The sequence below is a fragment of the Capsicum annuum genome, chromosome 6 (genome assembly GCF_002878395.1).
Source record: "Capsicum annuum cultivar UCD-10X-F1 chromosome 6, UCD10Xv1.1, whole genome shotgun sequence".
Taxonomy (NCBI): Eukaryota; Viridiplantae; Streptophyta; class Magnoliopsida; order Solanales; family Solanaceae; genus Capsicum; species Capsicum annuum.
Window position 1 is genome coordinate 163,897,633 of NC_061116.1, and position 72,089 is coordinate 163,969,721.

A 72,089-nucleotide genomic window follows, 5' to 3' on the forward strand; every position below is an offset into this window, starting at 1 on the left:
AATGATTTTGGTAATAATTTTATACTGATTATTACACAACCCAATGGTTCTAAAGTTTCTTAAAGAAGTGGTATTTTTGCACTTTTGAATAAGGCAAAGATAAGAAGAGTTTTCCATTTTATCATGGAGTAAATAGAGAATCTATTTGTACAGAAGTCTTGGAGAAGGGGGGCCATAGAGTCCCAATACTTCTAGTACATAAAAGGTGCATTCAATATGGACCGAGAGCTTTGAAAGATGTGAAAAAAACACAACTTTCCTGATTTCCTTAATGTCAAGGATAGAGTCAAGGAGGGCATGACTAGAAAAGTTGATAAAGCCTAATCTGGGGGGGTTGAACTGGCACCTATAAGCAACACTTATATATTTTGAGGTAAATAGAGATGTATAGGAGGCTATGATGGCCTCTATAATCTCAGTTTGATGATAAAGCCAAGTATCATTCTCTTGGAGGGAGTTAATAATATTTTTTCTCCTCCTGTTGAGGGTGGAAGTATGGAAAAACTTGGTGTTACTATCCCCATCCATAAGCCAATTGACCCTAGATTTTAGCTTCCAGAATTTACTTTCCTGATCCATGATGTAGCTGAATTCATTAGAAAGGGTTTTTTCTAGGTCATGAAGGAAAAGACTAGTAGGATAGTTAGGATATTTTTAGATTCCAACCATCTGGCTAAAATATGCTTCCCTTTTAAGAAGATATTTCCAAAAACCTCCCTATCTAAGTTTTTTACAAAGTTTCCAAATGCAAGGGTAGTTATAGTAAGATCAACTCTCTCTTGAAAGGAGTTATTGATAATATTATCGGAATCCCTATGGTTGCACCACATGGACTCCACTCTGAAAGTCTTGGGACGGTTTTAGGAGTTCTGAAGAGACTGATGAGAAGGGGAGAATGGTCTGAGTGGGTTCTTAGGAGGTGAGGACAGAAGCATCTGGAAACTGATTTATCCAATGATTATTAGAAAGACATTTATCAAGCCTTTCTACGACCACTCTCTACCTATTCCTATATCTCATGTTAGACCTAATGTATTTACTATCTCTAAATCCAAGTTCAATGAGCTTATAATGATTAATACATTCCCAAAAGAGGGAGGACCTATTAAGGTTTATTCTATTTCCCCTAATTTTTTCAGTCCCTTTCAAGATCTCATTAAGTCACCCCACCAACCAGTTATCACAACCAAAGGAGTCAATGGTATTAGACATAGACATGATTTGATCCCAGTAATGTCTCCTGATATTGAAGTCTGTTCTATCATAAATAATACTTAACACCCAGTGAGAGAGAGAAAAACAAACCTTGATAGTGACATGAATAACCTAAGGGTAGATAGATAGACTGTTGATGGTGATGTTTTTTTTCCTTCCACATAATTAAAATGACACCAAAGCTTCTATTAGAACTAGATTGAATATGATAGTGGTAACCAAACTCATCAGTAAGATTCTTATAGTATGTGATCCTAATTTCGAGAACGGCCAGGATGTAGGAATGGTGGATGCTAATTATAGACATACAATGTCTCATAAATTCTGCCCCTAAAATTCCAAATTAAGTAGTTCATCATCATTAGTTTGGGAGTATAGGTAGGGTCTCCCAGTATAGCTTTCCCTTTTCCTAGAGGATTAGAGGATCCTGCCATCTCTCTAGCCTTCTTCTTCCTTGGGGGGAGGGGTTTAACTTAACTGTGAAGTATTCCCTTATCATAAAGTTTGGAAGATTTATTTGTACTTCTAGCTTAGATAGTTCTTAGGGTAAGAGAACAATAACCATCTCACGAATAAATTCCATAAACTCCAAACTTATAGGACTTTCCAGAGTGAGAGCATCTAGTTTGGGGATTCTCTGTTGTGCTAGTAAACTTTTCATTTCCCTATTGCTCTCCCTTGGAGCCTCTAGGACCTTTTCTCTTTCTATCATCTCCTGAGATAGAGAAAAGGTTAGTAGCAGGACTGGATTGGCTTAGTTTTTCTTAGAGGGATTCACAAAAGTTGGACCATGGGTTATGAGAAGAGGATTTAAAGAAAGGAAGAATGATAATCTTAAGCTTACTTAATTGACTAGTTCTGACAAGCTTGTTGGTTTTAGGTCATGCTGGAAGGATTAGTCGATCACATAGAATAAAGTCGCCATCTATACATTTCAACCAAAGCTCAGTAGCCTTTGGTGTAGGCATTCCATGGCTATTTGGGCTAGGTATCTTGGGTCCTGAATGCACAAGGTTACTTTTCTTTCCTCCCATTATAGGTGGAGTGGGAAAGTTTGATTAAAGAGACAAACCTCCAACCAAGAAGCTGGTAGGTGGTCTGAAGGAGAGCTTCCATGAACATGGTGATCATGTTGGATTTTGAAAGAGTGCTCATTGTTTTGGTCTGAAAAAGTTTCCATGACATCCATTTGAGTATTATAGGTCATATCTAAAGGGAGGATATGGAAAGTTTCCATTTTGGAATTAACATTAGCATTAAATGCTATGTTTGTATGAGGGAAAGTGTCCATCAAATTATCTTGAGAATTGGAGAATTTCCAACTAGCGTATGAGTACTTTAGCACTAGGCTTATGAGTGCCTGAGCTGAGATGACAAGGGTGGGTCCCATGTGGATTATAATTTTTTTCCCACAATAGTGGGGAAATTAAAATTGTTCAAAATAAGGGGAGAGTTATAATAAAAGGCTTCTCTATTAAGGGCCTACTCAGATCCAAAGAAGTGTTGGGGTTAGAGACCTTGGGAAACTGTTGGGAGGCCCTTGGGGTATTTTGAACCCTATAGGGGGCCTTGATGTTCAGGTGATGTGAGAGAACTGGGCCTGACCCATTATGGGTTTTAATGGGAGGATCAGTTTCACGTTCGGTTGCAACAGACCCAAACTTATATTTGCCCAGAAGGGGCCTAATATTATGGGCCTGCCCTAGGTTCCCACTCCGGCCATAGTTGGCTATGATGATTGGTGGAGAGGCCAAAGTGGAAGGTCTAGGGGCCTTACCTGGAACTGCCTCCAAAGTTTTACCTACGTTAGCTAACGATGTAGTTACCCATTGTTTTCCTGTGTTTGCTTGAGTCTTTTTTTTCCTGGCAAATGAGACGATTTGCCATTCATTGTCGACCTTCTTCATTGGGGTCAATGTGGACTTGTTTGATTCCATGGATTCAACTTTGGTTTTGAAAGTTAAGGTTATATGACCTAATTAGCCACATGATTTACAGAGCATGCCCTCTCCATTATAAACGATGTTTTATATATGGCCCTCAATGGTGACTGAGGTCATGACTAGGATACCTAAACTGATTTGGATATATATTCGAGCATATCTTTCCTTAAAGTTGTAGATGTGAAAGTGACTATCTTTAAAAGTTTCCCAATTTTCCTCCCCACCCTTTTTGAATAAGTGTATCATAAACATGGTAGGAAATTGGGTTAATCAGATCCAGATAGCTGTGGTGTCGATTTGGGTTATGCTTGGGACCAAATTAAGCTCCCATTTTCTTACTAAAATAAAGCTACTGGCTATGAACCATGGTCACCTTGTAGAGCTTTTGCCTAACTCTATGGGTTTTCAAATTTAACAGTGAAGAAATTCTAACCTAGATCAATTAGGCAAAGGGTTTCTATTGGCTTCCTAAGAGCTTTTAATTTTGATTTGATATATTGGTGGGTGAATTTATTTCGGAAGGGATTAATGATAAAAGAGTATTTTCAAGGGCCATAGAGACGCTTTGTTTCCTCGATAGATAAAATAATTAGATACTTATACAGATTATCCTTGTCCTCCTCCGGAAGAGGGGATTTCGATAAGAATTCGGTGGTAGGCAGCTTATTTGCAGCTGTCTCTTTATAAGATGGTTTATTATCCAACATTAGGACATCATTTGGGAGGTCTCCTGTGATAGAAAAGGAGCAAGAGTGTTGCATTTTGATTGAGCCTATAAGTTCAAAGGAGGAGAAGAGCCAGGGAAAGGAGGGTTAGAGAGGAGTGGGACCTTCATTCTCTAACCCATCCTGAAATTATACAATACCTTAGTTTTATTAGATGACGCCATTGTCAATTTTCAAAAAATGACTTGTTCTATAATATTTTTTAAAATTATTTGTTAAAAATATTATGTTCAGATAATTAGTTCTATAACCATAATATTGGGTCTTCAATCTTCACCTACATTTGTTATTTATTGAGATTGCAAATTTAAATTGGCACATATTCAATATTTCAATTATGGCATTACCTATTTTAAAAACTAGAATGTAAAAACTTATTTATAAATATAACTATAATTTAAAATAATTAATATTGAATCAAGCAATTGAATATAAATCATGTTCATTGGAATACACCAGTGTTATTTGACATATGTTGAGAGATAAGAGTTAATTTTGTTGGAAACAATGGAAAAATATAGCAATCATAATATTGTTTAACTGTAAGAAAAGTAATAATTTAACAATATAGTAATAAATTAACATTATAAAAAATTAACTAAATATTATTGCTATAATATTTTATTAAATAAATAAATATATAATATATAAATATACTTGAGTTGTGCAAGGCACTATGCTAAGAAATAATTTTGCAATGTGAAATATTTTTTCAGAATGAAACAAGTACTTCCCTGATTAATTGAAGGATATCCATAATCAAATAAGTCTTCTCTAATTAATCAACAGATACAGAAATCAGTAAAATTAATTATAAAACCAATAAATTTTAATTTAGAAAAGATATAATACAATTGTTATTCAAATAAAATAAAAGTAAAGCAAGAAAACATTAGGCAGAGAAGAGAAGGAGAAATATAAATGTTGAGAAGGTGACACGATCCGAACCAGGTCTTGTCGAAATGGGCATCCCAAGTCTAACTGAGACTGAAGACAACCCTAGTTACCCAACCTATCTAACCTATGCATATCTTGAGTCGGATGAATTCCGAATATAAAACAAGATAGAGTTATTGCATAATCCAAGACTCTGGGATAGGTCTATATCCGTGACCATCCAAACGAGTTCGATCGTCTGATACCCAGCGGTTAACCAATACTAACCAAATCATAATCCAAAACCATGACTATATGAGTTCCATAATAATTATATAATCCTAAATAAAAGAGAATGGAACAGTGAGAAATTTGGTCCAATGATGTCAGCCCCAATACCAATGCCAATACCAACGCTGGCACCAATACTGATCCCACCCATACCAACCCAAAGAAGTTCCAAAAAAGCCTCTAACCAAAGGAAAACAAATATCTGGTTGGGACATGCCCCTAACCATAGAAAAAAATAATATCCATAAAATACCCAAAGTATATGAAAGTTTCCATAACATGAAATGGATCCTGCTCACCACTTCAATCTAAAAGCTGATCCCAAAATTTGATCACTATAAAAGAGGAGTAGAACGGTTAGTTCCTGCATTGCGTAGTGATACAACCGTCCATAGATAGGTTAGAGGGTGAACGCTAGAATGAACTCAGGATAAGAATAAAATAATGTCATCCAGTAAAACCAAGTAAACCATTCATTTGAATATAAACCATACATATAAATATATATAATCATGTCGAGAAAGGGAACCGGGTTTAGCATGCATATGAAACCATTAACTCATAGTATCATAAATGGTCTCCATGACCAACCCCTCATATCGGCAAACATGAGTTTCTGGTGTTCGTTTACTGAGCTTCTTCCTTCACGGTTAGCTATCACACCCCACCATTATTGTCCAATTAAAACCATTTCCAACCAACCAATTCATCACTTCATTTATTATTAACCAAGGCTATTAATAGTGGTATCGTCATACCGACTATAACTTGCAAGTATTGTCCTTATCCAAACCTTTTAAGGTAAAGTGATTTCCATTTACCCATTTACCAAGTTAACTTGGGGGAGTCCCATATACCCCAAAAGTGTTCCATTATGTTTTCTTGAGAGAGTACCATGTACCCTATAAGTCTCCCATTATGTTTTCTTAGGGGAGTCCCATGTACCCTACAAGTTGTCCATTAACATGTTTACTTGGGGGTTTTCGATAAACCCCGCAAGGATATTTAATTTACCATAACCATTACCACCAAACTATTCCATTTAACCATTCCAAATCATTTAAACCATTTAGAGTTCCATTACCAAATTCAAATCATGCAATAGTTTTGTTAAAAGTCCAATAATATACTTAAAGCATTATCGTAGGCATTTTATCAAACATGTTAGGGACATAGTAATTCCAAAACCAAAACCAATTACCATGTGACCATTCCCAGGCAACAATTATCCAGAACCACCATTGAAAAGTGTAAAAACATAATTAAAACATGAGAAAACCATAACCAAGCCATTATAACCAAAACCCCAACACATATTTGAAAACTCCAAAACTATACAATAAATCATGCCTTTAAAATATTGTATAAAACCATGCTTTTAGTTGGAATTAACAATGATGGAAGAGTACATTCCTTAATTGAGAAGATAGCAGAGAGAAATTACAAACACAAGCCCTAAATTAATCCTTAAGATAAAACCCTAGCTTCCTTTGCCCAAGAACTTTAGAGAGGATTAGAGAGTGTTTACTAAGTGTTAATGAATAGAATAATAGGGAAAATAACCTCATAAGTGAGTTAAAAGTTGTTGGTCATTATTAAGTTAAGTGGAAAAATGTTCAAATTGCCCTTACATAAACTATATTAAAATCCCATCAGATGGTACCACTAACTATACGAATCGTATTCTCATGTACGAGTGGTACCCACCACTCGTACCCCAGGCTTTCCCCTTGGAACCAAGACTGTCCAAGGTATGACTCACCCTAAACCAAGACATATCCAAGTATATGACTAGTACCCTTGACCCATACCTCTAACAGAATAGAATCAAAAGAAGATTAAACACTGTCCACCATACGAGTCCATGGTCAACTCATACCCTGGGTCGCGACTCATTATGATCCACTCGTACTCAGATTCAACTTAAGTCACTAATTCTAAGATTATGTAAAGTAACCAATAATTTGTATCCACCGATATGACGCGTACCACCCAAGTCATATCCATTCCAGAAATCAAATCCAACCCACTAACCAATACTGGTTAGCATAACGCTAACCCATACCACTCGTACCCCAGTATACGGCTTATTACCCTAGCTGTAACTTGTCTAGAAACCAGAAATCCAGGAAATTTTCTAAGGGTCAAAAACCTAGGGTGTTATAATCTCCCCCACTAGGAATATTTATCCCCAAATGATGGACAAGGTAGAGTAAACACAAGCACGTTTCATTTGTATTATCAAATATCATTCCAACCTTTAGTCAAGTGAGAAAATAAATATGCTAAGATATTGATCTTTCCTTTAACAAAGTTTGAAAAAAAAGTATGTTGAAAAATGCGTACCTTCCGCACAAATCTCAGGAGCAAAAAATAGATGCAGATATTTAGACTTTATGTCCTCTTCCACTTCCCATGTAGCCTCTTCAACCTTGTGGTTCTACCATAGAACCTTAACCGAAGACACATCCTTGGTTCATAACTAATGAACCTGTTGATCCAATATCTCAACTGGGACCTCTTCATAAGATAGAGAATCTGAGATACCCAATCCTTTCAAAGGAATAACCGAAGAAGGATCACCAATGCACTTCCTCTCATAGAAACATAAAATACCGGATAAACGAAGCCCAAAATAGAAGGAAACTCTAATTCATAAGCCAGATTACTAACCCTGAGCGAAACCGCATAAAGACCAATAAATTGGGGACTAAACTTCCCCTTTTTACCAAATCGCATTACTCCTTTCATGGGAAATACTGACAGTGTCCAAGCGCATGCGCAAATGTATGTGGTCTACCAAGTAATATAGTGGCCTTAAAGAAAGCCAAATACCAGTCCCACAGGAATTAGTTCCAACAACTATCCAATTCTAGTTCACAATCGAGATTAAATTGATACACAAGTAACCGAAAAGAGTTTGAAGTTTGTAAGCTAAAGTAAAGTGACCAATGCATAAAATAAAGACTTAAGACAATCACTAGAGTAAAGCCCAGGGTTAAAGCACTTCTAATAATGATACTATATTATTGAACTTTATTTATTAACTAGCTTATCTTGGTGTAATACCCCAAAAATGGGTTCCGAGATATCACACAGTGCTCAAGACTATGAGTAGCCTTAAGCTAATCCTATGTGCCTTCTACTAAGTCTAAATCTCATAATAATGGAATATCGGCATAAGAATCATACTATATGCAAAAAACTATCTGAGTTAACTAAAAATATCTGAAAATACTAATCTCAGAAATATGAAAAAACAATATTAAAAATCTGAAGCAAACTAGCAGTCTGACAACCCTCTACTACTAATAACTAGAGAGTTATTGGGACAAACCCCTAGTTGACTCGGACTGTCTATAAATACTGAATTATCTAAACTGATAATCTAAAAAGAAACTAAATGACTAAGTTCCTGAACTATAAGGACTCATCAAATGTCGGGATATAGATGGAGATGCTCGAAATCACTCTCGCTACAGAAACTGAGAACCTGAACCTACATTATGAGACAATATATCACATAGACATATATGTGGATCAGTACTTTAAGGATGTACTGAGTATATGGGGGTGAATGCATAAGTAAAATATAATATCATTCATCATCATAGTTTGTAAAACAATGCATGTTAAATGTAAATGACTCACATAAGCTGGAATATCTGAAAACTGAAATATGTAATCATGAATAGAAAATCATACTTTGTAAATCTAATGAGTCATAATATTTAGTTTTGAAAGCTGTACTAATGTTCTGTCTATAAATCATACTGACTAAGTGTAAAAAGGACTCACTTCTATATCTGAAATCTGAAAGTTGTAGTCTGTAGATAATATCTTTCTAAAAAAACATAATCTGAATAAAGCTATGAGCCTTTACACTTAGTTTTATTAAAAGCTTTTCTGTTATTTTATTTTGTTAAGGAAGTTCCTCAAAAGTTGTTTAATTACTTTTACTAGCAGGGAGGTTCTCTTAATCGACATAAATCATGTGAGCTTATATGGAGTCCAATATCTTGTTCTCTTATGGGGAAAACCTCATGATGGGGAGAGGTGTCATGCTCTTGCCAAAGAGTATAACCTAATCTAAGTGATCACATCTGTATCTATCATCCATATTAAAATGGAAATAATCTAAATTTGTACCTGGATTGGCTACATAGTTTTGTGGAAGTTAGGGCACTCTAATCCCATACTTCCAGCTCAGTACTAAATACTACTCCCTTTAATTTGTATGCTCATTCTATTGGAAATCCACTTTTAAAACTAGCAAAAGGGTTAATTATGAAACCAATTATGCATTTATCTGATTCAATCTGTAAGTAAAGCTAAATCCATTTTTGTAATTTGTAATAAATTTGTAAAGTGGATTCCAAATCTTAGCTGAGGATCAAAAGATCAAATCTTTACTAAAAATCTAAAAATAAACTGATCATCTGTTGCTTAAAGCATAATTTTTCTTGAAATAATAATATTCAACTAGGATAATAACCCATGCATCAATCTCATGTCAAAACATCATAATAATTATGCTTGGTGATGAAAACAATGATAACTCACTTCAAAATCTGAAATTTACTGTAATACACATGAAGATATGAGAATAAACATGCAATTCAACTTCTAAATCACTTGAAATCTCATAATCTTGCAAATAGTAACACTGGGTAAGAACCCTAATATAAAATTCATATATATTCATATAAAAATCATGTAAATTTATAGTTAAAAGATAGTTTTGGGCACAAAGATGAAAGAGGATCCTTGTTCATAATCCCTACATACCTTGTTGATGAATTTGAGTGTAGAAGTTTGATTCTTCACTCTTTAATGGTGTTCTTGAAGCTTCCTCTTGAAGTTCTTGAACCTGAAACTTTAGATTATAAGATTTCTTTGAGTAGGAGTTATGAAATTTGTTCTTGATTCTTAGAGCTATGGTTTTGTTATTAGAGATGAAAAAGATGAATAATGAGGTATCTTTCCTATTTAGGGTAAAAATTATTTGTTTTGGGTGAAATAAGAGTGGGGAAATTGACTCAATTACCCCTCTGGACACGGATTTTTAATTACTGAAAAACGTACCTAGCCATGCACAGACCGACGCGCCGCATCAATTAGGTCAACGCGATGGCCGATGCAATGCGTTGATATCACATTGGCTCAGTAGAATTTGCAGTAAATGCTGGGGAAAAATATCCGTCGACGTGATAAGCAACGCGATGCATCGAGATCGCATCGACTCACTATTTTCAACATCCAAACAAGCTTCTAACGAGGTCTGAAAATTTTAAAACTCACTCGAGAACACCCAATGACCTACCTGATCATGAATCGACTTAAAAATTGACACTTTAAGGTCATAAGGGTCGTAAATAAAATCATGGAAATACCGAGGTTCTAAAATGAGACTAAGTGTTATTACTTAGCTGAATTTTTCGTAAGTCTGGGACCTCTTTTCATGCTCTAAAGGACTAACTTAAGCTAGGATTTTGTGGGGTCTTACACTTGGTTATTGATTCATAGGGTTTATTGCATGATCATGGTCTCTCTACCTCTATTCGCTTACCTAACTTGGACATTACAACTACATCATTGAGCGGAGATATAATAATCCAATTAAATGCTTACAACTATTATCCTGCATGCGAACTAAGCAAGGCTTCTAGGTACATCCCTGTCCTAGATGCTAATTCGAATTCTTTATTTCATAAAATAATATGAACCTTACTTTATTTATTATCCCTATGTTCTATCTTCCAATTCCCCCTTCAAAGATCACAAGATCGACAATGAATATATTCTAAGGGCCATGAATCCTTAAAATAGTTAAAATAAGGATAAACACATAACCAAATATGATAAGCAAATCAAACAAAATCAATTCAAAATGATAGTAGTCATGTTCTTGGCTTTAATCCCGGAAAGAGAGCGTTTAGCCACTAATCAACATAACTATTATCCAAATACTTGAATACATTATCAAATCTATTAAAAAGATATAGTAAAGAATTATAAATCCTAAAAATGTGAGTATAAGACTACACAAGCTCCCAAAGACATCCAAAAGTAGTAAATACTAAGTACATGTCATGTATCTATAGGTGTGCAAACTATGTCGTGTGTGAGTTATGGTCCGCGACGCCTTGCATTTCAGATGGCAAGACGTCTATGGGGCACTGCATTTTGTATGGAAAGATTTCCACGATGCACTAAATTTCCCATGGCAACAGGTCTGTGGTACACTGTATTTTGCATGGAAAGAGGTCTGAGGTGCACCCCAAACTCGTGGGCTCTCTAGAATTAGCCTCTCGAAACTCGACTAAGTCTTTTGCTTCCCTCTTACACCCCTTGCCTTTTAGTGTTGCTTTCCTTTGATTTCCAGCTTGTATTTCAGTAATATATCACCATAATCAACTCACCAAACATCCTAAATGATCAAACACCAAAGATAAGACCTCAAAAAAACACAATGTTCAGAACGATAAACTAAAAACAAAAGCTGAGACTAGGCTAGTCCGAATTGATCTTCAACTTATTGATTTGGCTCTTGGCTTAATCCAATTGAACTTTGCACATTATAAACAAGTTGTTTCATATATAATTACACAACAAGACCATTAGGAACTCATTCCACACATTAGAATCCATTGAAAATAACTAGAACAATACCTAGCTCAAGCTAGTAAAACTAGTTTTCTCGTCTAGACTCTAAATGATCCTTTTAAACCTGAACTTGTTTGAAAACACCTTTTCACCTTGTAAACACACACTTGAACACTTAGATGCTTATTTATATCATCATCAACATATAAAGCATAAGAATTATCCTCAAAGCAAGGCTAAATAGGCCAAGATAGCAACACTAAGGTGCATAAATACACCCAACATCACCACCCCATACTTAAAGCCTTGTTCTTCCTCGAACAACTCTTTACTCTAAGAATCATAGGCTGAGGAGACTCTACACTTGTACTACTTGCAATACACTCAAGATAGCACTACAATGACTACACAGAATGCAAGTTTCTACACTAAGCATGTTATGTACACAATTGAAAGTTCAAGAACACTACTAAAAAACATCCTAGCCTTGAGAATTGACTTACCTAGTTGGCAAATTCATTCATATTGTTCAATAAAAGGCATCATACAAATCACCCACATTCATCAAACATGTGCCCCCATAACAAGAGATTTACCCATAATCACTCATATAAATACAATTCATAACATAATGAGTACAAGAATTAAATTTCGCTCACTCTCACAAGGTATTAACAAGTTACACATAATGAACCATAAGATTTCCCTTAGTGTAGTACTCCACTAATATTATAATGATGAAGCTTAGGATCAAATAGGTCTTTAATGGTTCTAATGTAGGCTAAGGGACGGATAGGAACTATTTTGGACAAGCATAGTGACTATCTTTCCTAAGCTCTTTAACACATCACATTTTCACAATTAGCTCAATCTCTAACAATCAACTTACACCACTTTTGTATATCCACATCTTTTTTTTGCCTATCTCATTAAGCTTATTCACAAACACTATAATGGGAGTATGCTAAGTACATATCTTTTAATTTTACCCTCTTTTGCACCTACTTTACACTACGCACCTCTATGATAGCCATCCTCAACTTAAGTGATTTGCCTTAGTTAAGGTGCACAATGTCCAAGAGGGACCAGGGCCAAAATAGGTTAATTATAACACAATTGGGCTAAAAATGGGAACTTCTTAAGCACAGATTGGCAAAATAAATTGATGGACCCTTGTGCTTGTCTGAGTTTGTAAAGCGTACTTCTATTTAGCCTTTAGTCATATGAACACCTGAACTCATCAAAACATAATATTTTAAACCCCTCTGATTGTTGACAAAGCTTATGTGGCACAAAATCATCTAAGTTGGACGAAATGCATGAAGTCACACACATGGGTGCGAGTGAGCATTATTTTTTGGACATTTTTACATTAAAACTATTTTTATAAAAATTAAAAAGAAAAAAATCACCCACCCCAAGACTGCCTCCCTCCCCCTCCCCCGACCCTCCAATTGGCCTCCCCGCACCAAGGTTGCCATTACAATTAAAAGTTGCAGCTCCATCGCCATACAAGTCCCCCACCCAGTCCTCTAATAATGAAATCCATTAGCAAGCTTGATAAAGCTTATAAAACAATAAATAGGTCATGGAAATTTGTGAAATTAATTCAAACTCTTGATTGGGATTCATTGGATTTGTGTTTGTTAACTTGTAATTGAAAATTTAAGTGAAATAGGAAAATGTTTAAGAAATTTGAAATGAATTTTGTGCCCAATTTTTAAGCAAGTGTGAAGGATTCCTAAAAGTTGATAAAAACGATGATGGAGCAGCAGGGTTGGGAAGAGAGACGAAGCAAAGAAGGGACACTGGAATGGCACAACTTCATGGCCATGGAGGAGGAATGTGAAACTGACATAATCCATTCCATTGAAGATGAAGAAGAAGCTGTAGCCATTTTTGCCGTCTAAATTTTCTCTCTCAAAATTTCTTTTCCAATTTCAAATACTCCTATGTGGAGTTGACACAAGGCAACTAATGTCAAAATGTTTTAATAATAAATTTTTTAGTACTATAAACTTTTCTTTAGTATTTTTAATTTAAAATTATTTTTAAAAGAGAAAATACCCTATTTCACCCTTGAACTATATCCAAAACGACTTAGACACACCTAAACTTAACGGGAGTCCTATTACCCCCACGAACTTATTAAAAGTGTAATTTTGACATTCTTAGTGCCTACATGGCACATATGTGGCACACACGTATGCCTATATGGACCCTTCAGTGTGTTGTGCCACGTACGTGCCACGTAGGCACTAAGAGTGTCAAAGTTACACTTTTAATTAGTTTAGGGGATAATAGGACCCTCTCTAAGTTGAGGTGTGTCTCAACCATTTTGGGTATAGTTCAAAGGTGAAATAGAGCATTTTCTCTTTTTTAAAAATTAAAATTGATAAATTTTATAATATTAGAAAAGAGAGATGAATGTTATTATTTTAATTTATTATTTATTATTTAATATTTTTAATTAATAATTTAATAAATTAATTAATGAAGATATTATGACATGTCATTGACATAACATTTTTTAAAGAGAGTGAGCCACACACGTGGTCAGAAGGGTTCAAAATATTGGATGTTGATGGGTTGAAGGGTTTAAATGACAAAGGGATAAGTAGAAGTATCCACTTTACAAACTCAGACAAGTACAAGGATCCATCAAGCTATTTTACCGCACAGATTTTTGTAACTCCCAACCATAACACAATCATTTTTACACACCAATAACTATTACTTTGGGGCATCACCGTCACTTTTTTTCTTCTTATTTTTCAAACTCCTTACTCAATTAATTTTATTCTAATGCGCTTAGGAGCTTTTGGATCAAATTCAGGTCTATCAAAAAAGGGACTTAGGCTACACATGAGGCTATCAAAGAAAAAGCTAAAGGCTCAATAGTGGTTTAACTAATTATACACAATGGTAGGTGAAAAGAATGTATGAAACAAGGCTACCAAAGAAATGCCTATATAATCTCCTACACCCACACTCTTTATTTGGCTTTGCACACATACTAGGAAAGTTCTAGACATCACATGCAACAAAGAATATACAAATACCTCACACGCATATGGCAGATGCTCAACTTCAGGTAGGATCCACATAGACTCTTAATTAAATAATCACATAAATTTAAATTTAAGACAACAAGTACAAGAGTCATAAACATGAGCCTAGGAGTATTAAAAGTAGTAATTCATACAATCAATATGCTTTTTACCATCAGAACACTTGCATCATGCAATCAAATATAGCACCAACAAGAATATCTCACTTATTCTTAACACAAAAAAATTACCTTAAAAATTAGGAATTTCCCCACCCCACACTAAAAAATGTACTTTGTCCTCAAAGTATACTCAAAAGTAAGGATAGAAATACTCAGGCCTAGCTAATAGCATCTTCTTGCATCAAGGGAGCTGGGGACCCCATACTCAGTCTTCGCCATGTTCCTTAGCTCAGTTTTTCGATACTCAGACTTTTCATCAACCTGTAACTCAACAAAAACAAAAACTATGTAAAGCAAAAACTAAAAACTAAAAATAAAACATACCTACTTAACTTGGGTTGCCTCTCAACCAGCGCCTGATTTAGTGTCGTGGCATGACCCAACTATGACTCAACTAAATTCCTTTATCCTTTTCCTCATACTTAGAGGCCATCCTCTAATTTATTTCTGACATCTTGAGTGTGAACTCTCAAGGTCAATAACTTTCTCAACTATAGCCTTTTCATGATCATCAATCTATATCATATCGGTCTTACGTGGTTGTTTCTTGGGCTGCTCAATGAGAAAATTTGAAGAGGTCTTTTGTGGAACAGGCTCCATCACCCCACACTTATCCCATTTAATCACAGTAATCATGCATAAGTATTTATAGTGGGATAGTGTATTAAGTGGTTTGTACACTTTAAAAACTATCTCTCCATCCTACAACCTCATTGTGAACGTGCCCTCTCTCACATTAAGTAAAGCTCCTTCCGTCGCTAAGAATAGACGTCCCAAGATAACTGGTACTCTTTCATCTGGCTGACAATCTTAGATAGTAAAGTCAGTAGGAATAATAAACTTACCAACTTTTATGAGAACATCCTCTATCACTCTTTCAGGATGGGCTATGGTCCCATTTTCCAGTTGTAGTAGCATAGAGCTCGGTCTAGGTTTTTTCAAGACAAATGTGTTGAACAAAGAGAAGGGAATCCAGTTGATACTTTCCACTAAATCACTAAGTTCCTGAACCACCTTGCTATTTCCAATTAGAATGGGGAGAGTGAACTTCCCAGGGTCCTTAAGCTTTTTGGGCATCTTTTGAGTCACCACAAAGCTACACTCCTCAGTGAGTGTTACAGCTTCCACATCCTGCACCTTAACTTTATTAGTAGCCATATCTTTCAAGTACTTAGCATACTTGGGCATTCCCTGCAAAACATCTAAAAGAGGTAAGTTAATGTGTAGCTCTCTGAACGTGTCAAAGAACTTTTTGAAGCATGCATCCTCCTTTGCCTTTATATGCTTCTGTAGGAAAGGTAGTTGTGGGATCTTCTTCACCACTTCAGCAACTTTTTTTTTCGAGTACTCAGACTTTCTCGAATTTTCAACAACTTGGGCATTTACCTATTTAGGAGCATCTACCTCTTTAGTTTTCTTTGGAGGTTCTCCATGAAGCTCTTTACCATTCCTCAAAGTGATTACCATAACTTGTTTTAGATTTTCAGTAACACTTGGAAACTGACCTTGAGGCCTGGTATTTTGTGCCTTCTATATTTGACCTAACTACAACTCCAAGCTCCTTGTAATAGTCTGCTAATTCTTCATATCTTCTGCCAATTTTGATTAGGCAGCTAGAATCTATTTCATCATCTCCTCCCAGTTGCTATTTATGATCTAATTTACTTGAGCTTGGGGTTCCTAAAACTAGTGTTCTTATGTGCTCCATTGCTGATTTAGTGGTTGAGTCTGTCACTTCATGTTGTAGGCATTTCTATAGTTAGTCCTCTGATATTGCCCACAAACAACATAGACTCAGGATTTGCAACAAATATATCAGTAGAATGACCACTATTTCCATACACCACACACCAAATACTTGTCTGTTGAATTGTATTCGCTGTAGATATAGGCGATGTAACACCCAATTTCATATTGCTAAGCTGTGTAGTCAACTGATTTTGTAATGTAGCAATCTGAGCAGATATTGTGGTAAACTGATCCACCTCTAAACCACCTATAACTTTTTTAGTATCACTCATTGAGTTTGAATGCCACTCTGGATTTCCTTGTGCAATCAGGTTCAATAAAGTGTACAGTTCATTATACGTAATCTCTAGAGTTTGACCACCTGTATCTGAATCTAGAAAAATCTTTGTGTTATGGTTAAGTGCCTCAACAAAAGTATGAGCTAATAACTCATTGGACTATTGATGGTGTGTATAGTCCCATAGAAGATCCTTGAAATGCTCCCAAGCATGATATAAGTTTTCATCTGGATTCTACTTGAAGCACACAATCTCACTGTGAAGTCTAACAGTCTTGCTAGATAGGAAAATTGGATAAGGAATCTCTGAGCTAAGCCTTCCCATAACGTTATTGAATTTGCTGGATCAACATTCAATCACTCTTCCCCCAACAATGAAAAGGGGAATAGTGTCAGCCTTACATAGTCAATTGACACACCCGTAGGGATGAATGTGTCACTGATCTCCAGGAAGTTTCGCAGATGGACTTATAGATCTTCATGTGATAGCTCAGTAAACTGTCCACTGCTAATCAAAAGTTACACCATATTCTGTTTGAGCTCAAAATTAACTCAAACAGCCAGTTTCTGAAATGGGGAGGTCAAATTTGTTGGAAGTGGGATTGCTACTTCTCTAACTATCCTGCGGACTACTTGTTCTTTAGCCATGGGAGCAAGAGTGTCTTGATCTTCTTCGATTTGAGAAATTCGTTGGAGAAGGATTGCTTCTCTCCTTCTTTAATGGAAAAATTGCTTAGGTTCGGGACTTGGTTCATCTAATTATCGATCCCTCGCCTGCTTACTAGCCTAAAAACCTATTTCTTGCAAATACAAAAACAAGACCAAGCATAAAACACCAAAGAAATCTAAAATGTAAAACTAAAACAAAAATAGTTATCAAATTACTAGTCCCCGGCAACGGCACCAAAACCTTAACAGCGCACATACAAGTGTACGTGGTCTACCAAGTAATATAGTGGCCTTAAAGAAAGCTGAATATCAATCTATAGGGACTAGTTCCAACAACTCTCCAAGTCTAGTTCACAATCAAGATTAAATTTATGCACAAGTAACTGGAAAGAGTTTGAAGTTTGTAAACAAAAGTAAAGTGAGCAATACATAAAATAAAGACTTGACAATCAATAGAGTAAATCCCGGGGTTAAAGCACTTAGAACAATCATACTACGTTATTGAACTTCATTCATTAAATCGCTTATCTTGGTTGTTGATTCGCAGGGTTTATTGCATGATCATGGTCTCCCAACCTCTATTCGTTTACCTAACTTGGACATTACAACTACATCCATAAGCAGTGATGTAATAATCCAATTAAGTACTTAAAGCTATCATCCTACATGCGAACTAAGAAAGGCTTCCCGGTACATCCCTTTCATAGATGCTAATTTGAATTCTTTATTTCATAAAAGATACGAACCTTACTTTATTTATCCCTACGTTCTATCTTCCAATTCCCCTCCCGATATCACATGGTCGACAATGAATATATTCTAAGGGACATGAATGCTTAAAATAGTTAAAACAAGGATAAACACACAATCAAATATGATAATCAAATCAAATGAAATCAATTCAAAATGATAGTAGTCATGTTCTTGGCTTTAACCCTGGAAAGAGGGTATTTAGCCACTAATCGACATAATTATGATCCAACTTGTTGAATACACCATCAAATATATTAAAAAGCTAAAGAAAAGAAGAATAAACCCTATAAAGAGTGCATAGAAACCTCCACAAGATCCCAAAGATGTCTAAAATTATTAAATACTAAGTACAAGTAATGTATTTATAGGTGGGGAAACTATGTCGTGTGTGAGCTATGGTCCACAACGCCTTGCATTTCGTGTGGCAAGAGGTCTACGGGGAACTGTATTTCATATGGAAAGAGGTATGCGGTGCACTAAATTTTGTGTGGCAAGAGGTCGGCGGCGCAAACCAAATGCATGGGCTCTTTAGAATTAGCCTCTCAAAATTCGACTAAGTCTTCTGCTTCCCTCTTTCATCCCTTGCCTTTTGGTGTTATTTTCCTTTGGTTTCCAACTTGTATTTCATCAATATATCACCATAATCAACTCATCAAATATATTTTATGATCAAACACCAAATATAAGAGCTCAAAAAAACACAATATCCATAACGATAAACTAAAAACAAGTGCTAAGACTAGGCTAGTCCACATTAATCTTCAACTTATTGATTTGGATCTTGGCTTAATCCAATTGAACTTTGCACATTATAAACAAGTTTTTCCATATATAATTACACAATAAGACCATTAGAAACTCATTCCACATAGTAGAATCCATCGAAAACAACTAGAACAACACCTAGCTCAAGCTAGTAAAACTAGTTTTCTCGTCTAGACTCTAAATGATCCTTTTAAATCCAAACTTGCTTGAAAACACCTTTTCACCTTGTAAACACACACTTGAACACTTAGATGCTTATTTATATCATTATTAGCACATAAAGCACAAGAATTATCCTCAAAACAAGGCTAAACTGGCCAAGATAGCAATATTAAGGTGCATAAATACACCCAACATCAGATACCTTTAGGAACACCTTATCCACCTCAAACTCCAAGTCTCTACGCCTTACATCCGCATAGGACTTTTGGTGACTTTAGGTAGCCTTAAGCCTATTCCGAATCACCTTTACTTTTTCCATAGACTCATGAACCAAATCCGAACCGAACATATACGCCTCTCCAAGCTCAAACGAACTAATAGGAGATATACACCTCCTACCATACAATGCCTCAAAGGGGGTCATACCAATACTATAATGATAGCTATTGTTGTAATAAAAATCTACCTAAGGTAGATGCTCAACCCAATTTCCACCATAATCAATCACACATTCCCGAAGCATATCCTCCAACATCTGAATAGTCCTTTCTGCTTGCCTATCCTTCTAAGGATGAAAAGCAGTACTCAGACTAACCTTAGTCCCCAATCCTTTCTGAAAGAAGGCCCGAAATGAGATGAAAATTCTATACCACGATTAAAGATAATTGAAATAGGTACCCCATACAACTTCACAATCTTATGAAGATACAACTTTGCGTAATCCTCCACCGAAAAGGTAGTCCTTACTGGCAAGAAGTAAGTAGACTTTGTCATCCTATCCATAAAGATCCAAATCAAATCAAATTGGTTCCAAGACCGAAGAAGACCGATAACAAAATCCATATTGATTACCTCCTATTTCCATTTGGGCAAATCAATTTCTGATATAATCTACCAAGCCTTATGTGCTCAACTTTGACTTGTTGTCACACTATGCACTTGGCTACAAAATCAACCACATCCTTCTTCATACCATTCCACCAATACATCTTCTTGAGATCATGATATCTTTTTGTTGAACCAAAATAAACAACATAGCGCGATTCATGCGCCTCAGTCAAAATCCTTTGTCACAAACCATCAATATCAAGAACAACAACCTCCCTTGGTACCGTAAAGTACTATCACCACCAACCTCAAATACCATTACCTTTTGCACACCAATATCACTCTTGATTTTCATCAAGACAAGATCCAACACTTGCTTCTTCTTAATCTCTGTACCAAGAGACGATCGAACCACTTCATGTACCATTACCCCACCATTCTTGGAGTTTAAGAGATGAACTCCAAGATTGGCCAAGGGGTGAATATCCTTCACCAATTTCTATTTTCCTTTCTCCACATGAGCCAACTCCTCATGAATAACCTACTAAGAGCATCAACAACCATGTTAGCTTTAACTGGATGGTAGTGAAGACTCATGTTATAGTTCTTGAGAAGCTCCAGCCATCTCCTCTACCTGAGATTTAGCTCCTTTAGTGTGAACCCATATTATAGACTCTTATGATTCAAAAAGATATCCACGTACACTCCCTATAAATAGTGCCTCCAGATTTTTAAAGCAAAAACCACCACCAATAACTCCAAATAATGAGTAGGATAGTTCCTCTCATGTAACTTTAATTGCCTGGAAGCATAGGCAATCACAGTCCCATGTTGCATCAACATGCAACCAATTGCCATCTGAGATGTATCATAATAAACCACAAAGCCCTTATTACCTTTAGGAAATGTCAAAACCAAAGTCGGAGTTAGCTTATTCTTAAGGTTCTCAAAACTCCCTTCACATGTATCCGGCCAAGAAAACTTTACCTTTTTTTAGTCAATGGGGCAGCTATTGTCACAAAGCTTAACACAAACCGCCTATAATACCCATCCAAACCTAAGAAGCTTCGAATCCTCGATTGGAGTCATGGGTCTAGGACACTTCTTAACCACATTCACCTTTTGTAGATCCACCACGATCCCTCCATTAGAAATAATATGACCCAAGAAAGTCACAATATTCAACCAAAACTCACACTTGGAGAACTTGCCATACAACTATTGTTCCTTCAAGGTCTGCAACACCACACGGAGGTGATTGGCATAATATACACTTTAAGAATACACCAAGATGTCATCAATAAACACAATGACAAAAAGATCCATGAACTGCCTGAAAACCCTGTTCATCAAATCCATGAATGTCGCTAGGGCATTAGTCAAATCAAATGACATCACCAAGAATTCAAAGTTCCCATACCGAGTATGAAAAGTAGTCTTAGGGATATCCTCCTACCTAATCTTAAGTTGATCATACCCAGATCAAAGACTATATTAGAAAGGAACTTGGCACCTTACAACTGATAAAAAAAGTCATCTATCCTTAGAAGAGGATGTTTGTTCTTGACCGTTACCTTATTCAACTATCAATAGTCAATGCACATCCGAAGGAAACCATCCTTCATATGCATGCATGAACAACACCGGTACGCCCCATGGAGATACTCTAGAATGAATAAACCTCTTATCCAGAAAATCCCTAAGTTGCTCCTTGAGTTCCCTCAGCTCAGCCAGAGTCATTCTATAAGGAGGAATAGATATTGGGCGAATGCCCGAAACCAAATCAATACCAAACTTGATTTCCCTATTCAAAAAAACACCAGGAAGATCATGCGAAAAGACTTTAGGAAACTCACTTACCATCAGAATCGAATGTAAAGAAGGATCCTCCGATTTAGAATCTTTAACCCAGACCAAGTGATAAAGACACCCTTTGAAGATCAATCTCCGCACTCTAAGATAAGAAATAAACCCTCCCCTAGGATCTAAGGAACCACCCTCCCACTCTATAATCGATTCACCAGGGAACCTAAAGACAACATTACTGGTCCGACAATCTAAAGACGTGTAACAAGAGTGTAACTAATCTATTTCCAGAATAACATCGCAATCCACTATATTAAGTTCAAATAGATCTACCAAGGTCTGATTGCTACCAACAGATACCACACATACCCTATATACTCTTTTAACAATAATCGAGTCACCTACCAGGGTAGAAATAGAAAATAGATCTGAAATAACCTCAGGATCAAAACCAAAACACATAGCCATAAATGGGGTTACATAAGAAAGAGTGGACCCCGAATTAAGCAGATAATACACATCATGAGAAAAGAGCTGTAATGTACCAATCATGACATCAGATGATGACTTAGACTCCTGCCGAGTAGCAACAACATATAACCTATTTCGACCAGCACCGGTACCAAAAACATAAACAGACATAGAAGAAGCACTGCTAGGTGCAGGAGCAGAAAATGAAGTAACCGAAGCTTTGACCGCTCCTAAAGCACCCTTACCAATATTATAATTCCTAAGTATATGGCCTGGCTGGCCATATTTAAAATACATGTCCTTCCCTTCATCATAAAATCCGCTATGAAGATGACTACAGAACCGACAAGGAGTGCATGAATAAGCTAACTGAGCCTCACTAGCCTGAGATTGGGCACCCTATGCTCGAAAATTATATCCACACTATTAACGCTTATCACCTGATTACTTTGGGTAAGGAGCACTAATAGAAGAGAAGGATCCAGAACTCTCCCACTTTTTCTTTGTCCACTTAAAGCCATCCCGACCACCTTGTTGTTGCCCACCACCTTATTCAGAAGACCTGAATTTCTTTCCCTACCTTTCCCTAAACTCTGCCTATTTTTTTTCATTCTCCGCCTATTGTATATGAACCACCAACCTCAAAATATCTATATTCTTGATCAGCAATGTAGTCTTACTTTCAAGGATCAAATCCTGAGATAGTCTAGAAGTGAACTTTCTCATCCTCGCCTTTATATCTGACACCAAGTCTGGAGCATACCTTGATAGATGATGAAATTTCATGGCATATTACTTGACAGATATTTTCACAAACTCCTCCATCTTTGCTTCCCTTAGCTCCTGAGGAAATAAATGATCTAGAAAAGTATTTGAGAAAGTCTTCCATAAAGACAACTCCTCAACATCACCTCTATCCTTAAGCTGATAAGCTATAAAATTCACCCCTTTTATATTTGTGTCCTACATCACCCTAAATATTTTCTCCATTTCATCCAAGAAATCCTGCGGTTCCTCCTCCACCTTTACATCAGTAAAAGTAGGAGGATTCATCTTCATAAACTGGACAACCCTTATTACCTCATTAGATGAAACACCAAATGCATTTTACTCAGCCTGAGCAACAACCAACTGAGCAATAGTATGAATAAATTGATAAAATTCCACATTCATCATTTCACCCTCAAGAGGACTGACTAGTAGCAGCTAGTGAAAATCCAAAAATATCAGGGTCTGGACTCCTAGATCGAGTATGGATCCCCTGTGTACCTTCCATATTGTCCTCAGATGGGACAAAAGAGTTTCCTTGTGTTCTAAATCATCGAGGCATAATTTGAAAAATGAAAAAATAAGGATTAGAGAAGATTCCAAGACTTATACTCCAAGCTTGAAAATAGAATACCAAGAAAGTGAAACATTCCTAAATGCCTTATAGGCTCTCTCTTATGAGTGTGACATTATACACACCCCTAATAGAGACTTTACTAGACACGGCTTTGTGGACTCCTAATTGACCATGAACTTAATACTTTGATAAAAACTTGACATGACCCAAACTAGGGCCTTATTGTAATAGGTATCCCAAGTCCAACAGGGACTGAAGACTAACCCCGTTACCCAACCCAACCAACCTACGTATATCCTGAGTTGGATAAATTTCAAACATAAAACAAGATAGCGTTATTGCATAATCCAAGACTCTGGGATAGGTCTATTTTTGTGACCACCCAAACGAGTCCAATCATTCGATATCCAACCATTAACCAATACTAAACCAAACCATAATGCAAAACCATGACCATATGAGTTCCATAATAGTTATATAGTCTCAAAATAAAATAGGATAGAATAGTAAGAAATTTAGTCCAATGATATAAGCCCCAATACCAATGCCAATACCAAGGATGACACCAATATCGATCCCACCCATACCAACCTATAGCAGTTTTACAAAAGCCTCTAACCAAAAGAAAACCAATATTTGGTTGGGACATGCCCCCAACCATAGCCAAAACTACTATCCATAAGATAATTAAAGTATATAAAAATATCCATAACATGCAATGGTGCCTTCTGAAAAGATGAAAGCTCACCACTTAAATCCAAATATTGATCTCGAAATTCAATCATTATGCAGAAAAAGTAGAATGACTGGATACAACCGCCCAAAGATGGGTTAGAGAGTGAACACTAGCATGAACTCAGGATAAGGATAAAATAATGTCATCCACTAAAACCAAGTAAACCATCCATATGCATACAAACCATACATATAAATATATATAACCATGATGGGAAAGAGAATCGGGTTTAGCATGAATTTGAAACTATTAACCTAGTTATATATAGCTTAACCATCCTTAACCACCTACTGGCTATATAGGTTCAGTGTAACCCCCTGAGCGTACCCCGATAGGTGTAAACGTATGAACCAAAAATATCATAAGAGTAGAGGATTCCCAAGTGCTCTCTGCTCTCCATGATACATATGTATAATATACTCAAAGGATTCCTGTGTACCTCATAATATCATAAATGATTGCCATAACCATCCCCTAATGTCGGCAAATATGAGTTTTCAGTGTTCGTTCATTGAACTCCATTTTTTATAATTATCTATCACACCCCATTATTACTGCCCAATTAAAACCATTTCTAACCAATCGATTCATCATTCTATTTATTATTAACCAAGGCTATTAATAGTGGTATTGTCATACCGACTATAGCTTGCAAGTATTGTCCTTAGTCAAACCTTTTAAGGTAAAGGGATTCTCGTGTACCCATTTACCTAGTTAACTTGGGGAAGTCCCATGTACCCCACAAGTGTTCCATTATGTTTTCTTGAGGGAGTATTATATACCCCACAAGTTGTCCATTAATATGTTTACTTGGGGGATTCCATTGAACCCCACAAGAATATTCAATTTACCATAACAATGACCACCAAACCATTCCATTTAACCATTTCAAACCATTTAAATCACTTAGAGTTCCATTACCAAGTTCAAACTATGCAATAGTTCTGTTAAAAATTCAACAATATAGTAAAAGTATTATCATAGGCATTTTATCAAACATGTTAGGGGCATAGTATTTCCAAAACCAAAACCAATTACCATGTGACCATTCCCATGCAAACAATTATCCAAAAACACCATTAAAACATGTAAAAACATAATTAAAACATGGTAAAACCATAACCAAGCTATTATAGACAAAACCCCCAACACATATTTGAAAACCTCAATACCATACAATAAATCATGCCATGAAAACATTATATAAAATAATGTTTTTAGTTGGAACTAACAATGAGGGAAGAGTACATGCCTTAATTGGGAATATAATGGAGAGAAATCAGCAACACAAGCCCTAAATTAATCCTTAGGATGAAACCCTAGTTTTCTTTGACTAAGAACTTTAGAGAGAATTAGAGAGTGTTTTCTAAGTGTTAATGAATGGAATGATAGGACAAATAACCTTCCAAGTGATTTAAAAGTCATGGAAATTTATTAGGTTAAGTGGAGAAATGTCCAAATGGACCTCACATAAACTACATAAAAATCTCATTAGGGGAGTACGACTAACCATATGAACTGTATCCTTATGTACAAGTGGTACCCACCAACCATACCCTAGGCCTCTACCTTGGCCCCAACACTTTCCAAAGTATGAATCACCACAAACCTAGTCATATACAAGTATGCAACTAGTACTTTTGACCCGTACCCCTGGCGGAATAGAATTAAAAGAACATTAAACGCTGTCCACCATACGAGTCTATTGTTCGACTCATACCGTGGCTTATATCTCATGGTGATCCACTCGTATTTAGATTCAACTTAAGTCACTAATCTAAGATTAAGTGAAGTAACCAAACAATCTGTATCCACCGATACAACTCATACCACCCAAGTCGTATCCATTCCATAAACCAAATCCAACCCACCAATCAATACTGGTCAGCATATGACTAATCCATACCACTCATACCCCAGTGTACGACTCATTCCCCCTAGTCCTTACTTGTCCAAAAACTAGAAATTTAGGAAATTTTCTAAGGATAAAAAACCCAGGGTATTACAGAAGGAGAAATATAAATGTTGGGGAATCTATTGCAGAAAAGGGTATTAGCTATTTATAATCATTCTAAATTTCTAAATCAGTGGATGTTATAAATAATTAAAAAGGTAAAGTGTATTACTTTGGGGATAGACACATATTTTATTTGTTCCCCAAATAAATATATAATTGGTTACTAATTGGTGATGTAGATAAAGTGGGGTCCACATGTTTTTTCTTCTCTTATTGGCTAAAGATTATTAATATATTTACTTTCTATTAAAGAAAATTAAAAAATATTCAATTAAATATTTTAAAATATCTGTCAATCCCAAATAAAATTTTAAATATTTAAAATAAAATGTTAAAAAATTTGTTGGATTTATATGGACAAAATGCAATAGATTTGGTGTCTTTTGAACTATGAACCAAACTTAGACCAATAAAATTTATCTTATAGACTTACTAGTAAAATATAATATTTTTATGAATCGATAACTCTTATAGAAAGTCAGAAACTTTATCAATCACATTTTGATCATAATTATTTTTGTACAATACAGTTTTGCGCAAATAGGCTATGCGCATGTCTGGTTATTCATGAGAGCTCTAAAGACTAGGTCGAAGCCTCACATGAATGGCCTCATTTCTCTTCCCATATAGGTGAATTCATCAAGTGTATATTGCTTTAAATACACCATCCAAAGGACTATGAATTCATTAAGAGTTAATAACTCATCCCTCATATTTAGGGTGTGTTTAAATTGGCTTAATTTTAAGTTCTTTTGGATTGTAAGTATTTTGTAGTTTTAGTAGTGTTTGGAAAAACTAAAAAGTTCTTTTAAATTCTCACTTTTAAGCCAAAAAAGTACATAAATAAGGAAAAAGTCAAAGGAACGGTCTTCCATGCTTATGCATTTTAACTTTTAGCTTATAAGCTACTATTTAAAAGCTCATCCAAACACCCTCTTAGTAGCAATTCAAGCACTCTCAATAAGTGTGTAATGTCAATATTGACTTGTTATTACCCATATGAACCTACTTCATGGGATCTCCAATAACATAAGTTGGGTTACTATCTCTATTGACAACATATTAGACTTAACCTCATCCTCTTTTGAAGTTTGAAGAACTAATTTTTTTTTCACAGTTTTAGTCAATGAATCAGCCGAATTCAATTCGGACTTTACATAGTCAATGGAAATTATTCCATCACCCAGTAATTTCTTAACAACATCATATCTCAATTTCATATTTCTACCCTACAATTGTAAGATTTATTCTTTATAATAGCAATTGTAACTTGACAATCAAAGTATATAGATACAAGAAGCATCAAATCATTCTTTGTTAAAGGGATATTCCCTAAGAAATTTCTTAGTCATTCAACCTCTGAACCAGCTAGCTCCAGAGCTACAAACTCTGACTTCATAGTTGATCTAGTAATAATTGTTTACTTAGCTGATTTTCATAATACTGCACCACCACCAAAGGTGAACACATAACCACTAGTGAATTCATCTCACCTGAATCAGAGATCCAGTTTGCGTCACAATATCCTTCTAAAGTAGAAGAAAATCCACTATACATGATACCATAATTCATGGTTCCTCTTAAATATTTCATCAGTCTCATTAATGGAAACCAATGTTCTTTATTGGAATTATGAGTATATCTACTTAATCTACACACAACATAGGTTGTATCAAGACTAATAAAATTTATTAAATGTATTAGACTTCTAATAATTTGTGCATACTTAGACTGAGCAACTGAGTCACCATTATTATTTTTCAATCTAGAGTTAGCATCATAAGTAGTGGGAACAAGAGTTACCTCCCAACATTTAAATTACTTTAGAAGTCTTCAAACATAATTTTTTTGTGACAACATAATCATCATTATTTCTTATAATTTTAACTCTCAATCATTTTCACTTCACCCTTATCTTTCATAGCAAAGTTAGTAGACAAAAATAATTTGATACTTTGCATAATATTTAGATTTTTATCAAATACAAACATGTCATCAACATATAAGCAAATTATCACATTATCATCGTCTACCACTTTAATTTAAACACATTTATATACCTTAATATAATAAAAGTCATATTTTATTAAGACTTGATCAAATTTCTTATTCCAGTGTCTAGGATCTTATTTAAGGTAATAATAAAATTTAATTAATTTATAAATTTTATTTTCTTATCCAAAAACTACAAATCCTTCAGGTTGAACCATATAAGTCTCTTCTTCGAAATCAACATTTAATAAAACTATTTTTACATCTATTTGATAGATAAACAACTTATGAATTGATGCCAAAATAATTAATATTTGAATATAAGAAATTCTCGTCACAGGTGCAAATGTATCAAAATAATCAATATTTACTTTTGGAAAAATTCTTTAGCTACTAGTCAAGTTTTATACTTATCTATAGATCCATCAGGATTAATTTTTTTTTTTTTGAAAATTCATTTACAGCCAATAGGTTTTGCATCAGGAGGTAAATCAATTCAAATTCATGTATTATTTTTCAAGATCGAATTAATTTTAATTTTGATTGCCTTTTTTCAAAATTTAGCATAAAAAAATATAGCTTCAGAATAATTTATTGGTTCATTATCAATAGGAAAAGTTTGAAAATTATTTTTATAAGAAAAATATTCTTTTTGGGGCCTTTTACCCCTTCTCAATTCCTCAGTATTAGAGGTAGATTTATTTTCTCTTTCAATAGGTGCATGAGAGATTGTATCACATAATGAAAAAATATTTTAAAAGAATTTAGTATTCTTTATCTCAATAATAGTATTGTTATCAAGCACAACACTTTTCAAAACTAGAAATCCATATGCAATACTATGTTTAATATATCCAATTAGCATGCAATTAGAAGTTTTAGGATCTATTGTTCTCTTTTTACTTTCAGGCAAAAGAACTTTATCAAGGCACTCCCGTACTTTTATATTTCAGATTAGGTTTATAATCTTACCACAATTCTAAGGGGTTCTTGTAATGCCCTAAAAACGGATCTCGAGACATCACTTGGTGCTTAGGGTTATAAATGATCCCAAGTTAACCCTTCTAATGGCATACTTATAAGCAACTGAATAAAATATATAAATCTGAACAAAATCAGCGGAAACATAAAACTTTTCTGAACTGGATCTATACAAATCAGAATTTATAAGATTACAACTCTGCTGTTACAAACAAAACTGAAATTAAATACATTAACACTACTGACTGTCTATGAAGCCTCTACTAGTACTAATAATAGGTGGCTGGGTCATTACTCCTAACTATCCTACCTCAATACGACTGAATAAAGATATTATAATACTTCTCAAACAGTATAACTAACTCATGCCCTTGAATTAAAAGGACTCATCACCTGCTGACTGGAAGCAGACAACTGATTGAATATGGTATATGCGCTACAACTTGTACCTACATTATGAGACAATGTAGCACATAGATATATATGTGGATCAGTACTTTGAGGATGTACTGAGTATATGGGGGTGTATGCAATAGTTAAACAATATCATCACTCTTTATAGAAATCATGCATGCTGATATAAATGACTCACATAGCTTGAATAAATCAGAAATATAAATCTCATAAATCATGAAACATATAGTGTAAATCTCGTGAGTTATTATACTTAGTTTTAAAATATGTATTCTCCTCTTATTCTCAAAACTTGCAAACTAAAGAGATCTCAAAACAATAACTCTCAAAACTCATGCTTTTATCTTGAGGAGAATAAGAGACTTCTTTTGAAACTTGAGGACTTAAAAGATTGAGATTATGGAATTTTGGGACTTTAGAACTTTGTAACTTTGGGATTGGAAGCTTCTTCTAACCGACATAAACCATGTGAGCTGACATGGAGTCCAACGTCTTACCCACATTGGGGAGAGCTGTTCTGCCCTTGCTATCACAATAGAACCTTAACTTTAGTGATCACTATCTCGACTTCGGGCTCATAAATCTCAATCCTACGGTGGCATATAGTTCTAGGGTATGAGACCTTAGAATCATACCCAACTCGGTGCTAAATACTACTCTCACACTTAGGCTTAGAACTTTTAGGAAATCCACCTTAAAATAGCATAAAGGTTTATAATAAAAATCAATTATGCTTCTCTTTGCTATAAATCATGAACTATATGAATAATGTGGATTCCTTATCTTAGCTTAGGATCAAAAGATCAAATCTTGCTTATCAAAGCATGCTAAAAATATAAGCTTCTTGAAATGCCAAAACTCAATCTTAGGAATTAAAGCTTATGCTTCAAACTCATGTCAAAATATCTCAAAATTCATGCTTGATAACATAAACATTCGTAAATCATATTAAAATCTGGAAATTTTAGCAATGCTCATAAAAATATAAACAAACTCATGAAATTTATCTTCAATAGCTCTCAAAAACTCAAAATCTTGTAAGTAGTGATAATGGGTAAGAATTCCAATTTAGAACTCATATATAAACATTCAAAATCTTAGAAGAACGTCAAACTCAATATGATTCATGAAAATACTTCAACACCATCAAAATAATAAGATCAAGAATCTCAATATCATACTTAAACTCACTTTCAAAAATTTGAAAAATTGCGTTACGCGCATAAATACATGAAAATAGTCATGCAATTCAATATTCAATCACTTGTAAACTCTTAATCTTCAAACAATATAAATTGAGTATAAACCCTAACTTCAATTTCATGGAAAATCACATAAAATTCAGTAATTTATAAGTTAAAATAAGTTTTGGGCACAAGGATGAAAGGATTATCCTTATTGAAACACCACATACCTTAATTGATGATCTTGGATGAGAAAGTTTGAATTTTGGATTTCCTAGGATGAATTGAATGTAAAATCTTGAACTTTTGAATCTCTAATGGTGTTCTTGAAGCTTCTTCTTGAGATTCTTGGATTAGTGAACCAAATTCATGGTTTTTCTTAAAGGTATTGTAATGAAAGCTTGAATTTCTTGAATAGGGATTAGGGTTTGTTCTTGAGGGAGGCTTGGAGAGAAATTATGAGTAAAGGGGCAAATAATGCTCCCTAAGGCTTTAATTATCTGTTATGGACGAGCTTGGGTAAAGTAAAGGACCTTTTTGCCCTTAAAATACGAAAATAGAACCAAGAAATTGGGTGCGTGCGATAGGGCATGCGTCGCACGGTAATCGCGCAATGCTACTGCCTCTCTCATGAAAATGGCCATAACTTTTAGCTCGGGTATCGGGTTTTGGCTAAATTGGCATCGTTGGATAGATAATTCAATTATCTACAATTTGGTGGGTCTTGAACTAAAAAATTTCATGTATATAAAATATTATATACGTTTGAAGTAGACCCTTGTAGAATCAAATATCGAAATTTGGACGAATCAAAGGATCTTAACTCAACTTGGCTCTAAATGATTTCTATGAACATTTTTAACCTCATGAGCATTCCATACCCAAGTATAAAGATCATGAAACTTATATTCACATGAGAATCACTTGGATAATAACTTATACACGTAAGAACGATGATTTATAGACTAGCCTAAAAATGCAGGGTATTACATTATCTCCCCCTTGGAAAATATTCGTCCTCAAATGTGGCTAATTAAGATGAAACACTGAGGAATCTGAGGCTATAAGATATCATGCACAACTTAAATAAATTGAATAGTTGAATCTCAAACATAATGAGCTATTGAACTGATCTGCAAGTGCATGAATTCATATGAACATAGCTATATGGCTAAGATAAAAACAAGAGAGTCAACTTATAGTAACCATTTTTTTATGATAGATCTGATCTCATGAGAAAAGATGAGAGGTTTTGTAACATGAAAAAAAATTGGGGTATTACAATACCTCCCCCCTTGGGATCGTTCATCCTCGAATGATACCGATTCGGTTGAAAGACTAGGAAAAGACTGAGATGATACACAGGATACTTACAGACTGAATCATAATTGATTCTTACACCTAAATAGGGTATTTTCTCAACACTCTTCTAAGAAATTTCTAATGATATTAGGGAGTAAAGAACTTTGGGCATGATCTGAATAAAACATCTAAATAAGCAATTACAACATTGCTACCCCTCCGTGGCCTAGAACATAGACCAATAAATCATAAGCTAGGATAGAATTTCTAGTCCTTAAGAAATGCTACTTCTTACTTTCAAGCTTAGCAGCACTTCTCAAATTCTTCCTCAACTATGCTATTCCCCTCAAATATCACACTCGTTTGCTTCAACTTAAAATTTTTATATGGCATTGATAAATCCATCTACTAAAGTCTAAACTGAACTAGTTCTCTTTAACATGGTAAGGCCTAACTCAAAACCACAAGATGCTACACGTAACTCCACACCATAATACAAATCTGAGCCATGAATTCAATACTCTGAGCACTATCATAACTACTCACTCTAGGATGATTTTTCCTCATTAATTTAACAACTAAATTCAACCTCTTACATACAGACATGACGTTCAAGCCTATCTTCATATCCACATCTACACCATTCAATTCTTCGAAAGACACACATAAGATATTCTCAACTAACCAAATCATGCATTGGACTTTACCTCAATATTCTCCACTTATGGACTTACATAAAACATACATACATTAATCTTTCCTAATATGACACAATTACTCCTTTCCATCTACACAATCATTCATCATCACTATCTTGATCTAAAGGAACGTCACTGAAAGGTTAGAATATCGGGATCCGAAATATAAAGGGATTACTGAGGCCTCAGGAATAGAGCATTCACGATATGAATTCATTAAAGAGATCTAATTTGAGGACGTACATGTTGCTGATCATAAAGAGTATTGCTTGAGTACTGAAACTGAACTTACTGTAAAGCATGAGTACATGATTCATAATCTGCATGGCCTGAGCTTAGAATCCATAACTTCATGGAATGTAATCTGTACTGCTGAGTGAACTGGACTGCTTATCTAGGAACTGGAAGTATACGTGATTTTTTTTCTATAAGGTGCATAAATATGAACTATAGTCATGGAGCCGACATGTATGGCATGATTAGTTATCGGGATAACTGAAGATACCGAAATCGGAGTGGGTTGAGCCTCATCCTCACTACCTGATGTTCTATAACATTTTGGCATCACTACTAAAAATCTGGAAGGCTGACTTGATTACTCATTCTATCATCTCCCCCTTAGCTTTAAGCCACCACTCTAAGTCTGTGAACCAGTGTATAAGGTCTGATCTAAACTAAAATCACTTTACTCTAGAGTGTGGGATACAGTCAATACACATAAAACTAAACTTACCCTGAAAGACGGTATCTTCATGTATAACACCCAATGCTAATACCTTCTTCCAAGATTCAACTCTTAGATTTCTATAGCCCCAAAAGTCATCATATAACAACTTAAACATTCACTAACTTAGATCTAACACTAAACATGGATATCATCAACCTGTAATAAATCATACTTCTTCCATCATAGTCTATTAATATCGCATCCCAAAACTTTTATTTTTCCTCGAGTCAAAATCATACTTAAAAGGCTCAACACCTTTAACTCCTTAACTTAGCTATCAAGAACATCATTCATTATCTAACTAGTCTTTCCCCACCTAGCATCTCCACGGTACTACTAACTACACCATATGCAATGATCCTCGAAACTAATGCAACCCTATTGCACCTTAGGCATACTTCTACATCATACATACAACATCAGACTCGATTACGAATCAAATAAACTTAAGCTCTTTTATACACTGTTCAAGCCTACTATATCACTTCCATACAACTAATATTCACAACATATCAATAAGAATACCCACCTTGATCGCCATCTACTATTCAAACTTAGTGTCTATTTCTAACTATGATGAACCACAACTTTACACAATATTCTTACATGCCAAATATCTGAAAACACTAGTCCGCTAAAACTTCATAACAATAATAATCGATCATAATCATATGGACAATCTTATTTACAATCCATTAATACATCATTACTATTCACCCATCTATATACCTAACTTCTTTCATAGCTCTATAAGTTTTAACTGAACTCCCGTTTTGTAACTTCAAGGAAGCCTAAATTAATAACGCTCATCCACCAAGTACCTTCATCAATAACCTATACTTTTCTTGCACAACAAACACCATCAACAACTTTTTCATACTTCAAGTAAACAACAATTCACCATAACTAATAACTCCTCCTCTGCCTTCTACTAAACTAAAATACAAGGACATATCACTTCATTACTAACTCAATCTTATGGAAGAAGATTTGGCTATACATATATTCAATAAATCTCCCTTACCACTTTTCTTGTCACTACACCTCTAAACCCCAGTTCCAACCAACACAAGAATAACAAGATAAACAACAAGTTACTAGTGAATAAAAATAGGCCTTACACAGCTTCACTAGACTTTGATTTTATGTTTTGAACAAGAAAATGAGATGAATAATAAAGCAACTATGCTAGTGAATCGAAAGAGCTCCACAAGGCTTCACTAAACTTTTAGTTTGAACCACACAATGATAACAAGATTACAAGAGATAGAAACTTGACACACAATATTCGATGATCTAAAAATACACATCTTACTCTATCTTAACTGAATGACTCATAAGAATGAGGACATAACTTTAAACTTGAGGGACTTATAACACACTAGAATGTTTCTCTCAAGCTGTTTTGTGAAACTTTTAAAACTTCTTGCTAGCAAGTTTGAGAGCATTATCAGGGGAGGAAATTAGAACTTGCCGATCATGTTACCTCAAGAATAGTACATAAATAGAGAAGTATAAATTATCATTATGGATTCTGAGGAGGAATCTGAAAGCATATCTGACTTGGGCTTAGTGCACGATTTTTACAAACATGATAAAGCACTTAAATCTTTGAAACTCAAAAGCACTGATGGGATATTTTCTAGCCTTCTTATAACCCCCATAAATATCTGTGGAGAATTAAGCTTGACTATTTCCGGTACCTTGAAAATGAGGCAGATATGGCCTAAATAGAGTAAGAAGAAAATCTGCATAAGCTTCTTAAATGACCTTTTTATGGCATGATATGAGACTTGAAAGAATGGAGACATTTTCTAAATGCCTTGTAGCCTCTCGAAGAAAAGTACAGACATCTTCGTACCGTTCTACAAGACTCTACTAAACACAACTTCACATACCCCATAGGACTCTTGAACTCTGTGCTCTGATACCAAGTTTGTAATGCCCCGAAAATAGGTTTTGAGACGTCACATGGTGCTTAGGGTCACAAGTGATCCCAAGCTAACTCTTCTACTGGCATACTTATAAGCAACAGATAAAATACATAAATCTGAAAATAATCAACGAAAACATAAAACTTTTCTAAACTGGATCAACACAAATTTGAAGTTATAAGATTACAACTCTACTATTACAAACAAAACTAAAATTAAATACATTAACACAACTGACTTTCTATGAAGCCTCTAATAGTACTGACTATAGGTAGCTGGATCATGACTCCCGACTATCCTAACTCAATACGACTGAATAAAGAAATTATAATACTTCTCAAACTGTATAACTAACTTATGCCCTTTAATTAAAAGGACTCATCACCTACTAACTGGAAGCTGCAAACTAACTGAATATGGTATATGCGCTATAACTTGTACCTATATTATGAGATAATGTAGCACATAGACATATATATAGATCAGTACTTTGAGAATGTACTGAGTATATGGGGGTGTATGCAATAGTTAAATAATATCATCACTCTTTATAGAAATCATACATGCTAATATAAATGACTCACATAGCTTGAATAAATCTAAAATATAAATCTCATAAATCATGAATCATGAAATATATAGTGTAAATCTCGTGAGTCATTATACTTAGTTTCCAAAATCTATATTCTCTTCTTATTCTCAAAACTTGTAAACTGAAAAGATCTCAAAATAATAACTCTCAAAACTCATGCTTTTATCCTGAGGAGAATAGGACACTTCTTTTGAAACTTGAGGACTTAAAAGACTTACGATTATAAAATTTTGGGATTTTAGTACTTTGTAACTTTGGGATTGGGATTCTTCTAATCGACATAAACCATGTGAGCTGACATGGAGTCCAACGTCTTACCCACATTGGGGAGAACTGTTCTACCCTTTCCATCAAAATAGAACCTTAACTTTAGTGATCACTATCTCATCCTCGGGCCCATAAATTTTAATCCTACGGTGGAACGTAGTTTTGGGGCATGAGACCTTGGAATCATACCCAACTCGGTGATAAATACTACTTCCATACTTAGGCTCAGAACTTTTAAAAAAATCACCTTAAAATAGAATAAGGGTTTATAATAAAAACCAATGACGCTACTCTTTGCTATACATCATAAACTATATGAATAATATGGATTTCTTATCTTAGCTTAGGATCAAAAGATCAAATCTTGCTTATCAAAACATGTTAAAAATATAAGATTCCTGAAATATCAAAACTCAGTCTTAGGGATTAAAGCTCATGCTTCAAACTCATGTCAAAACATCTCAAAATTCATGCTTGATAAAATAAACATTCGTAAATCATATTAAAATATGGAAATTTCAGCAATGCTCATAAGAATATAAACAAACTCATGAAATTTATCTTCAACAACTCTCAAAAATTCAAAATCTTGTAAATAGTGATATGGGTATGAATCCAATTTAGAACTCATATATAAATATTCAAAATCCTAGAAAAACATCCAACTCAATATGCTTCTTGAAAATACTTCAACACCATCAAAATAATAAGATCAAGAATCTCAATATTATACTTAAACTCACTTTTGAAAACCTGACAAATTATGTTACGCATATAAATGCATGAAAATAGTCCTGCAATTCCATATTCAATCACTAGTAAACTCATATCTTCAAACAATATAAATTGGGTATAAACCCTATCTTCAATTTCATGAAAAATTAAATAAAATTCAGTAATTTATAAGTTAAAATAAGTTTTGGGCACAAGGACGAGAGTATCATCCTTGTTGAAACCCCACATACCTTAATTGATGATCTTGGATGAGAAAATTTGAATCTTGGATTTCCTAGGATGAATTGAATGTAAAATCTTGAACTTTTGAATCTCTAATGGTGTTCTTGAAGCTTCTTCTTGAGATTCTTGGATTAGTGAACCAAATTCATGGTTTTTATTAAAGGTATTGTAATGAAAGCTTGAATTTCTTGAATGGAGATTAGGGTTTGTTCTTGAGGAGGCTTGGAGAGAAATTATGAGTAAAGGGGCAAATAATGCTCCCTAAGGCTTTAATTATCTGTTATGGATGAACTTGGATAAAGTAAAGGACCTTTTTTTCCTTAAAAACATGAAAATAGATCCTAGTAATTGGGTGCGTGCGATAGGGCATGCGTCGCATGCTAATCGCGCGATGCTACTACCTCTCTCATAAAAATGGCCATAACTTTTAGCTTGGGGATTGGTTTTTGGCGAAATTGGTATCGTTAAAAAGATAATTGAATTATCTATAATTTGATAGGTATTGAGAAGAAAATTTTCTTGTATATAAAATGTTATACACGTTTGAAGAAGACCCTTGTAGAATCGAATATCGAATTTTGGATAAATTAAAGGCTCTTAGCTCAACTTAGCTCTAAATTATTTCTATGAACATTTTTAACCTCATGAGCATTCCACACACTTGTATAAAGATCATGAAACTTATATTCATATGAGAATCACTTGGATAATAAGTTATACACGTAAGAACGATGGTTCATAGACTAGCCCAAAAATGCAGGGTATTACAGTTCTACTAGTTCTTTAATGAGGAATTCTATTTTGTAAATGAGATGCAGATAAAATAGTCTTGTCCCACAAATTATCAAATTCATTAAAGCAAATTAGCATGGAGTTCATCATTTCTCTCAATGTTATGTTTTTCTTTCAGCTTCTCGATTAGATTGAGGTGAATAAGTCTAAGTTATTTCATGAATAATTTTTTTTTCCACAAAAAGAATTTAAAGATAAGTTTTCACCACCTCTATTAGATATTATTCTTTTGATTTTTCTACTAAATTGATTTTTTACTTCAGTTTTATAAGAATAAAAGCATCAAATATGCCATCTTTATTTTTGAGTGAATATAACTTAGTGAGTCTAGAAAAATGATCGATAAAATTCACACAGTATCTTTTTCCATCTTTATTCATTGTTTGTCAAGATAATTAACCCAACTCTTGAGCATATAAAGGCAGATTACAATTGAGGTTGCGACATTCAAATGTAGGACAACCATTTCTCTTGGACTAATAGTTTCTTTGAGTGGTGCAGGAATATAAGACTTCAACTAGGGGTAGAATTTTTGAGGTTTCAAGAAAACCTCAAAAATTTCACGATTAAACAATATATCAATTCATAATGATGTGAAAACGTGCCTTTCATTCTAAATTGGGACAGAAATTTTGAAAATTCCTTAAAAATTTTATAAGTAAACAATATATTCATTCACAAATGACATGCCAAAGGTTCTTTACATTCTAAACTGGGGAAATTTTTTTTTGAGAATTTCTCAAAAATTTCATCACGATGGAGTACAAATCCCAACGGTTCATGGAGTAGAAAATAACGACCAAGGAGTCGACTCGAGCATGGTACAAATTCACATTTCTTTTTGACTAATTACTTTTCTTTGAGTACAGGAACAAGTAACAGGTACAGATGACAACAATCACTCCATCACAAGAGACCCAATAATATAAGGTGATAGGAATCACTTCATCACAAAGAAACACGATAGACAATCCAATATCATGATGAGAATCCGCGCAGTTGATCCTATAACAAGACAAATATGCTTTCCTATCTTCCATTTTCTTTATCGTTACGTTTGTTTGCTATAATGTTCAATCCTCTATTCATACACATATATTCTTACTAATCATTTCTGTCGAGTCAAGCTACAAGTGGTATGTACGGGCCACGATTTCATGATGGAGAAGCTCAAATGTTGATCCCACGATGGAGAAGCTCAAATGTTGATCCCACGATGGAGAAACCCAAATGCCGATTCCACGATGGAGAAACTCAAATGTTGATCCCAGAATTTCATAATGTATGGAGAAGCTTCAATGTTGATCCCGCGATGGAGAAGCCCAAATGCTAATCCCACGACGGAGAAACTCAAATGTTGATCCCATAATTTCATAATATATGGAGAAGCCCAATGCTGATCCCACGATGGAGAAGCCCAAAAGATGATCCCACGATGGAGAAACTCAAATGTTGATCCCATGATTTTATAATGTATGGAGAAGCCCATTACTGATCCCATGATGGAGAAGCCTAAAAGCTGATCCCACGATGGAGAAACTCAAATGTTGATCCCACGATTTCATAATGTATGGAGAAACTCAAATGTTGATCCCACAATGGAGAAGCCCAATGCTGATCCCACGATGAGAAGCCAAGTAGATGCTTTCATGATTTTGTAATGTACGGAGAAGCCCCAACGCTGATCCCATGATGAAAAAGCCCCAAAGATGATCCCATGATGAGAAGCCAAGTAGCTGATCATACGATTTCATAATATATGAAGAAGCTCCAATGCTGATCCCACGATGGAGAAGCCTCAAAGTCGATCCCATGATGAGAAGTCAATTAGCTGATTACACGATTTCATAATGTATGGAGAAGCTCAAATGCTGATCCAACGATGGAGGAGTCCCAATTCTGATCCCACGATAAGAAGCCAAGCAGCTGATCGCATGATTCCACAATAAAACAGATACACTTTTTTTATTTCCACAATTACGTTATGTTTATCAAATGTTTATTTCTTACATGCCTAACCCTATTATTTAGTGATATAGAGATGCAGGTAACAAAGAAGGATTAACAAACAGAGATAATTTTTGTTTCTATTTTTGGAATACCACCCCATCTATTCATGAACCATGAAAACTCATTCTGAAACTTACCTATCTCAACATCTTCAAAAGTCTCCGTACAACATTATTCCAAATCCTATTCATCACTATCTCACTGACCCGCGACACAATTGTTGATGCCCCAACCTCTGTCATTAACATTCTTTAGGAATATTATTCATTCCTAAATCTAGAACTACACACGGCCTGATTCTCGTAAAAATAGAGATATATAGGTGACTTAAAGCCAAAGTCTCGGGCACACTATTTTAAACACCTCCCGTTGCTTCCTTCCTAACAAACCACCATCTCGGTCAGACAAAACAAAATTGGCTACTACATCAACTTTCGTTATTTGAAAATTCTTTTATCATTCTTAAACAATGAAGGGGCAGCTGTTAACACCCAATTTTGACCTCTCGACACTACATCTAGGCTATTATTTTAACAAAATTATCAATTTTTAAATATTAGTATTTTTTTACACATTTTTCTTGCATCAAACAGATTTCTAACATATCGCATTCATAATTTAGAAAAATGCATAAATTATTTTATTACCTTTTAGCATCATTTTTATAATTTTTTAAATCAAATACGACATTTTACATGATTTTTATTAATTAAATTACCTTCTCACGTAATTAGGCACATCCACATTTTTTGCAAATACATTATCTAGTTTTCCATTATTTAGCACTACTTATTTTATTAAATTATTATTATTATTATTTGTTATTAATTATTATTTATTATTATTATTTGCTACTACGAGAATTTAAATAACATCCTAATTAAAGTCACTTTGCCTAATGTAGTCACCTTTTAACCCAATTTGTTCAAATTCTTGCAATTTTAGCCGTGTTTATTTAATCCTCTAGCCAAAGTTATTGCAATTCTAGCCAATTTATATCCAATTAACATCAATTTTAGCCTAATTGATGACACCTTATTAATCATTTGACCTTCCTTTAAATATTTTTAAGCTCAGTCATTGATCTAAATGAATTCAACGGCTAAGATCAAACACTTCCCCCCCTTCCTTTTTAAGGATCATAAAAAAGAAACTCTAATCTTATAAGCCTCCATCCCTCTCTCTCTCATCAGCCTCCTTCTCTTTCAAAAATGCTCTCTCTCTCTCCCAAACCAAGGGTAGTGTCTCCGCTTCCATGATTCCGTCCCACCTTCGTCCCTTTGTTCACCATTAATGCCGCCACCATCACCTCAACCATTGGAGAAATTTCTAACTTCGACAACGACCAGTGACGACAACCCCCTCTCCCGCGTCTCGCCATCCGTCTTCTCTATCACAAACAACAACGAACCTCCCCGCTATCCAATTGATCTGTCTTCTCACTGTCGCTGCTACTTCACTCTTTCCTCCCTGGTCGATAAAAGACCCTCATTGTCACTGTCTAGTTGTCATAACTGGAGAGGCTTTCGACAAACATCGACTATTTCTATCTGGTTTGATTTCTCAAACTCTTAATTACATGATTGTTTGCTTTAGTTAACATGCATGATTGTTTACTGTGACTACAAATCGCAGCCCTGCAGCTTTATAAATTATGATACTGTGACTCTGAATTTTGTTCCTATTTGTTAATTTTCGGGCTTATGTTCATCTCTAGATTGACATACCTATTCAAAGCCCCAAGTTTCATTATTTTAATTTCATAATTTGAATTGTGATACCTCTAAATCTTATATCCTTCACTATTTGGTCTAAAATATGCTTGGGTCATCTTTTTAAAATTTGAATTTGCAGCCATCTTTATTTGGTGAGATAAAAGTATTACAATAGCTGATTATAGTAGGCTCCAATCTATTTACAATCAAGTGGGATTTTTTATTGATATATGATTGGGATAAAATTGTGTGATAGCTCTTGTCCTTACTTATTTTAGGTAAATTGGGTATGTTTGTGATTTTCTTAATCTTTTATTCTTGTGTGGTATGGAAAGGTTTTTAAAAAACTGGACTAATTTATAAGACATTTTAATTACAGAATTTTTGATAATTAATGAGATCATAATGGGGGTCCTTATTTTTGGTGAATTTCATGTTTGGTGCGTTCGATTGACCTACTTAAGGGATATTTTCCTTTTTACTTGCTTGGACTGATTTGGGTATCATGTGTGATTTTGCTATTTAGGGAAAATCTCATTGACTGATTTCGAAAAAATATTCTCTTCTCCTTAATTAATCCTGATTGTTGGTTTGGGAATAATTTGTTTCCTTTCTTATCATTATTGATTGATTTTTTCTCCCTTTACTTTCATAATCCTCCCACTATATAAACTCATCCCTTCATTCACAAAAGGGGACACCGTGAAAATTTCTCAATTCCCACGATTACAATTATTACTACTCATAATAAATATCATCGGCTATTTTTTTACAAAGGCAATTAATATCTTTAAGTGTTTTTGTTTCTCTTTGGAGGCCACTATTAACATCTTGCATATTTCGCTATTCGTGTACTTGATTTTTCTTATTCTGTTTTTATCACTGTTCACTGGTGAGTTCTCGAATCGATGCAATTTTGTTTTCTTTGTGTGTTGACTTCATCATGTTGTGACAAACTTCAGAAAACATATCTATAGGAAATTTTGATGTTCATCATATATTCTTACTTTGCTTGCCATTACATCTTATTTCGCAGATTTAAGTAGACAATTACAAGTTCTGAAGAGTCGTCAGGACAGTTAATTAACTATGTATTCTTGATAGTTAGTTAATCTTTCTTTTTCTTATTTCTGCATCATTTGGCTTGTAATATTATTTGTAAAACATTATTCATTATTAATGTAATAATAGAATCTGGGGACTGCTTTGGGGGGGTGGGGATTATGTTCTTTATGAATGGTGTAGTAGGCATAATTTAGGATTTTTGAAGTGTATTACGTGCTATATGAAATACTTAGGCAAAACGCGACTTAAAATCTATTAATTGACTTACTTGGCTGCCTAGAAATCCTACTTTAGGCATTTTAATTAATTTCGACATATTAAGTTTGGAAATTTTTCATCATATTCTAGATATTCATATTGATTCTCACATATTAACATGTTAAAATAGACATTAATACATCTTAGCATATTTGACATCAAACATATTACTAAATTATTTGATGGCAAGTACATTAGTACATTATTTGACACCAAGCATGTCAGCATATTAGTATATTTGGCAGCATATTAAATATTAGGCATATTTATATATTTGATTAATTGTATAGTATGTCTATTTAATTTTACAACATGTCTAATTAATCTTTCAGCATGTCTAATTAATTTTTCAGTATGATTAATTAATTTTTAGCATGTTTAATTAACTGGCTAGCATGTTTGATTATTTTTTTAGCATGGTCAACATAACTCTCAGCATGTCCAATAACATTCTCTGCATGTTTAAATGAATTCCAGCACGTTTAAATCATGTTTTTGTATATCTATACAATTTTAGCATGTTATTAACATTAGAATATTAAAATTCTGCACATCTAATAAATTTTAGCATGTTATAACTACTTCCAGCATGTTAACTTAAAGTTTCTGTATGTTGGCATATCTCCATCATGTTTAAATATATCAGCATGTCAAAATGTTAGCTTTAAGGCATCTTCAGTATGATTGATACATTTTCAGCATGTCACTTTGAAATTCCTGCAATAATACAACTGTTGTTATGCAAAAAATACATACTTTTGAGCACTTTTTGTGTTTAAACACTAGAATAAGTATATCATGGCATCCTTAACAGGCTAATGTCTTTTAATATTCTTGTTGATTTATTATGTTCTCGTTTATATTTTACCACACTTAATTCAAAAGCACATTTTCTTGACACATTTACCACACTTTTGGCACCTCTTATGAACACACATAAGGTTGTTGCATACACGAGTCTTAGTCTTTTATCATGAATTGTTGATCATTTAGACACCATGATTATAGGTTAATGACGTAACAAATAATTATTTGTTTTCACATGCTATCATTAATAAACGTTAATTAATCAAGAGGCTAATTTGGGATTATTACGTGTTACTTGTTGTCCAATATGTTCGTGCTTTGATTCCTAGGCAACATAGCTTTCTTTTAGTCTAGAACACAAACCCCAAAATAGTAAAGTCCAATGCCTCTTGGACGATAGGTAGGACGATAAGTATTATTAAAATATTAGTTTTATCCTTGTCATAGGATGCCCCTAGACTTGACATCCAGCCTAGGTGGGGTAGGACTGGTAGCCCCTTCGGAAATGATGATCCCAACAAATATTAACGGCCAGGCTAATGACATTATTACTTATCTAAGAGTTCGGCCTTTGGGTCGGATGATGATTAACAAGTTGAGTTTCTGATCCCAATAAAACCAAAACATCTCTTTGTTTGACTTGGACAATTTCTTTTAGTCTTTTTATTTATTTTACATGTTTATTTGGGGTAGCTAGTTTATTATAAAGCAGTCCCCTTGTTATTATAAATTATGTCGTTTCTTTCTCCTCACTTATCTTATTTCTATATTTTATCTATTTAATCACCTAGATAATCGACAATTCGCATTAACAAATGACATGTGTCTGCTCATTAATTATCTTATCACTTATCTAAACAGTAAATTAATAATAAAAGAAGAAACCTTTATTTGATCATATAGAATCTCCGTGTAAAGTATGAATTCGGCCGGGAACCACCTTTGTGGACCTCGAAAGGTGCCTAACACCTTCTTTTTTAGGTAATTTGAACCCTTACCCAAACTTTGGTGAAATAAGACTAAATAACAAAAAATAGGTTTGTAGTATCCTAGACCGGTGCCCTAACACACTTAATTTGTTAGGTGGTGACTCTCACACACTTCTTTAATGCATACCAAAAAGAGTTTGTCAAGTTGAATCCAGACTTTCGCGAGGAAAACAAGGCACAGCAATGTGGTGTGCCTGTGTGGAGGCGTATATGTGATGTAATTGTTGAAATTAAGATATTATGTGATATGTTTGACTGTGTGGGGTCCTATGTGATATTGATAGCCTTGAATACATGTGAATAATTGTATTGTGTTGTTCAATGTGGTACCATTGGTGTATTGTGATTATATTCAGACTTTATTGGCATATGAGACATATGGAAATTCATGGATAAAGTGAAAATAATAAGTAATATTGGATCATGTGGTTGTGGGAATGTATCATTGTGGTTGATTGTGGAAATACATCATGTGATTGGTTATGGAAATACTCATTGTGATTGGTTGTGAGCATTATATTTTCATATCATACTCATTCATGAAACATTGGTACCACTATGGCAACATATGAGAAACACTGGCAATACCTTTCTAAAAAAAGAATGTAACACCTTATAAAACCCTTTTTTAGGGTTATACCAGAAAGGAAATATGATATATGTGGATTGTATACGGGTTGACGAAGCCCTCATGGGTTCTACGTAGGGAAGCTTTATCCCCGTAGGTATATATGGGGATTGTACGACGATCCCTGAGGTTGTGCAATGACCTTGTACATCATCATCATCATCATATACATTGTACTTACTTTATTGTGTTTATGTTGTGTTGTATTGCCTTATTGACTTGTCATCTATGTATTTGTCTTACCTTTCTTTACTTGTATTTGATAATCTTGTATCTACATATTTTCTCTTGTTCTATTTATATGTGACATAATATATACTTATGTTCTATACCTTGGTGTGTTGTTGTAATATATGTGAGATATATTAGAACTGTTAGTGCAAGCGGTGTGGGCGACCATTGTGGGATATTTTCTGATTGCAGGTGATGTGCCCATAGTGTATATTTTGTATGTTTTATTTACTACTTTGCTTGGTCGGCCTATGGTACCTATTGAGTACAAGTGGACCGTACTTATGCCTACTATGCCCTTTTGATGCAGGTCATAGCTCGAGTGTGCCTCAGCTTGATTGACTTGGGCGATTGTTGGAGCTTTCAAGGTAGTGGTTGGACATAAATGCATCCGAAGTTTACCTCTATCTTTTTATAGTTTTTATGTCTTTATTAGTGTTTAGAGACAATTATTATTCCTCTATGGTTATTTTTTGATCTATTTGACTCTTGAATTGTATTAGTAGTTCTTACACTATTGACACCTAGTTTTAGGCATGATTGGTATTTTGGAAAAGTTTTTTCTGTATTGTTATGATTACTTATATGGTTTGGCTTCGTTCTAGAAGCCTTACCGTGGGATATTTCTGTATTTTCTTCTTTTTGTATCCGTTTGGGTGATAGGCTTACTTGTTAGGGTACGCCACAACAATTGCCATCATGACCCTTATTTTTGGGTCGTGACAAATTGGTATCAGAGCAGCCAGGTTTTATTGGTCTCAATGTTGTAAGAACGAGATATCTAATAGAGTCTCATAGATCGGTATGTAGACGTCCGTATCTATCTATAAGAGGCTATAGGATGTCTTTAGGAAACTTTCCTCATTTTATTCCTTATTGTATGAATTCTTTCATATCTTGTGTTCTAAGTTGTGTTTCACTCTTTTTGTGCAGATAGTGTGGCTTATACTACATATCAGTTGAGAGATGCTGTGAGAAATTAGTGGATATTATTTGTCGGTTATAGGCTTGTTGATGCTCTTGTCATAGGATCAGTTTGTTAATGCCTTTTTGGAGAGATTTGTGCCTTTCAGTTTGTGAGATCTTGTGTGGGATGAGTTTGATCATTTGGAGTAGGACTCCATGATAGTTTTTGAGTATAAGGCATGCTTTCATGCCCTGTGTAGATATTCCTATAATAGTTTTTCCATCGAGTTTGGGAAGTTTAGAAAGTTCGTGAGGGGTTTGGATATTTATGTTTAGTTGGCTACATCTCAAATAATTATGCTTGGAGCTCCTCTTTAAAGTATTATGGATCATAATAAGATGACAGAGGGCACTATTAGTGTATCTCAAGGAGGATCCAAGAAGGCACGATGTTTTGGTGAGTTCAGGATTAGATCTCTCAAGGTAGAGATTTTAGAGGATCTCATGGATACCATGGTAGGCTAGTGCAGGTGATTTTATAGAGTTCAGTTGGTAGATCTTCTAGTTTAGTAGTTCAAGGTGGTCGTTCGGGCTCAGTTTTACTTTTTCTTATTGAGATTGGTCATGGAGGTTGCTATGTGTGTGATGAGATTAGCCATATGGCCAAGGACTGTTCTCATCATGTGTTTAGAGCTATTCCTATTTCAACTGTAAAAGGTAGGTGTTCTACCAAAGGTTCAAGAGGTAAGGATAGTAGAGCCTATGTTGGTGGTTGTGGGGCTATTCAGCCAGTTGGTAGTCATAGATAGTGTTATGCTATACCAGCTAGACTTAAGGTAGAGGCTTCTGATACTGTTATTAGAGGTACCTTCCTCATTTATTTCAGACTTGCATCTATATTATTTGATCCTGGATTGACTTTCTCTTATGCATCTGTATAATTTTCTTTGGGTATTGATTCTGTTACTGAGCCTCTTTTCATGCCTATTTGTATATCTACCCCGAGTAGGTGATTCTTTAGTAGTGGATCGGGTGCATCGATCTTGTGTTGTGATATTTGTAGAGCGTGATACTTTGATACACTTTCTTTTGTTAGATATGATCAATTTTGATGATTATTTTGGGTATGGATTAGTTGTCTCCTTATCATGCTATCATAGATTGTTATTCCAGGACTATGACTTTATCTCCGTTAGACGTGCCAAGGATAGCTTAGAAGGCTACACTTTATTCGGGTCCTAAGAGGGTCATATCTTATGTTCAAGCTCATAAATTGGTTGAGAGGGGATGTTTATCTCACTTGGCCCATATTTGTTACACCAGTGTTGTTTCACCTCTTTCCTTGGATTCTGTCTATGTTGTTCATGATTTTATAGATATGTTCCCTAGGGACTTTCCTAGTATGCCTTCGTATCGAGATATTGATTTTATTATTGATGTTGAGTCAGGCACCAAGCCCATTTTTATTCCTCCATATAGGATGGCCTCAACAGAGTTGGAGGAATTGAAGGATCAGTTATAGGGGTCATTGGATAAGAGATTTATTCAACCTAGTATTTCACCTTAGGGTGCGCCTATCTTATTTGTGAAGAGAAAGAATGGGTCTATGCAGATGTGTATTGATTATTGGTAGTTGAATAAGGTGATGGTTAAGAATAAGTATCCTCTTTATCGCATCGATGATTTGTTTGATCAGCTTCAGGGTGTTGTGGTGTTTTTGAAGATTGATTTGAGGTCTGGTTATCATCAGTTGAGGATTAAAGCTTCAGATATTCCAAAAACTACTTTTTGGGCTCGATATGGTCATTATGAGTTCTTAGTCATGTCTTTTGGGTTAACCCATGCCCCTACCGCGTTCATGGAGTTGATGAATTGGGTGCTTTGACCATATCTTGACTTCTTTATTATGGTATTTATAGATGATATCTTGGTTTATTCCAAGAATAAGGTTTAGCATGAGGATCATTTGTGGATTATGCTTTAGAGATTGAGGGATAAGAAGTTGTATGCTAAGTTCTCTAAGTGTGAGTTTTGGTTGGAGTCAGTTCTTTGTTAGATCATGTGATGACTAAGAAAGGTATTATGGTTGATGTAGCTAAGGTTACATCCGTTTGTGATTAGGCTAGACCTACTTTGCCCACTGAGATTCAAAGTTTTATTGGCTTGGCCGGGTATTATTAGTGTTTTATTGAGGGTTTCTCTTCCATTGCATCTCCATCGACTAAGTTGACTCAGAAGAAGAATTCCTTCCAGTGGTATGATGTTGTGAAGCGATCTTTCAAAAACTCAAGGATTTGTTGACTTCAGCTCCTATACTGGCTTTTCCTAAGGAGGGCGTGGTCTTTATTGTCTTTTGTGATGCTTCAGGTGTTGTATTGATACAGTAGGGCAAGGTATTTGTGTATGAATCTCATCAAGATTGGAGCTTTATGTGAGGAATTATCCTACCCATGATTTGGAGTTGTGCGTAGTTCTGTTTGTCGTGAAGTTGTGAAGGCACTACTTGTATGGAGTCCATTTTAAGATCTTCTCAGATCATCATAGCCTTTAGTACTTCTTTACTAGCGAGATCTTTATATGAGGCAGCGCCGTTGGCTTGAGTTGCTTAAGGATTATAACTTGACTTTTCTCTACCATCAGGGCAAGGCTAATGTGGTTGCGGATGGCTTGAGCCAAAAGTCAACTAACATGGGTAGCTTGGTGCATCATTTGACTTAGGAGAGGTTGTTGGCCTTAGAGGTTCATTCTTTGGCTAACCCGATGGTTAGGCTTGATATTTCAACACCGAAGCATGTTTTGGCATTTATGGAGGCTAGATCATCTTTGATAGAGTAGATTCGAGCTTATCAGTTTGATGATGTTAGATTGAGGTTGATTCAAGATAAAGTGTTGAGTGGGGAGGTTAGGGAAGCCTCACTTAATTTAGATAGAGTTTTGAGGATTAGGGGCTAAGTTTGTGTACCGAGAGTAGTGATTGGATTAGGTTGATCTTAGAGGATGCCCATTGTTCCAGATATTCCATCCATCCAGGTGTGACTAAGATGTATAGTAATTTGAGAAAACACTACTTGTGGGGTGGTATGTGGCGTGATATAACGGATTTTGTGGCTTGTTGCCTATGTTGTCAGCAGGTGAAGGCCAAGTATATGAGACGTGATAGTTTGCTTTAGAGTTACCCATTCCCGAGTAGAAGTGGGAACAGATCATTATGGATTTTGTGACTGGGTTGCCTCCTACTTCTTTTGGTTTTGACAGTGTTTGGGTTATCATGGATCGATTGACCAAGTCAGCTTATTTTATTCCGGTTCAAGTCTTATTCAGTGCTGAGAGGTTAGCCCATATATTCATTCGTGAGATTATGTATCTACATGGTACGTTGGTGTCCATTATTTCAGATCGACGTTTTGTGTTCTCATCTCACTTTTGGAAGACTTTCAGGATAATATGGGTACTTAGGTTGATCTTAGCACAGAGTTTTCCCCCAGATTGATGGCCAGTCAGAGCGGACTATCCAGGTTTTGAAGGATATGCTTCACGCGTGCGCGATGGATTTTGGTGGCTAGTGGGAGCAGCATTTGGCTTTAGCAGATTTTGCATATAGTAGTAGCTACCACTCTAGTATTGATATGGCTCTTTTTGAGACACTGTATGGTAGGCGTTGTCTCTTCCCAGTGGGTTTGTTTGATGTTTCAAAGGTGAGACCTCGAGGTACAAACTTGCTTCGTGAGTCGTTAGGTAGAGTCCGGGTAATTCAGGATAGACTTAGAGCGGGTCAGAGTAGCAGAAGTGTTACGCTGATCGTAGATTTTGTTCCTAGAGATTTGGTGTAGGTGATCATATTTCCCTTCGAGTTTCACTCATGAAGGGTGTGATAAGGTTTGGGAAGAGGGGCGAGCTTAGCCTCAGGTATATTGGTCCATTTGAGATTCTTTGAACTGTTGGTGGTATGGATTATGAGTTGGTTTTGCCTCTTAATCTATCAGTTGTTCTTTTAGTTTTTCATGTTTCTATGCTTCCTTGCTATATTCCTGATAAGTCTCATGTCATTCATTGGGAGTCGGTTCAGTTAGATAAGCGGTTGTCCTTTGTGGAAAAGTCGGTTTCTTTTTTGCCTAGGGATGTTAGGCGGTTGCGCTCAAGAGTTATCCCTGCGGTTAAGGTCTAGTGGCGACATCAACCTGTAGATGAGGCTACTTCAGAGGTTAAGTCTGATATACGGAGTTCCTATCCCCAGCTTTTCATTGATTCAGGTATTTCCTTGCCTTAGTTCGAGGACGAACTAGATTTTTAGTGGTGGATGATGTAACGACCTAAAATTTAATGAAATATGTGAAATTTGTGATTTTGTGTGATTTAACTATTTTACCCCTCCTCGTAGTTGTATTATGATATTTTCGGGGTGTGGGAGTGATTAGCATGATTTTCGATGCATTTTGGTATCATTTATACAATATTGTGGGTTTTGATGGCTTAAAGAGCCTTAATTTAGACTTATGTGGATATCTTTTGATTCGAGTGACAGATGGCTGAACAGACTATGCCAGCAGCTTCGGAATATCAATTTTAGGATAGGTAGACCTTTGGTTCGGGTCCCAGTGCACCCGAGCACATTTTGACCTATTGATCGGAAAGTTGAAAAATTGGAAATATGAGAGTGGGACCTACATTTGATCGAAACGACCTCGGATGGAAAATACGACTTCACCAGCAGATCCAGAATATCAATTTTAGGGTGTTAGCATGCTTGGTATGATTTTACGGGTCTTAAATCTCATTTCGACTCTCGGTTTGGAAAATTATAATTTCGAATTTTGGAGGTCAACTTTATGAAAACGACATTTTTTTTGGAAATTTGATATGGCTAACACGTCCGGAGTGTTGAATTTAGTATGGTTGCATAGTCCGTTTGCATAAATCAGACTCCGAACGAATCCCAGACACCCCGTCGAAGTGCGGAGTGGACTTTAAAAAAAAACTGCAGCCTTTTTTGGTTATTTCAGTGCAGATTTTCTGCACTTATAAATAGTTTTGGGTCCATTTTGCTCATTTTTCATCTTGCCTCTTGAGAGTTAAACCCTAAATAGTTTGAGAGCTTAAAAGTGAATCTTGTGGAGGCTTGAGAAGCTACATTAACACCTTTTTCTTGGTTTTATTATGGATTAAAGGTAAGAATTCACCCTTTTCTTAGTAATTTCTGGATAAATTTATCAAAGCCCCAAAAATCTTAGGGCATGATTTTAAACCCAAATTTCACTTCTTTTCACTTGAATAATATTTTTATCTTATATTTACTAGTTTTTCATTAATTTAACTTTCAAAACAACTTCGATTCTTGATTTTAACCCGGATTTTAAAAGTTTTACCCGGTAAAGCTCAAAAATGGATTTTCTTCGATTTGAACTCCGTTTTTTACTCGATTTAACTTGAGTTTTCAACTGTAGGTTCCTAAAAATATGGGGAACATGTTTTTAAAATAAATTTTCGATTTTGCTCTTTTTTTACGCAAATCCATTTGGGGGTCCGTTTTGATCCCGAACCAAAAGTAGTCAATGTGGGTGTCGTTGATTTTGTCTTGATGCGTATATTTCATATTTGATATTTTTAGTAGATTTCGAGATTGTTCGTGAAAAGTAAGGTCGCGGGTTCAAGTGTAGCGAACCGGTTTTGGCTTTCGAGATAGGTTATGGCTTAACTCTTTCAGACTGAGCTAAGTAGTAAATGATGATACAAAATACACGTTAAGGGTGGGAACTAATTATGAAAAATGGCTATCTATGTGTTGTGCCCGAGTGGGGGCGTATATATGATGTAATTATCAAAATTGAGATATTATGTGATATGTTTGACTGTGTGGGGTCCTATGTGATATTAATAGCCTTGAATACATGTGAATAATTGTATTGTGTTGTTTAATGTAGTACCATTGGTGTATTATGATTATATTCAAACTTTATTGGCATATGAGATATGTGGAAATTCATGGATGAAACAAAAATAATAAGTGATATTGGCTCATGTAGTTGTGGAAATGTATCATTGTGGTTGGTTGTGGAAATATATCATATGATTGGTTGTGGAAATACTCATTGTGATTGGTTGTGAGCATTACATCTTCATATCATACTCATTCATGAAACATTGATACCACCGTGGCAACATCTGAGAAGCACTGGCAATACCTTTTTAAAAAAATATTGTAACACCTTACAAAACCCTTTTCGAGGGACGTGCCAAAAAAGAGACATGAGATATATGGATTGTATACTGGTTTACAAAACCCCCATGGGTCCTACGTAGGTAAGCTTTAGCTTCGTGGGTGTATACGAGGATTGTGAGACGATCTTGGAGGTTGTACGATGACCTAGTGCATCATAATCATCATCATCATCATCATATTGTAATGTCTCCCAAAAATGTTAAAGACTTTTTCTAAAGATGAATCCACTTTTATACGTGTGTCATTTTTAAGATTTACACTTTTCATCATGTGAGAAATTGAATTAGCTTTCCAACGATATCAATTTCGTCCAAATTCGGTATTAGAGTAAAAAGATATGGACGTTTAGCAGAAAATAGTTTGGATATTTTACAGAAAGCAGTCAAAACTGCCCAGGTGAGACGATGAGGGCCAACGGGCCGTAGCTATACCGATGGTCCATCATCCAAACCGTCGTAGTGGAGGTAGTGAGACTATCTTCTGTTAATGAGTGATGGCTCAGGCCGATGGACCGTCGCCTAAGCCATCGTAAGAGAGAAAGTGAACCCCTATTTTTCCCAGGTGAAACGGTCAGGACCGACGGACCGTAGACCCAGCAACGGACCATCGCACCCACCATCGAATATTTTGTTCAGTTATTTTAAGTCATTTTAAAAGGGGCTTTTTGGTCTTTTACCACCCTTTCTAATACCTAATAATATCAGACATAGACTCATAAGTTCATTATCCATCTGCAACTTCAAATTAGGGGTTTCTCTCTGTGATAAATCCCCAAGAACAAGATCCAAATCCTCCTTCAAGAAACTAAAAAATTCAAGTTCTTCAAGTCCAAGAACTTCAAGAAACTCGCAACCCAGGTATGTCATGTGTTGATTCATTGGTCTCTTTCACCCATGAAGCTCAAGAATCTCTTTTTAAAATCCAAGATTTGTGTATTTATGAATGTTCATGATCTAAATTGAATTTAAATTCATGTTCATGATGTTGTGGGGTTTTGATTCATGTTTTAAATTACATATTCCAATGATTGACCCTAGTATATATGATTTACATAATAATCATGATAAACCCTTCAAATTTGCAAATTTGTTCACGCAATCATGACAATTAGATGCATTGATTATTGTATAACCGAAGTATGCTCCCCATGTGTTTGATTAAATGCCTATGTGAGAGAAAAGTGTCATACTAGTATGATAATATGAAATCTCCATTTATGTACTAGTTCATGCATGTCAAGTGTTTGATGAAATATCTTAGTCAACGAATTATGGATATATGTGTAGCCATTATGGTGCTTTAGAGCTTGTACTTCATGAAATCTCCAACTTATTATATTATAGATTGTTGATGTTGGTCATATATTCAAGAATGTCATGCCTTTTCAGCTTCCTTCTATCGAATCCCGGGGGTACTTGTACTCGAAAATATAGTTGTGTGCCTAGAGCTTGTGTCATGTGTTCAAGATATCCTTAGTGATGTGCTAGATTTTTGAAGCGCATTTAAGAATTTTTAACTTGAAATAATTGTAAGTTCTTAAGTAATCATTGGCGTTTTTTATGTTATTTCTTAAGATTTTGTAGGAAAGTCAAGATGCATGGAAATAAATAACAATGGAGCAAAAAATCTGAAATCTGGTGTAAATAAGCTGAAGTGTAGCTGACGTCAATTCTGAAGCACCGTCATACATGGGAAAGACTATCAAAGTTGCCGTCAAGCTTAGACAGAACCTGAGATAAAATGGGACGATGTTTAGGATGGGCCATCAAATATGTCACATGGCGTCAAAATCATCGTCATCTAGAGATAGAGTGTGTTGATTTTTAGTGAAGTTGTGATGGCAGTTTTTACGTGCCGTCAAGTTTTTGACACGCCGTCAGGTTTTCTGTCTGAAGAGTCAGAAGATAACAATTCACTGGAATCTTTGACGACATCTCACACACGTCGTTAGGTATTTGACGCACTGTCAAAAGCATCATCATCTAATCTAAAGAGAAAACTGAAACTTTAATTTTATTTCCTTATTTAGGGCTGACTATGTAAAGACTTGTTTTAGGGTTTCTAAAGGGGGGAATCATTATCTATCAAAGAAAGAAGGGACGCTGGGAAGAGAAGCACGTACATTGCTCTCGTTCACCAAATATTCTTCTTGTTTCTTATCAACTATTTTTGGGTTTCTACCTTGTGATTAAATTGAAGAAACTACTTGTTGTTTTCCATCCATTCATAAGTTTATCCTTAGCATCATGAATTCAACTTGTTATTTCATTCATCAAATCATGAGCGGTTAATTACATTAGCCGAAGTTATGGGATCCATGGAGTAGGGTTTGATAGGTTACTAGTTATTTCACGGATTCAAAGAGTAGTAGAACTTCTTGAAATTTTGTTGTTTTAACTGAAATATATTGGTTGCAAACATTAGATTATGCCTTAGGTTTTATTTTCTTCTAACAGAGAAATAGACTAGAGGTCGTAAATTATCAACAGGGACTCGGAAGCTACCAATTTTCTGTTTAATAATTGATGCCTTAACTGGATTAATCTACCAGAGATAACATCCTATTGAAAATAGATAAGTTATCTAAGTTCGAGAGAATTAGATAATAAATTATTTGGTGAGGTCGAGAGATTAGTCAGAAAGTATCATAGTCAAGGATAGTCTGCTATTTTTCTTACTTCAAGGATCCTAAGCACTACCTAGTACCTGTAAAGTCCCAAAAGCCATGGTGAACATAACTCTGGTTTCCCATTTATATTGATTACAAACATTAATATTGAAGTGACAACATTACTTGATACTTTCAAACCCGCATCTTAATTTTATATTTTCGTACCATTTGTTTGAATTGAACTTGTAGCTATAGCTTTAATTAGCTTAATCGCCACTCACATTATTCCCTGTGGATTTCACTCCGACTCTAAAGTTGGGTATATATATTGACGACGACCGCCTTACACTAATTTGAGGTGTAAGTTGAGCGTTATCAAAAATACTATCATTGCCGGGGAACAATTTGGCGTATTGAGTTAGTTTGAAATTTTAGCTTACTTGCTTGAATTCAAACTTTTAAATATTTGTTTGTGATTTCCTTTGTTTCTTGTGTTAGGTATATTTTCTTTATTTTTGTTTATTTTTTATTATGGCATCATGGAATGAATGTAAGTTTGATGGTTGGAAATCTTATTTGGATGATCTATGTCTATATTGTGATGCATCCCACTTTTGGTAAGATTGTAGATATGCTCCCCAAAGAGAGTTGTGTGCACTATCTCCATCCTACCAGGAGTGTAATATTTCTTTATGTGGTGGTGAAGATGGACATTGGAGTGATTGCCCAAATTCCCCCTCCCCCTATTGCACCAACCCAAGTTCTAGTTCTTCTTATGAGTATGACAGGTCTTATGGTCAAGAAAAGAAAGAACGCAGCACTGGAAAGAGTGACATTGAAGCTATGCTTCAACTAATGTTAGATCGTATAGACATAATGAATGATACCATATATGAAATACGTCAAGACATTAGCACATTTAATGAGGGAAGAGAAAGGATAGAAGTGATGGATATCGAGGTCAATCACCCAAAACACTTTTCTATATTATGTTTAGATGATATCTTGTTGTGGAATCATTTAAAATAATGGAAGAGTGTGACGATAAAGAGCAAGATTCCTATACTGATGATGAGCTTGATGTTGATCAACCCTTGAAGATTTCCCAACCAACCGAGCCAACCATGAGGGATGATGCCAAGATTGAGGAAATGGTGCTAGAGGAAAAAGAAGAAGCCAAGCCAATCTCTTATGAAAACTCTAGCCCAATTCAAAGTAAAAATATTGAGAATATGAATAAAAGTGAGTGTGTAGAGGATAGTGTAAATTTTGAAGTAGGATTTGTTCGGCCACACTCGAAGCATTTTTCCATATTATGTTTAGATGATATCTTGTCTGTGGAATCATCTAAAATAGTGGAAGACTATGAAGATGAGGAACAAGAATCCTATATTCTTTATTTTACACTTGATAAGCAACACAAAAACACACCTCGCTTTAAAGATGAGTTGTTTACCATGCATCAACCATTACTCGTGTTCTTAATCTTTGTACCACCTCTTTATGAGCTAGCCAAGAAGATAGACTCTAAGTTGGGGGTGAAGTTCATATCCTCAAGATGGAGGAAAAAGTTGAGTTGAGTCATTCCGTGACACTAAATTAGGCGCTTCTTGGGAGACAACCCAAGGTATTTTGTTGTTTGTATTTGTATTTTGTGATTGACATCAGATCTTCAAACCCATGGTGCCACAGGTATGTTTCTAACTCTCTTGTTTTAGATTAACGCGTTGGGAACACTGCATTATATTAAGTTGAGGGTGGGGCTACTTGTGGGTGTGATGTCCTCCAGGGGTTTTTGTTGCCGTGCCTCTTTTTCCCAAAGTCTTGTTCCTAGTAGAGCCGGCATGTTTAGGCGTATTGTGTTTGTTTTGTGATGTATTATGGTTAACTGGAGAAAAATAAGTATCTAGAGCAGTTGACATATTTTTATTAATTTTTAAGACTGATAAACACCTCTCCGTTGGTCTGTTTTATAACTATGTGATATCCATTTATATGTGGCTACTGTGAATCTTTTTATGGCATTAGTACTAGGGACATGATAATCACTGCTAACAATTGCATGAACCGAATGGGTAGTATCTTGTGATGTACCATTGTGCCATGTGTGTGTGAGGTCTTACTCAATTCCCTATGTGTGTTGAATCTAGAACTTGCCCGGTTAGTCTTACCTTGGTTGAAAGATAGGGGTTAGGAAAGGATCATAGGCTGTTCTAATTTTTAAGTCATCTTTTTTGCCTAAATGACCTTCCCCGTATGCATGATATCTCTTGATCCCTATTTTGAGCCTGAATTGACCATTTCTTTCTATGACACCTATCACCTTCCCGTTTAAATCATAATGAAACTTTTTTGGCCTTGGTCCTCCTTGGACACTGTGCACCTTAACTTAGGTAAATAACCTAAGTTTAGGGTGGCTATCATAGGGGTGCATGATGTAAACTGGGTATGAAAAAGGGTAGAATAAAAGGAAAAGAATAAGTAAAAAAGAATAAAAATTTGGGTGGTGTGGAAGAAGACTAAGAAAAAAAAAGAGTAAAAAAGAAAAGTCACATCCATCCTGAATGATGTGTGATCAAGAAAAGGAAAAAAGAACAAAGAGGTTAACAAGTGAACCCCAAAAGCTAAGGTAGTGCCAAGGAATCTTAGTCACTCTAAATGCCATTGAATATCATACCATCCCCTAGCGTACATTACAAGCCGACGAAAAGACCTATAGTGATCCTAACTTACCTGTCTGGACACCTTGGTAATGAAAATAAGGGCAAGTATATAGTGACATGTATTGATTGGAATTTCTTTCTGAGAGTGAGTGTCTCTTAACTGTTCCCGCATTGACATACTTGGGTAGTGTAATTTGTACATATGCATGGTTATTGTTGCTGATTAGATGCCATATCTTGATTTCTTTGGGTCACATTGTTAATCTTCATTGATATGCACAATTGGATTTATAAGTAATTGAACGTGGAGAGTGCCATGAGTTTTAAGCTAAACTTGATAATCAACTATGATAGGTATCTTATGTGTCTCTTGGTTAAGCATCGTAGTATGGTGTTATGTAGTTGTTTGAGGACAAGCAATTGTTTTAAGTTGAGGGTGTTGATGTACTAGATTTTTGTAGCACATGTAAGACTTTTTAACTTGAAATAATTGGAAGTTCTTAAGTAATTATTGGCGTTTTTGATGTTATTTCTTAAGATTTTGTAGGAAAGTCAAGATGCATGGAAATAAATAACAATGGAGCAGAAGAGCTTAAATCTGGTGTAAATAAGCTGAAGTGTAGCTGACTTCAATTCTGAAGCACCGTCATATATAGGACAGACTGTCAAACGTCGTCAAGCTTAGACAGAACCTGAGATGAAATGGGATAATGTTTAGGACGGGCCGTCAAATATGTCACATGGCGTCAAAATTGTCGTCATCTAGAGGCAGAGTATGTTGATTTTTAGTGAAGTCGTGATGGTAGTTTTCACGCACCATCAAGTTTTTGACACGCTATCAGGTTTTCCATCTAAAGAGTCAGAAGATAACAATTCACTGGAATCTTTGACGACATCTCGCACACGTCGTCAGGTATCTGACGCGCTGTCAAAAGCATCGTCATCTAATCCGAAGAGAAAATTAAAACTTTAATTTTATTTCCTTATTTAGGGTTGACTATGTAAAGACTTGTTTTAGGGTTTTTAAATGGGGGATCATTGTCTATAAAAAAAAAAGGGACGCTGGGAAAAGAAGAACGTACATTGCTCTCTTTCACCAAATATTCTTCTTGTTTCTTATCAACTATTTTTGGGTTCCTACCTTGTGATTAAATCGAATAAACTACTTGTTGTTTTCCATCCATTAGTAAGTTTATCCTTGGCATCATGAATTCAACTTGTTATTTCGTTCATCAAATCATGAGCTGCTACTTTCATTATCCGAAGTTATGAGATCCATGGGGTAGGGTTTGATGGGTTACTAGGTATTTAACAGATTTAAAGAGTAGTAGAACGCCTTGAAATTCTATTGTTTTAACTGAAATCTATTGGTTGCAAACATTAGATTATGCCTTAGGTTTTATTTTCTTCTAACGGAAAAATAGACTAGAGGTCGTGAATTATCAACAGGGACTCAGAAGCTACCAACCTTCCGTTTAATGATTGATGCCATAACTGGATTAATTTACCTGAGATAACATCTTCTTGGAAATAGATAAGTTATCTAAGTTTGAAAGAATTTGATAATAAATTGTTTGGTGAGGTCGAGAGATAAGTCAGAAAGTATCATAGTCAAGGATAGTCTGTTGTTTTTCTTACTTCAAGAATCCCAAGCACTACCTAGTACCTGTAAAGTCCCAAAAGCCATGGTGAACATAAATCTGGTTTCCTATTTATATTGATTACAAACATTAATATTGAAGTGACAACATTACTTGATACTTTCAAAACCCCCATCTTAATTTTATATTTTTGTACCATTTGTTTGAATTGAACTTGTAGCTATAACTTTAAATTAGCTTAATCGTCACTCACATTATTCCCTGTGGATTCGACCTCGACTCCAAAGTTGGGTAAATATGTTGACGACGACCACCTTACATTAATTTGAGGTATAAGTTGAGCGTTATTAAATGCGTCGTTGCCAGGGAAAAATTTAGCGTATTGAGTTAGTTTGGAATTTTAGTTGACTTGCTTGAATTCAAACTTGTAAATATTTTTTTGTGATTTCCTTTGTTTCTTGTGTTTGGTAAATTTTCTTTATTTTTGTTTATTTCTTAATATGGCATCATGGAATAAATGTAAGTTTGATGGTTGGAAATCTTATATGGATGATCCATGTCCATATTGTGATGGACCCCACTTTTGGCAAGATTGTAGATATGCTCCCCGAAGAGAGATGTGTGCACCATCTCCATCCTACTGGGAGTATAATTTTTCTTTATGTGGTGATCAAGATGTACATTGGAGTGATTGCCCAAATGACCCCTCCCCCTATTGCGCTAACCCAAGTTTTAGTTCTTCTTATAAGTATGACAGGTCTTATGGTCAAGAAAAGGAAAAATACAACACTGGAAAGAGTGACATTGAAGCTATGCTTCAACTAATGTTGGATCATATGGACACAATGAATGATACCATATGTGACATAAGTCAAGATATTAGGGCATTTAATGAGGAAAGAGAAAGAATAGGCATTTAACGAGGGAAGAGAAAGGATATAATGCATTATTTAGGGCATATTGGTTAGATGACTACTTCCCACAGTTAAAGTTACAGTTTCAGTCTTAGTCTCAGTAATAGAACTCAAAAATTTCTACAGAATTCAGGACTGTCAGATACAGTTAACTTAAAATAGTACAAAACTCAGCTAGTTCCTTCAGAGCCTAGACTTTCAGATACAGTCGTTCAGTATAAGTTATCAGTACTCATGTTATCAGTATTCAAACTCAGTAGTCAGTATCATCATGAATTCAGTTATAGTCATTTATTCATACATGTATTCGCACGTTCATATTATATAGTCAATCAGAATAGTTCATGCATATAAACCGTTGGATTCATCCTACCTCACTTGTATACCAGTACATTCAATCGTACTGACGTATTTATGCTATGGTGTTTTATACCATAGGTTCAAAAGCATGAGCTGCAGAGCATCAGTAGCAATTCCAGTCTCAGCAGTCAGAGTTAGCAGTCATTCCTCATCCTCCGAAGACATGATCATTACTTTATTACGTCATTACTTAGTTTATTTCAGTAGGGGACATGTCCCATCAACTCCTTATTCTGACAATTCAGTTTTAGAGGCTCTCAGACTACAGTATGTTCAGATAGTTTATTTTAGTTGTTTCAGGTATTTCATACCTCATCCAGATGTTTTGTTTTTATAAGTTATGTTACAGTTTTGAACCTTATGGCCTTTCAGCCTTTATTTCTGCATTTATACAGTATATTATGTAGTATACAGATACAGATATCAATTATGGGTTAGCTTGTAGTCCTTCGGGGTCATGAGCACTGTGTAGCATTTTGGGTACCAGATTCGGGGCGTTACACATATACATTGCACTTACTTTATTATGTTTATGTTGTGTTGTATTGCCTTATTGACTTGTCATCTATGTATTTGTTTTACATTTCTTTACTTGTATTTGATGTTCTTGTATCTACATATTCTCTCTTGTTCTATTTATATGTGACATAATGTATACTTGTGTTCTATACCTTGGTGTGTTATTGTAATATATCTGAGATATATTAGAACTGTTAGTGCAAGCGGTGTGGGATACCATTGTAGGACATTTTCTGATTGCAGGTGACGTGCCCTTAGTGTATATTTTGTATGTTTTATTTACTACTTTGCTTGGTCGGCCTATGATATCTACTGAGTACAAGTGGACCGTACTCATGCCTACTGTGCCCTTTCGATGTAGGTCTTAGCTCGAGTGCACCTCAGCTTGATTGACTCAGGCGATTGTTCGAGCTTCCAAGGTAGCGGTTAGACATTCATGCGTCCAAAGTTCACCTTTATCTTTCTATAGTTGTTATATTTTTATTACTATTCGGAGACAGTTATTATTCCTTTGTGGTTATTTTTCTGATGCATTTGACTCTTGGATTTTATTAGTAGTTCTTACACTATTGACACCTGGTTTCGGGCATGATTGGTATTTTGTATAAGTTCTTTCCGCATTATTATGATTACTTATATAGTTCGACTTAGTTCTAAAAGCCTTACCATGGGATATTTCTGTCTTTTCTTCTTTTTGTATCAGTTTGGGTGATAGTCTTACTTGTCAAGGTACGCCACGACAAGTTCCATCATGACCCTTATTTTTGGGTCATGACAAAAAATAAAGAGCGTAGAAAAGGCTGTGAAAAATTCTCTGGGAATTGCGAATTATGAAGATTTTACATATAAGTGTTGGGGCATGTACGAGGATTCTATAAAACACTTGGGATGATATTGCGATCAGTTGAGAGAAACTAAAGGGAAGAAGAAGGAAATGTACCAATTGACATTATAGGGGAAACTCAGCAATATTATCAGTCTCAATCCCGAGCTTGCATATCAAATTCACATGCTCACCTGCAACAAGGTTCCTCTTTGACAAATCCAAGATATTTCATTCCACTTCCTCAGTATCCTTTGAGCAATGCACAGTTGTATGCTCATCCATTTTCTTATCCACAATGGCATGCACCAGTCTTTCAATATCATCCTCGACCCTTACATATTTATCAAGGAACTTCTAAGTCAAAGTTTCAATCGAGGCTGGAGTTTGAAAAGAGGAGAAAGTCAAATAATAATTTTACACCAATTGAGTTGTATGCCAGTTTTTTCCAAAGTTTGAGAAAGTTGGGCATAATCACTCCTCTCTTTGAGCGTACTCCTGATCCACATTTAAGAAATTTTGATCCTTATGTACAATATGCATATTATTCTGATATTCAGAGTCACAGTATTGAGGATTGTCCTGCTTTGAAAAAAGAAATAGAAAGGATGATTCAAGAAAAATTGATTGTAGTGCAAAACATTGACACTACGAGCGTCACACGAAATTCATCACCAACACAAGGTAATGCACAATACATGGGAAAAAATGAATCAACCATGGGGATCTAAAATTTATTTATTGAAAGAAATGTGTTGGATAGTGGTGGAAGCTCTAGTCATGTTGATATGCAAACCAGTGGCTAAGATTTCAAGCTTAACAATTGGGAAGTCACTCCTTCCCTTACTTGGAAGGATTTTTGGTAGTTTGTTTTGTTTTTCTTTCTGTTTTCCAATTATTTCAGGATTGTAGTTCAAAATCTATCTTGTTTTGTCTGTTTGTCATTTTCATTTAAACCCTTCTATCTTTTCTTTTAATAAAATGTGGTGTCCTTGTTGTTTTGTCGTATTTTAAAGTTGTTTGTTTGTCTTCTTTACACAATACATTTTCTGTTAATTGATGTGTGAGCAAATGCTAACATATGTGAGGCTTTTAATTGAGAATAATTGCAAAGTCTTAAGCAACTTTTGTAATTTTTTATTGTTTTCTCTTTGATATTGTAGTAAAAGTCGAGATATAAGAGAATCAGTAATTATGGGAGTAAAAGAGTTAATTTCTGAGCAAGTAGAGAAGGAAGAATAGCTGACGACTTGTCTGATAAGTTGTCGGCCTTGTGATAAGCTATAAAAGTTGTTGTTAGGCTTTGACAGAGAATGACCTTCAATTAGAATGTGTGACGACATCTGTGATAGGCCCTCAGAAGTGTGATAAGCCATCAGACTCGTCGTCAGGCTTAGACAGATAATGGCCTTCAGCTGGAATATGTGACGACATCTGCGATAGGCCGTCAGAAGTGTGATAAGCCGTCAGGCTTAGGCAGGGAATGGATTTTGAAGTAAAGAAATGATGAAATCTCTGATAAGCCATCACATGTCTGATAAGCCGTCAAGCCCCATCGCCAGCCCAAGGCAGAGATTATCAAAGTGAAGAGGAGCTGATGACATTTCTGATAAGCCGTCAGACTCCTGATAAGCCGTCACACACGTCGTCACCTGTCCGAGAAAATACTGTTATTAGACTGAAGTATTTAAAGCATATTTTAGGGTTTTTATTCATCATCTTGGACATCTGGAACATATATTGTGAGTACTTTTCTCTCTATCTTCTGACTTTAATTCTTTAGAGAGATTATTGCAATTGTTTTGGGATTTTCTACTAGATCAAATCTGAGAAACACTCGTTTCTATTCATCTTGCTTTAAGATCATCTTTCTAAGTATGAATTAAACTTGTTGTCTTGCTTATTTTATTATGAGTAGCTAAATTCTCTTAACCCGTGTTGTGGAATCTATAGATTTGGGCTTGTAACGTAACTAAGTGTTCAAGATTCTAACAATGGTGAGAACTTCTTGTTAATTCCATTATTTTACATACTGACTATTGGTTGCAAACAATAGACTTTGCTTATGGGTGATTTGCTTGAGATAAGAAATCAACCCTAGTAAGAAGTAAGTTAAGAACAGGGACTTGGAAGCATTAAACTTCTATTTAATAATTATTGTTGTAACAAGATTAATTAACTTGGGATAACATCATATTAAGAAATATAAGTTCCCTAAGTTCGAGAGAATTAGGTAATTAAATGTCTAAATAGGTTGAGAAACATTGAGATATAACTTAGACAAGGATAGTCTGTTGTTCCTACCTACTACAAGAATCTTGAACCATTACTAGCGTCTGTCAAATCCCAATACTCATAGTGAACATAACTCTGGTTTTGCTTATCATATTGACTTCAAACACTGAGCTGAGAAGTAATTATTTGTTACACTTCAAAAAATCCCCATTCATAGGAAACTGGTAACTATCAGTTGATTAACCCACAGATAACTCAAATTCACACCCTATTCCCTATGAAATTTGACCCCAACCTAGTTGGGTTATCTATTGACAACGATCGCTTATATTCTTGTAAGAGAGGTGTAGTTTGAGTGTTATTAAAAATAGCGCCGATACCGGGGAATACGGTTGTAAATTGAAATTTGTGTGCACTAATTAACTGTTAGTTAAGTTTCCTAGTTTTACATTTATTTTTTGTTTTTCTTTTTTGCAGGACTTTTATGGTGTATACTAAGAACCAGAAGTTCTGGAGGACCATTATTACCATTTAATCCAGAACCGCTACTAATCGGCAGAATGGCAGACCAGCAGAAGGCTGGCAGGTTAGCAGCCTTAGCTAGAGTTCAGGTGAATATGCAGAATAACGGTCAATAAGTACAATATCCAAATCCTAAGGATGGAGATTTGAGAGACGGGGAGTTGCTGAACCCTGGTAATCCAAGGCGTGCAGAGCAAATAGCTACACCAGTACAACGTAATACTAACAGGAACCGCCCGTTCCAAGGAAGGCAAGATCACCAGCCAGTTCAGTATGACCTCAATGATGATGATGATGGAATGGATGGAGCAGGTGCAATGGGTGCAATTATTCCTCCACCGTTAGCACTTGGGGCAAAATTCAACATTATGAGTACTATGATTCAACTCCTTAATCTGAAGGGGTTATTTGGTGGCCTTCCTGGGGATGATCCAAACTTGCATCTGGTGAACTTTGTCACCATTTGTAAATCTTTTGATAACCCAGGAGTAGGTCAAAATGCTATCCGTTTGAGATTATTTCCATTGTCTCTGTCTGGGGAGGTAACATTGTGGCTTAATGAGCTGACACCCGATTCTATCACCAACTGGAGGCAGTTGAAAAGGGCTTTCCTAAAGAGATTCTTTCCACCTTCCAGGAGTGTAAAGTGGAGGGATAAGATCAGTAACTTTAGATAGTTCCCAATTGAATCCTTGCATGAAACCTGAGAGAGAATAAAAAAGAAGATGATGCAGTATCCGAACCATAATATGACGGACATACACTTGATGGAGACTTTGTATGGGGCTCTTAACTCTGCGACAAAACTAAGTGTAAATAATGCTGCTGGTGGTTCGTTTGTTGACCTTACATTCCCAGAGGCTTTAGAAATGCTAGAGAGAATGACCAAACAGAGTCAAGCATAGCATACCAGAGACTCTGTGGTAGCAAGTCCAACTGTTTTTGTGGGTATGAATGTGAAACAATGTAGAAGAGACGAGGAGCGTGATCAAGACATGGCTCACCCAAAAACACAGATGGACTTGCTAACCAAGCATTTACTATCAGGTTAAACTGAGAAAATGAAGGTTGTGGGATCGCAGGGCAAAGTGAAGTCTGACTCAAAAGAAGAGGCAAACTATGTAAACAATCAGTGGGGTTTTCGAGGAAATATCCAAGGAAATCAAGGTCGGACTTACTATGACAAGGCTGGATATAAGAATCAAGAGCAAGGAAATTGGAGGAGCAATAATGATAGGAGCCGGCTATATGTCTCACCTGGAAATCGTAAGGCTGCTACAATAAGTTCTGAAAAGATATCCATGGAGGACATGATGGCTAAATTGTTAAAGGGAGTGGAGGCTACCAACTCAGAGGTGACTACAATGAAGACCGATCTGTCCTCTATGAGTCAGTTGGTAAACTCGCACTCCACTGCGATCAAACAGCTGGAACAGTAAATGAGCCAAATCTCTGCAGCACTGATCCAGAGGAAGAGTGGAACATTGCCTAGTGATACGGTCCAAAATTTGCATAATGATGGCTCATGTATGGTGATTACCACTAGAAGTGGTAAGATATTACTTGGCCCTTCTGTGGGCAAAAATATAGTTGATGATGAACCAAAAGAAGGTGGTCCAGTGGAGGATGAGAAGCTGGACAACCCTGCTGATGCTTTAGAAAAGAAAAAAAGAAGGAGAAGAAGATAGTGGTTACCACTATTCCAAAACCATCACCTCACTTTCCTCAATGATTGAAGAAAAAAATTGATGATGCAAAATTCAGCAAGTTCATGGCAATACTCAAGTAATTGACAATGAATCTGCCATTGGTTGAAGCACTGGAGTAAATGCCAAGATATGCTAAGTTTATGAAAGATCTTTTGACAAAGAAAAGGGCAGTAAGCTATGAGATGGTGGACAATCTCCACCATTGCAGTGTTGTTTCTACTCGATCTTTAGTGTAGAAGAAGGCCAAACCTGGAGCTTTCACTATTCCATGTACAATCGGTCCTCTCGATATTGCTAAGGCCCTATGTGATACGGGGGCGAGCATAAACCTGGTGTCACTAGCTGTGTATAGAAAGATGGGTTTGGGAGATCTGACCCCGACAAACATACGGCTGGTGATGGAGAATGGATCTATAAAGTAGCCAATAGGAGTACTACATGATGTATTGGTAAAGGTGGCTGACTTTATACTTCCTGTTGATTTCGTAGTCCTTGACTGTGATGTGGATTTTGAAGTACCCATTATTTTGGGTAGACCATTCCTCACAACTGGGAGAGTGATAGTAGATATAGAGCTGAATGAGCTGAAGTTCAGGCACAATGACAAAGAAGCAAGATTCGCAATACACTCACCCATGACACAACAAAAAAAGATGAATGTTTTCTCAATCGTGGATGTATTCTATGAAGATGGTAAAGAGGTATCAGCAGGTTGTCTTGAAGAAGTCTGAGCAGTCAAGATAATCGAGTCTTGTCGCGACACTAAATCAAGCTCTATTGGGAGGCAACCCAAAATTTTTATGTTTTCAAGAAGAGTGTTTTTATATTTTATAGTTAGGTTCTATTACAAAGAAGGTGAAACTGATGTAGTCATCTCAAGAAAGTTGAGACATGTTCTGATAAGGCTAACGAAGTTTGTGATAGGCTATCATACCTCTGATAAGCTGCCAGAGATAGCGTTATAGAATTCAAAATGAGTTAGAAAACCATTCAATACATAGGTACGAGAAATGTCAGGCTCAGACCTTGCATAATTTAGAGCAGCTCTGGACAAGGTAAAGACAGATGTTGGGGTATTACAGCAGTACCAACTTATGCTGTCAGTAGATCTGGCTGTTGATGAGTCTGAAGGTGAAATCCCATTTCTTGATCTCACGGGGGAACCAGTGAAGAAAAAGAAGAAGAAAGGAGAGAAGAAAGGTAAGGGTAAGAAAGAGAGGCCTAATAGTAATGAAGAAAGAAAAATAGAGAAAAGGGTGAGAAAGAAGGATGAAAAAGAGGAGACGAAGAAGGCGATGATTGAGTCCTTAGTTGACAATGAGAAATAGGAGGCAGCCATCTGAGCGAGAGCCGTAGGTGCCTCAACTAGTAGGCCCCCAAAAACTGCTGGGCCAGATGCGTCAGAATAGGGAGAGACTCCCGATGGAGATAAGGAAGCTGAGGATGCAGCAGCAGGGTCAGGGACCCATGATCCCCGTGTTTGATCTACTCCAGGTATACCCTAACCCTTAGTTTAATGTTTCTTTGATTTTAAGTTGAGGGTGTAGGGTGAGTTGTTGTAATATTTTGTAGTTGACTAGGAGAAATACAAGTACCTGAGGCAGTTAACATGGTTTTGTTATTTTGTGAACACCTCTCAAATGGTCTAATTCTTTAATTGTGTGATTTGCATCTAATTGTGGCCACTGTGCATCTTCGTATGGTATTAGTTCTAGTGACTTGATAACCATTGCTAAAAAATTGCATGAACTGGATGAGTAGTAACTTGTGATATACTTGTGTACCATGTGTGTGTGAGATTTTACTTAATTCCCTTTGTATGTTGAATGCAGAACTTGCTCAGTTAGTCTTACCTAGGTTGAAGGATAGTGGTTAGGAAAGGATCATAGGTCATTTTGATGTTAGCCCACTTTAGCTTAAATGACCTTCCTTGTATACATAATATTCCTTGATCCCTATTTTGAGCATGAATAGCCTATTTCTTTTTATGAAACCTATCACCGTCCCATTTATATCATAATGAACCTGTTTTGGCCCTGTTCCTCCTTGGACATAGTCCACCTTGACTTAGGAAAATGGTCTAAGTTGAGAGTGGCTATCATAGGGGTGCGTGATGTAAATGGAGTATGAAGAAAGGTATAATAAAAGAAAAAAATAAAAATCTAGGTACGGTGGAAAAGAATAAGAAAAGAAAAGTAGTGAAAAAGAAGAAGTGACTGTAGAAAGAACCTCACCCATCCTGAATATGTGTAATCAAGAAAAGAGAAGAATAGAAAAAGGCTAATGAGTGAGACCCCAAAAGCTAGTGTAGTGTCAAGGAGGCTTAGTCACTTTAAATATCATCAAGTATTATACCAGCCCCTAGCCTACATTACAAGCCAAAAAGAAGACCTATATGATCTTAGCTGACCTGTCGGGAAATTTTGGTAATTAAAATAAGGGCAAGCCTATCGTATTCGGCATACACTGATTGGAACCTCGTTTTGAGAGTGAGTGTCTATTGATTGTCCCCATGGTTACATAGGTGATATCTGATATAAGTGAAGTGGGAATTTTTTTTGGTGAGTTCACACTGGTTACATTGCTAAGTGCTAAATTTTTTGGATAGTGTAGTCTTGGTATATGCATGGTTGTTGTTGCTGAACTGATGCCATCTCTTGATTTCCGTGTGTCACATTGTTGTTCTTCAATAAAATACACAGTTGTCTTTAAATTGATTGACCTTGGAAATAGTGAAGATGTTTTGAGATAATATGGATGGTTCACTGCTGAATGTGTATTGTATCATCTTGGTTGTGTTTTATTTGCTTGAGGACAAGCAATTGTTTTAAGTTGAGGGTGTTGACGTATCAGTAGATGCTAACACATTTGAGGCTTTAAACTGAGAATAATTGCAAGGTCTTAAGCAACTTTTGTCATTTTTGATTATTTTCTCTTTGATATTGCAGTAAAAGTCGAGATACAAGAGAATCAACAATTATAGGAGTAAAAGAGTTGATATCTGAGCAAGTAGAAAAGGAAGAATAGCTGACGACTTGTCTGATAAGTCGTCAACCTTGTGATAAGCTATCAAAGTTACAGTCAGGCTTAGACAGAGAATGGCCTTCAGCTAGAATGTGTAACGACATCTGTGATAGGCCGTCAAAAGTTTGATAAGCCATCAGGCTCATCGTCAGACTTAGATAGAGAATGGCCTTTAGCTAGAATGTGTGACTACATCTGTGATAGGCCGTCAGAAGTGTGATAAGCCATTAGGCTCGACGGCAGGCTTAAGCAGGGAATGGATTTTAAAGTAAAGAAGTGACGACATCTCTGATAAGTCATCACATGTATGAAAATCCATCAAGCCTCATCGTCAGCCAAAGGCAGAGATAATCAAAGTGAAAAGGAGCTGACGACATTCCTGATAAGCCGTAACACACGTCGTTACCTGTCCGAGAAAATACTGTGATCTATGATTTTGTTTACATAATTAGACTGAAGTATTTAAAGCATATATTAGGGTTTTCATTCATCATCTTGGACATCTGGAACTCACGTTTTGAGCACTTTTTTCTCTATCTTCTGACTTTAATTCTTTAGAGAGATTATTGTAATTATTTTGGGATTTTCTACTGGATCAAATCTGAGAAACAATTTTTGCTATTCATCTTGTTGTAAGATCATATATCTAAGTATGAATTCAACTTGTTGTCTTTCTTATTTTATTATGAGTAGCTAAATTTCCTTAACCCGAGTTGTGGGATATATGGGTTTAGGCTTATAACGTAACTAAAAGTTCAAGATTCTAACGGTGGTAGGAACTTCTTGTTAATTCCCTTATTTTACATTCTGACTATTGGTTGCAAACAATAGACTTTGCTTATGGGTGATTTGCTTGAGATAAGAAATCAACCCTAGTAAGAAGTTAATTATCAATAGGGACTTGGAAGCATTAAACTTCCATTTAATAATTAATGTTGTAACAAAATTAATTAACTTGGGATAACATCCTGTTATGAAATATAAATTCCCTAAGTTCAAGAGAATTAGGTAATTAAATGTCTAAATAGGTTGAGAAAAATTTAGACATAACTTTGACAAGCATAGTCTGTTGTTCCTACCTACCACAAGAATCTTGAACCGTTACTAGCGTCTATAAAATCCCAATACTCATAGTGAACATAACTCTAGTTTTCCTTATCGTATTGATTTCAAACACTAAACTGAGAAGTAATTAGTTGTTACACTTCAAAAAAAAACTCATTCATAGGAAACTGGTAACTATTAGTTGATTAACTCGCAGATAACTCAAATTCACACCCTATTCCCTATAGGATTAGACCCCAACCTAGTTGGGTTATATATTGACAACGATCGCTTACATTCTTGTAAGAGACGTGTAGTTTGAGCGTTATCATTGATTCTAGTGTTATGACATGCTTGTAAAATTTTCAGCCAGATTTTAAAATCAAGTTTAATCATGAAACATTGAATCAGAAAGCTAAAGTTGTTGAGGCATTTGGTGATCAAGTTTAATCCTTCTTTGAAAATTTAGGCAATTATTTTGAGAATTACAAGAATAACTTGGTCTTCAATTGAAAGACATGTCTTAATTAGGTCAAACAGTGAAAGTGAGATCCCTATTCAAGAGAAACAGGAAGATAATCAGCTCCACGAAAGCATGAGTCATTTGATATGAGGGATGTACAACAAAGGTGGAGTTGTAGGTTTTAAAAGTATAAAATACGAAGTGCACACATGCTCAGTTAAAGTTAGTATTGTTAAAGTGTCACACAATCTTCATCTCCCACTTTCATATTGCATGTTATGTACTTGCATTTTCAAGGATTGATATGACAAAAACATTTTATTTTGCTATCCAAACATTGTGTCATCCTTTGTTTACCTCATTTTGAGTTTTAGTGTTATTTTCGTTCATACCCCTCATTTGGAATCAAGATAGAGTCACAAAGCTAAAAAAAAAGAGTCAAGCAAAAGACTAGAGTTAGAAATTTTTT

The 72,089-nt window shown here is 35.5% G+C and overlaps 1 protein-coding gene across 1 annotated transcript; it reads right to left on the minus strand.

Moving 5' to 3' along the window:
* Nucleotides 1-15,050: 15,050 nt before the first annotated feature.
* Nucleotides 15,051-16,046, minus strand: LOC107874125. The gene is made up of 2 exons (XM_016720995.2): nucleotides 15,738-16,046; nucleotides 15,051-15,149 (listed from the first exon to the last, which is right to left on the minus strand). Exons 1-2 carry the CDS (start codon nucleotides 16,044-16,046, stop codon nucleotides 15,051-15,053), a joined length of 408 nt encoding a protein of 135 aa, XP_016576481.2.
* Between the last annotated feature and the right edge of the window lie 56,043 nt (nucleotides 16,047-72,089).

What these genes read in the sequence shown, in the direction of transcription:
- LOC107874125 (XM_016720995.2), bottom strand. Translation starts at nt 16,046, where the DNA reads ATGGCTACTAATAAAGTTAAGGTGCAGGATGTGGAAGCTGTAACACTC. An exon ending in TAGAGGATGTTCTCATAAAA is followed by an intron (nt 15,150 to 15,737) that starts GTTGGTAAGTTT and finishes GTTGAGTTACAG; the next exon opens with GTTGATGAAAAGTCTGAGTA.